The sequence below is a fragment of the Homalodisca vitripennis genome, chromosome 7 (genome assembly GCF_021130785.1).
Source record: "Homalodisca vitripennis isolate AUS2020 chromosome 7, UT_GWSS_2.1, whole genome shotgun sequence".
Classification (NCBI taxonomy): Eukaryota; Metazoa; Arthropoda; class Insecta; order Hemiptera; family Cicadellidae; genus Homalodisca; species Homalodisca vitripennis.
The window spans coordinates 97,392,080-97,464,168 of NC_060213.1; the positions used below are offsets into that span (position 1 = coordinate 97,392,080).

A 72,089-nucleotide genomic window follows, 5' to 3' on the forward strand; every position below is an offset into this window, starting at 1 on the left:
TCAAGTTATGGTGCAGTATAGAAAGACAGATGTACAATAGTATTAATATCATCATTTACATTAGTTGCACATATTGCATTATAGCCATTATTTATTACATATACTACTATTTGTAATAAATATGCCAGGTGTTAACATGTTTCCAGATTCAATATAGTTACTCTTGTCTGAGGATTAAACATTAACTGTAAATAACATAATTTAACCAAAAATCACACTGATTATGTATTAGATACAATACATTCAATCCTAACTATTATGTTAGGATGATGTTTGGCTTTAGTAAACACTATAACAGAAGCCCACAAGGAAATACCATATTTCCATAATGACTGAGTAGAAAGTTATGTTCATGTAATTTTCATAGTTAACACATAACATAAGAAAAAAAATTGAACTGTTTTGGACTCTACAGGAACGTAATGTTCAGTGAAATAAATTAACCATTAATTAGTAAACACTATAACAGAAGCCCACAAGGAAATACCATATTTCCATAATGACTGAGAAGAAAGTCATGTTCATGTAATTTTCCTAGTTAATACATAACATAAGAAGAAAAATATTTGAAGTGTTTTGGACTCTAAAGGAACGTAATTTTCAGTGAAATAAATTAACGTAAGAGGTTTAGTTAAATTAAAATCCAGTTGAGAACTGAAATCGTGCAAGCCCTTAACAAAAAGTATAAAAAAACAACTAACATACAGTAATTCAAAGTCAGCGGGATATTCCTTGCAACAAAAATAACATGTTTGAATGCCAACTACACTACTTAAGGATGTTTGTTCACCAACTGATTCATTACATAAAAATGACTCCATTTTAGTCACATAAGGCTGAGCTTAAATAGGGAGAAGGTTCAGGACATACAACTTTGTCTTCATTCTGGTTCAGAGAGATTAGCATCTTTAAATTACCTGGGCTTCCATCTTCAGTCCAACCTCAAATGGCACTCTCACATTGACAATCTGGCCGCAAAAATTCTAAAGGGTCTATTTATGATTAGATCATTGAGAGGGAATGTGTCTCCTGATGTTCTCCTTTGCATCTACTATGGTCATGTTCATAGCCACTTGTCCTATGGAACTTCACTTTGGGCAAATTTTTCCTATGCTCACAAATTATTTGTGTTACAAAAAAAGTTGTCCGTCTTATCTGTGGTGGAGACTGGCATGATCACTGTAAACCATTTTTTGTTAGGCTAGGTATCTTAACTCTACCGTCAATGTATGTTTTTTCAGTTCTTATGTATATAAGGGAAAACTTGCAAATCACAACTAAAGTTAGTGAAATACATAACTATACTACAAGAAATAGACATAATATAGCACAAAAAAGATGTATGTTTTCAGAGACTCAACAAAGCTTTTTGTATCAAGCTTAAAAATTAAGAACTCTTGACACTCCACAGTTTTAAGATAGCACTTAAGGAAATGCTACTGAATAAACCACTGTATAATATTACAGATTTTTATGGTGAAATAGCTGCACTATTTCCTTAAGTTTACATTTAAGTTTCAATTGACGACTGTCACGCATTTTGTAAAATGTCAACGACAATAAAGATTTCTAATCAAACTTTAAAAGATGTATAGGTTCCAGGTGCACCCAAAGCTGAATTTTCCCAGTTAGATTAAATCAATTTCATCCATTACAACATGTGAAATTTTTTACACGTTGAGGTAATTTTAAAATTAAGTAGTAACTTAATTTTCTCCACCTTATATTGGAAAATAAGTTACAATGAAACTAATACTACATTATACAAATGTATACGACATTCAGTAAAGAGCACCCTTGAGCTAATCTTACCACTAGAAAATGCTGGACACTGTGGATTGCTTATTTGAAATAGAGACAGTCGTAGCTGTGAACTACAAGTATAAGCAGTACAGGCAAGATGCTCACGGCTTTAGTACGGCCGACATTGATGTCTCTCAGTGGCTGGCGCGAATTCTTACCACAAAACAAGAAAGAGAAAGCAAACACAATATTCTTCCTGTCATCGCTGAATAGTAGGTGAGAAATAAACCACATTACTGTACTGAACTTAAATTTTATTGTTTCATTTTGCCTTTCACAGTGGTAGAATGATAGGCTTTATTTAAAAAATAGTGTTAGTTGTCTTTGGTACATAATCGTACAAAACAACAAATTTAACTAAATGTAGATGTAATTTTAAATGATAAACATAAATAATGAAATGCAACAAAAAAACAGTAAAATTAAAACATTAACTTTACCAGGAAAATGAATAAAGTTGAAATAATGGTTAGGAAACTGTCCACCAACCAATCTTACGATAAAAAATAGCAGTAATTTACAGTAAAGACAAAAATGACAAATAAACTAAAAAAATTATTTTTGTAGTGAATTTTCAAAAGTTAAACAATAATAAATATACCTGTAAAAAGTTTACATTTTCAACGAGTATGCGTTCTAAAACTTTCAATTACTACATTAAACAGATTGGTATCAAAGAATAATACAATGGAAATATTGTATTATCATAAAAACAACTATGTATTTATAAAAAAAAATATATAATAAAACTGCATCAAGTATGAATACAACTTAAGACTGCTGGATATGTTTAAAATGATTTAATATAACTTCTTTCTGTGCAAATTAAGAAATTATATTACTCTAAACATGTTTATCTAAACATCATATTAGTTTTTTTTTTTCATTTACACTTCATATACAATATAATTACATTATGTGGCAGCACTGATGAATCTCAAAACATGTTTAGATGCAAACATAGAAAATGAATCATCCAGGAAGACCAACATTTACACTATATTAATAATACAGTAGAACCCCTCATATCCGGCCTCGGTTTTACCGCACCTCGGTTTTATCCGGCCACTTCCCGGAAGCCAATATCGAAATTTATTTACCACGGCTTGCAGACGCGCAGTTGCACGCACTAGTCTCCCACGACTCTTGCGTTATTTTTGTGTATCTATTTGTTTACATTTTCTTGTGTTGTCCTCAGTTGAGCTAATAGGTTTAACCTGTAAACAGTTCGTTGATTATTTCCAGTGCGGTTAGTACAGTACAGTACAATTGTTTTGTTTCGTCAAGTGCTGTGTACTGTAGGATGGTTTATCCGGCCGAATCGTTATCCGGCCAGGGGCTCGGTCCCGTGGTGGCCGGATATGAGGGGTTCTACTGTATAACAAAATTAGAAAAATTGTAATTCAAATTCAAAGGAGCTACATTGATTAAAATGCTAGAAACATTGTCTGGGGCCTGAAACTAAACTAGGATAGAATTGGTAATCAAATAGTTCTTGTTAAGAAACAGCTTTATTTAGAAAATGATCAAAATCAATATATTTTCTATTAAAGCATTTTGTAATCTAAAAGGAACATAATTAATGAAGGAAACCATATTTATTTTATACATCCACAACTATAGTTTTAGTTTGTTTGCATTTTCTTGTCTAATTTGCAGTATATTATATAACAAATGAAAAATCACTACGTATCTACAAACCACATACGGTCAGGTGCTCTCTTAAGACTAATCTTAAAATTGCCTCTTGAAACAAAACATTATGTACACACCAGTATAACTTAAAATAAAAAAATTGCAGCACCTAAGGAATTAACGATAAAAGAAAATATTACACCACAACCAGGCTGAACAATATTTCAATCACTGATACAAAGTTGAAAATTAGTGGAGTTAAAACATGACAGAACAGTTCTGCTTCAAGAATCAAAACGTACTTCGTAAAGTCTTCAACACCTTTCAACAGATGGAAAATACTTCAAAATCTTAAATCTACCATATAGATAAATGAAAAACCAATGAAAACATGAATATTTCCACACAAAAGTAACAGTCATAGTACAATGCACAAATAGATACATTTAAAATCAAAACGTTTCAAAGTTTCTTTATTTGTGCTACTATTGCTGGTAATTATTAAGAAATAAATACAAATAAGTTGTAATGTTGCATTTAAAAGCGATTAAACCACAGGTTATATTTTATAATAAAATATGTTCATTAATTTGCAGCAGATATGTCACAATAAACAGAGTCAAAAATCACTGTTATTTTACAACCACAAAACCATTATCCACAACTAAAACATGTGAACAAGGAAATCTCCTAGTACTTGGAGCAAATTCAGCTATGAAAATCACTGAAATCAGTTATTACACACCTGTCACTTGAAGTATTCCGTGCGTACATTTGAAATTAAGTGATTATTTTTCATTTAACTGAACTTGGATTTCACAATAAGAACATTTAGATTAAAAGTTAAATTATTAAGTCCCTCTTGGTTTTGAAAGAACTCAAAATTAAAAGTAAAAATAAAATTCAAAATTTTAAATCTGTTTTATATGACAAGAAAATCACAAAATAAACAAATTTGAAAAAATGTTCACTCATATAATTTTTTATTATGTGACACAGAAGACATGTCCTCAAGTTACTTTGTTGGATAGGTTGGCAATAATTTTGTTATGTTCCGTCAGGTTGCCACAGTGTCTATTATGTCGGTTACAGTCGCAATTGAGTGAAATGTATTTATAAAAACTTCTTTAACTATGTATTGAACTCATTTAGATACAATATTCTGCTTCATATTGTATTGACGTGTTGGATCAAGCAACGTCGAGCGTAGCTGCTGCTTGGATGGGTGACCGCTTAGCGATCCTGTCCATGCAAGCAGCCCGCCTGCCCGGCCGTTGGTGGTGGTTCGGAAGTCACCTTTAAGCCGTTAGTCCCCAGGTTAAGTGTTAGAGAGGGCTTCTTAGCCCTAACTTCGCCTGGTAAAATAAGTCATCTTTACTTTTACTTTTATTGAAATTAACTAATCTGTATACAGTTGTGTTGAGCTGATCTATGCAAAAGTAATCCGTTGTTGTTAAAATTCACAAGGATTTTTACTAAATTAAAAAATAGAATAAATCATGAAGGATGGAGCCCATGCCGAAATATTTTATTTTAGAAGGAAACATCCTAACTCAATAAAATAAAAAGTTGTTTATTTTCACAGACAAAATAGTAGACAAGTCATCTAACTCTCTCAAAACTGTTGAGTGTTCTGCAAAATTAATCAAGCAAAACAAATAGAATTTCTCTGAACAAGGTTAATAAGGAGTCTTTGCTTTCTGCTCCGAAACAAACAGCCTTAAATTTCTCAATATCTAAGTTGCTCCAGTGATCAGAGTTCGTCTACAGGAAAGTTGAAATAGCTTACTCCAACCATCAAAACTAAAAAACTTGTATGAGAGCCAACAAAACACAACTCTGCCTCAGTGACATTCTGTATGCAATTTCAGTTAACTGTCGGGAACAACTAGGAAATCACTTACAAAGCAACATTACAACCATATTATGTATTACACATGTACAAGATAACAAATTTACCAGCAGTAAATGTTTTTGAACTAAAACGAACAACATAATCCACAAGCAACATAATAATGATATTGGTTTGGAATCAGTCAAACAGTTAAATCTACTCCACCAGAACGATTTATCTTAGTTTTTACTCTTATTTAATTGTACAACCGCATATTTTTCTAATAATATATTTGTAAAATTATAATACAAATCAACATGTATATATCTGCAACGGTACAGCTCATCAACATTGTGAATTTTCCCTTTTCATTAAAAAGGAAAATTTTCAAGAAATGTAATTATTTCCACTTAACAACACGTTTATCTTGTTAATGACTAATCCCAATTACCTGAGGTTTTTAGAGCTTTCACTTTGAGAGAAACCAAAATCCCCCCATGGAATTGTTCCCAAAAAGACGATGGGCATTCATCGTGTACAATCCATACGATCATGCTGTATAAAAGTTAAATGGAATGATATACGGTGAAATCTGAATTCGATCCTTCACCAGAACATGTATAAATGCAGTATGAGCAGTTGATTATTATAGAGAAAATTAAAAATAATCTTTGATTCATTTAGTAGTATACATCTGTTAGCAAAACAAAAATTTCAGATAAAATAAAAATTAAGTTGTTAATTGTGTTAGTTAATTTTAAAAATCCTGTCTTACATGAGGTACGATTTGTTTATTTCATCCAGATTTTAGTTAAGTGTTAGATTAGTTATCCACCTCAGAAGAGATCAGATTACAGATCTTGAAAGTAGTGTTATTGATTTCTTATATCACTGAACAATTGAAAGAGTAAATAAAAATCCTGTTAACTTAAGTTAAATTAGGGTTTTACTTATATTTGAACTAAATTTACCTATGTCAGTAGCAGTTATTAATTTGGAGTCATACTCTTTGCAGAGTATAAAGTAATAGATACTTTTCTATTACTGATCTCAGTATTAAGTGGAGGTAGGGCAACTCCTTTTCCCATCATGTTATTCAACTCTTTTACAGCATAATTCTTGATAGTCATGAACAAAATCCTCAGCAACACACTTAACGAGTGATTTCTTTCAACAGTTCCAAGTAAGTGGTAATTTATTAACTCCAGGAGGCAATTTATAGATGAATATTTAAAATAATTTCCAACAGATTTTCTGACATGTGTTTTATATTGTGTACCTTTACCAGTGCTCCGTTTACGCAAGTCTTTGCACAGGATCCGACAAGGTCAGTTAAGAAAAGATTTTCATTGCATTGTATCGTGTCTATTGATGTCTGTATGTATCAATTTATTTTATTGACAACTCTGGAAGTTTAAGTGTTTCTAAATGCTTGAGACAATCACCGTTTTTAAACTTCAAATATTTAAACCTGAGGTTAACACATTTTTTTCTCAATGTAATAGAGTCAATTCTGATGATGTTGAATGGAAGGGAATATGGAAGCAGAAAAGATAAGACTTGGATTTGACTGATACAGTAGCGAAAGAATAATAAGCCATTCAGATAAGATTTAGTAAAATAATGAATATCTATAATAATCAAAATAATCTATATTTTGGCCTTATTAAGTTGAAAACTAAGGATTTAGGTACTATATTCATATTGTTTTATGAACAATTGAACATTCAACAATATTGTGTATTATTAATTTGTAAAAAGCCTTCTCAGTGGTAAAACCAAATTTGAAAAAAAAAAAAAAAAAAAATAGGGAAAGTGTTTTTGAACAAACTTGGCAACAAAGTATTACACAAGATACACTAGTTTCAGTTTGACATTCAACTTCAGCAACTTTTTATAAAATCAATACATTCCACTATTATGATAAAACAATGGATCTCATAAATAACATTTACAACACAAAATGACAATACCTTTAAAAGAGGTAATATTTTTTTTAATACTAGTGATACATTTATAATATAAAATCCAGCGAAATACCTAATTGATAAAACCTTCAACACTAAAATTTTCAAATTCCAAATAATCCTTCCTAACAAAACATTGTCTGCCAACAAGAACATATAACTTTTATAATAATGTTCAGGAATTAAAAAATAATGAAGTATGAAATAATTAAAAACACCCACTACTTAACTATTCTATAGTAAAACACAACTTTTTTAAGATTATCAAATTTATAAATTTAATACAATTGACAATTTGAGATAAAAAATTACTCACCCCGGTGTAATAATTGCATAACTGTGTCAGTTTCACCAATTAATGTTTTTGCTATAAAAAATTTGCAGAGTAAAAAACATTATTTTACAAAAAATATCAGAATTTGTATGAAATTATAATATATATTACAATATAGGCGTCTTTAATCACAAACCTTCATACAGGTTATGTAAAATCCTAAAGGGTGCAATCAAAAGGGTATATCTTGTAAGTGGAATGATTGTTTATTTTTAACCCTTTGAACATCAAAGTTTAAATATTGTTTTACTAGTACTGTACCAAGACAATTTTAGCTCGTAAATGAGAAACCCTAAGTCTTTTATGCAAGAATTTGTTAAAAAAATTTTCAGCTGCCTAAGGTTCAATTTTATTGCTATATCAAAATGTACCGGATTAAACGCTCTGCAAAACTAAAATCATTCCTTTAAAATGTTTACTATTTGGTTATAAACAAAATAAAAATAAACTATACAACATTTCGATTTAACAATATTTTATAAATAAAATGAAATAAAATTTGAATGTATAAAATCATTTTTTTAAATATTACATGTCATCTTGTAAGTACACAAACATAGTTCTTCTGGCTCAGTCAGAAGAAGTAAGGTAGATTTTGTGACATCTCATTGGATTTATATATATATATATAATTGATATCAGAAAACCATTTGAGATGCAAAAAATGTTTAGAAAATGTTCTAAGCATTCCAGAACAGTTTGAGTTTTTGCTCTAGGTTCACAAATAACGAATTTGTGCCATATTGAAATTAAATGGCATACCAGGCTGGCCAACATTAGCTGATACATTCTTAAGGACATATATTTGAACGGGGGGGGGGGGGGTGTAAGTTTGTAACTTTTGATTAGTGCTACTACCATGAAAGCTTGAGGGGGCGGGATCTGAAACCAAATTAAAAAAATTTTGTGTATGAACAGATTTGTATGTTGCTACGCATAGCTGAAATTTGTTAAGTTAGCCACCAGCTGAGGCAACTGACAAACTATCATTGCTGCAAAGATATAACAAAACGAAATAGAAGGCCAAAGACAACTAAACATTGTTGCTGTTTTATCCATTATAACATACACTACTCCAAACAGTTGATAGATATAGTATATATATCAGTTTTGTAAATAGCATTATTAAAATAGTTGTGGTGACAAAATTGTTGGCTGGGATTTTTCACAAGCTGCGGCAGTGAAAAAAATTAGTTACTGTGGATTTCTTATACATTTGTTTGGCACTGATAAAATTAATGCCTAAGGTACAAATGGTTTAAAAGATATGGTTCTGTCATTTATACAAATATAACACATAATTAACATTATTAAAAAAAATTGATATTTTACAATATTATAAAGTAACATCTTAAAAAAACATATTCTTCAACACAAATTAATTTAACATTAACCAAATATTTCCATTTGACTGATTCCAACCACACAGTAGTTGCTTGCTGCGTCCGACAATATCCTAAAACAGATGTTCTCGTAACAAAGGTACTAGTAAATCTCTCACTAAGAGTCAACTATCTAGTATAGACAGAACTGTCGACTATTATCGACTGGTGACGTTGGCCGCACTGGCCAGATCCACGCGAGATCATTTACACGGACTTTCCCACTTAGGCCAAGTCAACATGCACTCACATCAGATACACATTCAAACTCTCTTCCCTGATGCCAGAATAAAACCTAAATTTTATATTTACACTGTATTCAATTATGTAAAATGTATTTTGTAAAGAGAGGATTTAAAAACTTTTGTTTGATAAACCAAACTGAACACACAATTATGACTAGGAGTAATATAAAATTTCAATTAAACGTTTGAAGTCACAAATTTGGTTACCAAAAGCACTGTAGTAAAACAGAATGCTGAGTCAGCATTTATTTTAGGCTTCAACACAATATCATAATTCTGATTCATAGTCACTTTACCAGATAGTACTGTAAGATTATGACTTCAATTACAGATAATACAAAATAACTAATTGTAAATACAGTTGAGTGCTATTACACCTAAATAACTTGAACACTTCCCTGTTTGGACAATTGATTTTTTGATTCACTGAAATAACAAGAGAAATCAAGTAAAAACAATAAATATAAGTAGTCAAGTCCTTTTAATTAGAAGTCCGAGCACAGACAGAGCATGAATAATTACCATGACATATAACAATTTGTACCTGTGCATACTTTTTTTGTTTTATTGAACTGACTCTTTCAAACCACTACAAACAGTAGGTCAAAAACTCCTATATTGATTTGGTACAAAGTTTCTTGGCACCGAAGACTCCTTTGCCGCAGTGAAAATATAAATGCATCTGAATCATAAGTAGCAGAAGCTTAGTTTGTATTCCGATTACTAAAAACATTTTTCTTCATCATTTCCATGTTACAAGTTGGCCAAGGAGGATATGCTTTTGGAAAATGTATTGAACAATGTTAATTGGCACCAGAGGTACAGTCAGAAATGTAAGCCATACTTAAAAAGGCTTGAACTATATGTATGTATTCTGTCAGGTCCTTCATTCTCTGACGCATCAGTTTATTTTTTGCTACAGATAAGATTGAGGCAATTTTCCATTGCATCGATGACACCAAACACATCCCCAAGGCTGCATTAACCATTTTAAAACTGCCAGTACCTCATACTATACTTGTAGAAGTTTGATTTGTTATCAAGGCCCACTTAGAGAAAATTCTGGGCTATTTTGAGATTTAATTGTCAGCACTATTTTCCTTATAAAAAGGTCCACTCATCTTACAACAGGTTTGTCAATTTCACGAATTATACAGACTCATAAATATTTTGTTGCAGATGACAGACAGCAACTCTAAACTGTAAACTTTGTAGAGAAAAGAAATGTAAAGGAAAAACATCCATTATCCAGTCTGTCAGAGGAACTCCTCTGCCAATTACACATCCTGCGGAGCATTTTAATTTTGGTTGCTTGACTGGTGGGAGCTGGGCAAAGTTATAAAAAGAAAATAAACGCTCAATTAATTTCTTTTCCTATCTCTTATTGCTTCTTATCCAACCTAAAAGCAGGTTTCAAAAGTACACAAAAGGTCCAAACTGACTCCGATGCTATTCAGAAGTTACGCAATCAACAACTTTTGACTTCTTCTTCCAGCTCCTTAATAACATTAAAATTTTTCTGGTCTTACCTCTACAAGAGGATTTGGTGATTCCAACTTTGCTTTCTAGATTAGTGGATGGAACAGAACCACCTGTTTTTGTATTGTATGATCTAATCTGTTGAGTCAGCTATCGTTTGTCAAATATCACTAGTATTTTGGAGTTAGCTCCTTTATAAATTAGTGTTATATGCTTCAAGGGATTAGACATTTTTAATTCTTGTGATTCGGAGAGCTGAGAGCTCCAGATAGCTAAAAATAGCCCATTTTCTTGCTGTCATAGAGGCAGAATGGTGTTTGTTTTATTTTCCATACAGACCCATGTCCCTCTATTTTAATCATTAATTTGTACATTTGAACCCTTCTAAATCAGCGAAATCCCTCACTGATTTACACAACCACCGATACTAACATTATTAATTGATTAGGTAAGATTCTGGACTTTGGACAAGTTGAACTCTACTGCAGCTCAATTAACTGATCAAAATCAAAATCAGGACTACACTCTGTCAACAAACCATAAAGGATTTTGTTTAAATCTACAATACTCACTTAAAGTTAACTAAATAAATACTAATTTTCATTACATAATATCAAACATTACACATTCTGTTATATAATGTTTACTTAATGATAGAAATGAACTTTCAGTACATAAATCTTGTTGTATTGAAAACAACACATTCAAAATGTTAAGTAATTGTAAAATATGACTAAACTCTGAGAAAAAAAATCTGAGAGTATGATATTTGTTATTCAAATACACAAAATAATTTATTATTATACACTAACAGTGTTTTTTAAACAAAACAAAAATAGTTTTAATTACAATAGCCTATTATACAGCACTTATTTACTTAACACAATCCTATTCAAAATCAGACTGGAAGTCTATGCCATGATGTTCTGTAGAAACTAGTAAATTTTGTTTATAACAATATTATACTTCTTTGTCCATTACAAACTTAAGCAAATGATACATTTGCTGGGTCAACTTTTATCTCTCAACCGATATCTAAGTTATATTAACAAAAAGCAGTGTCTACATTAAAACAATAAAAAAGGATAAAACAATATTTCTCCTAATGTAGTATAATTTTTGCTCAGCCAAATCTCAAGCCAAACAGAATTTATAAGGAACTTATCTTAATTCTTAAGAACGAAATTATTATGACGAACTTTGTAGTACCCATCTGGAATACTACTAAATGTATTACGAAACACTCAAACTTCACAGTGTTGTACTCACGAGTACAGTTAATCGTTGAAACTATTGACAAAAACCGATTTGAGTCTGTCTTCAAGCCAAAGTCAAAACTATCCTACTACATACAACTATTACGTACTGATAAAAAACAACATTAAATAATATTATACACATGGGTTACATATTGTACAACAGGATTGGTGTATCGAGTCCAGGCAGGTTATGTACAACAGTTGCGGTCCCACCGGTTCTGACATCAACAGTGTAAAAAACTTAACCCTAGTGATGATGTGCTGGGTTTGTACGTTCTGGCCAGTACGCGAGCGCACACACGCGTCAGAGCTACGGCAGAGCCCTTCCGCTCCGAACATCTGCCACGCTACCTGTAACAGCAACAAACAATTTTACTATTGACATATACAATTTATAAAAAAGTAGCATACATGAACTGATACAAGAGAGTATTGGAAAACACGGCAGGACATAACGATAGCGTTACCACGCATACGGACGGAGTGGCCTTTGACTCTAAAACCAATACAGTTTTTCCCTGGACTAAGAGGGACCTATATTCAAAGTTTCAAGTTTCTAGGACCTTACTATCAAGAGTTATTACATAGACAAACAGACAACATCACTATTTCAAGAAGATCCTGTTGGGTCCTTCATAATAACAATAGGGAACATTTTACTCTAAATTTGTAGTTTATATTAACATACAGTTCAATCAAACCAGAATATTCTAGAACTCATCCTTAAACCAACGCTTCCTTTTCTTCTACAATTCTACTCTGATCTGCACCCTCCTCTTGAGATTAGCACCTGTATAATATTTACACTACCTAATACATTATTTGTTTAAGCTAGTTTATATTTATGTCATATCATTAAATTGTGTTATATATAAGTTTGTTTTACATTTACTGGCCACATATAGGTATAAGCGAGAGCTGTTAGCAATCGTTACTCCCTCTTCCAATTGGTTCAGAGAAAACACACCAGGTAGCGTCGTCCCCTGGCAAAGTTAGTGCCACCACGCTGTGTGGCAGATAAAGAAAAGTCTGGTGATTTTGACAGTCCTGTAGTACATCAATCTTTAACCTCTTTCCTGTGGATAGCTTCTTCCCTCCTATACACAAATTGTTCTTAAATTAGTCTTGTTTTATTTAATTGTGTCCAGGCAGCTCTTAGTCTATCTAGCCTGTCAGTCATCCATACCTTAATTCTATCTCGTTCTAGTTTTATTGTCTGGTAACCTATTTGTAATATAGTCCATTTTATCCTTTTCCAAACCCGATACTTTATTAACTTTCCTCCCCACAAATCATTTGGTTCTATGAGATCCAGATCCATCTATCTACAACTCAGCACCCATAATGTCAATTAGCTGTAGAATGTTCTGACTTTAAATACTGCCACTTTCCATCTAAGTATCATTATTTAAGTATACTGCTTTCACCTAGCAGTATGGCAAAGCACACATGCTTCTCTAAACTGTAATTGAGGTTTACATTTTTTTTCTGAGCAATTATTATGTCTTTGAGGGATAATATATCCATGAAAAGGAGAAAATGTTCCATGTACGCTAAGTGTTACGAGTCAACTTGATCACTTTGCTTATATGGATGCGTTGTGTCCATGGAAATTTTAAACGGTCTGGAGTTAGAGAAGACAATACAGTGTATTTTGACCTTAGAGTAATGGTAAAAATAGAACTGAACTGATGGATGCATTCTAAAAATGTTGAAAGTCTTGAGGTCTACACTGACCAACCTCTAGAAATATATAAACCAACCTTGGCAAAGATTTGTAGTCATAACCTTCGGTTTCAGCTGTCAACACTGATGACAGAGTTCAGCTGACACAACTGTGCTGTTATCAAAGTTTGGAGTACTTTGCTTCCTTAAATCAATGTTTTGTAAATGCATTTCTGTTGTAGCTTTGCCACAACCAAAATTGTGCCAAAAGTATTTGGAGATTTTGTGTTCAGTTTCATTTGATAGAGTTTACCACCTCATCTCTTCATATAAGTACAGCTTTAAGGGACTGTCTATGGCTGCCACAAATGTGACCATTTTTGCAACGGCTGATTGAGCATAAAGGTTAAATTGATAGTATCTACCTTGACTTTCAAAGGGCTTGGAAAGCCATCATACCATTTTCTAGCTTTTGATTTTTTTCTTACAAGATGGATCAAATCCTACCTTTTAGGACGTACAATTATAGTTAATTATAGTTAGATCAGCCATTTGATCTGCTATGTAGGATTGTCTAAAATCATCTCATACTCCCGAACCTCATTAAAAGGTGGCAATTGTAGTTGTAAACCTTCAATTGCAGAACAAATCTGTGATGTTCAGATATGTACACCACAAAATCCTTTACTATTTTCATGAGACTGGTGGTAGTTGGATTGAGAGAAACAAAATTGTATAGGATCTTGGTGTTCTTAGTTTTCAAGTTGATTTATGGGCATGTAAGCTTGAATTGTGTTAATGGATCACCCAATTTATTGAAAACAAAGGTTCTTGAATAAAACTTGACATATATCTTGAATAGTGAGCGAGGTTACATAGATATAGTAATTACTGAGGCTGTGCATAGAACATTTCTGGTGTGAATACTCGTTAAAACTGAATACCAATAGGACTTTAAAGCTTGACAATTTTCCCCTGTTTTAATAAATACCCTGTTGTTTTTAAAACAAACTAACAATAACTCGCTTTGTAATCATATCATAACTTTCATGATGAGAATGGGAACTATATTTCTAATTGTGAGGCAAAGTTGGCCTAACAAATGTATTAGTTTTTTTTTTTTTTAGAAAATCAAGATATTGTCTGCAAAACATTTGAATCAAATAATTAAGATTCATTCCATCTAGGAAATTCTTTCAAGTATGGATTAAATGATTATTTATTGTACTGCTTCATTAGTGTACTGTAATGATTTAATAATTTTAAACTTATCTTCATGTTGTATGGTAATATTCTATCCTTATATTAAGTATTTTTCATATCAAAATTTGTTATTTTCTGGAAAGTCTTTTAACATAGCCTTTTTGTTCTCTAATTCCTGTTGGTTACACTAATGCGAGCATTCACTTATGATCAACTCACAAGCAAGAGATCATTTACTAGTATACCATAATCAATAATACAATTTCTATGTTAGAAAATCCAAATACTCTGCTCTAAATGCGCTTTAAGAGAGAGGAACTTGGACTCACATGTATGATGCTACCAGAGCCTGTGCAAGTGCAGGTTTCGACTGAGCACTGAGCGCACGTCCTGAGTGAACCTGAGCGCATCCAGCATTGGCAGCAGGTTAAGCAGTGCCGTGTCCATAGGATCACTGAACCAGGACTTTATTGGAATTGCATTATCTGCAATAGAGCACATATTTTATTACGGTAAACAATTTTTTGAATTGAATCATAGGCAAAATTAAATTAAAAATTCTGTATTTTAACAGACAAAGTAAGGATCAAATCATCTTAAGCACTTGTTATAGATAAAGGTTTCATTATCGCGAATGGAAAATGGAGTTGGTGAGAGGAGTTCTCTACAGAAGGTGTTAAATAACAAATATAATTTCTTACACGCTTGAAAATTGAAAAGATAGGATTCAGAGAATATTATAATTGAAAACTCCAATTCCACATGAAATTAACATAATGCTAAAAATTCAAAAACTGGTGCCAATACCTGGGTAAGCTCTGTACGCTCCCGGAGAATTGTCTAGGATGAATACGTTAGCCAGGTCTACAGAGATGGCTGACAAGTCCTTGGTGTAACTGCCCAAGTCTGGTGTGCAGTGCTGTCTGTAGTATCTGCGGCAAACATGTGGTTCGTAAGTTACCATCGTAATTAAATACGACAAGTGGAAACTGTTATCATCTGTCAAAATTTAAACTTCAAGAGAACACAATCAATAAAAAGCAAGAAGTATGTAGCTATTTTGTTATGGCATCCTAAGATTTCAGACCCGTCTCTGGGAATATGCAAAGAACAATTAAAATTTGCCACTATTTATCACATGTGATGAGGGGGGAGGGGATTGTGGATGTGGATTATGGTATGGAGAGGATGAAAATGTACACATACACCATAATGGCTGCAAATCTTACGCTATATACAAATATGAATAGATCTGATTCTTAACCGTAATTTTGTTTAACGAACATCAATTGATTGACTGATTGTTTAACCTTCGTCTTAGGATCCCCCTGTTGTTGTCCAGTTTGTCTGCAACTGCAGCTCCATAGATCTCCATACTGGCAGTGAACACTACCAACTCGTACCACTGGGACACCTATACACATACAGCATTTAGGTTAGTTTATGTTCTATTATTATATGAAAACACTTGATATTTACACATGTACTTTTTAAATATGAATTTGTAATGAACTAGAATCTCCAATAGAGTATAACTAACTTGTAATAATGGATCTGTTAACTTTTCATTGAATTAGTTTGAGGTTCATTGCTGAATTCGCATTATCACGGCTCATAAGAGACTTTATTATTGCGTTGCCACCTAGAAGCGGTCCACCCCTAAACATGGCTTAACTAAAAAATAGGTGGTGGGAAAAAATTAATATATATTATTACTGAAAATGGTCAAAAATAAAAATTCTTCATGAAAAATCAACCTAAGTTAATTGGATTAATTTAATTTTTGATACTTGTCATTACAATTTAATATTTTTGCAAGACAATATAATTGCTACAAATAATTAGTCATAACTAAAGTATGGACACTTCACCAAGTAACAAGTATTAATAATCTAGGTTTAACTTAGAATTAATGTAATTTTTTTGTTTAGAAGTACGCAGAGTAGCCAATCATAACAATTTTTTTTCAAATACTAGGTGTTTTCCTGGTAAAAAATGTCTGATTCTCTAGTCCATTTTCAAACCAAATATAAATAACTCTAATACTGTTTTAACCCTTATACTGTGTGCAGTAAATGTTTTTCTTCGCTAACTGTATTTGCAAGAAATGCCACGAAGCTCTGATAACAGCAAATTTCGCCGCTAGTGGTATATGCGAGAAATTTGGTGATGAATAGTAGGCAGTCATTATTACCACCTATTTAAGCTCCTTGCAGACTGCAGTTTAATATTGTGGCTCAGAGGTCTGCGGTGCATGAACTTACGGTAAAAGATCACGATTTTGCCGTTAGACAAGTTCCGTTCAGTGAAAAGTACATGAGAAAGGTGACATAGTCGTCTATTTATCACCAAGCAACTGCCAACCACGCATAAAAACAGCAGACACGCTGGCATCGACAAATATAGACATGGGAAATACGTACTTAAAATAAAATATTATTTAAGATCATACTATTTAGTTACTGTACGTTTCTAAATAGTTTTTATACACCAGAAACTACAAAACATGTTTTAGCAATCAGTAATTTGAGTACTACCATCAGCTGTCGTCTGCGAATAAACTAACTTCTAATATTGTAATATTGTAAATTCGTGACTTTCCAAAGTGTGTTTTAAATAATTCTGTTAGTATCGGAATCTAGTGATATTATCCTTGGTATTGATTAACAGAGTCGATCTATCCTTGGTAAAAATATCAGACATTATAAAAATTCACACCTGAAGTCTTTGTTACCATTTCTATCAATCTCACCCACGTTAATCAATAACTCATTGCTGTTTTATACAGTATTAAAGAAAATTTCAATAAGTCAAAATCTGAATTTTGACAACTGTATATTATTAAACCTTTTTTGTGTAATAGAATAGAATAGAATAGAAAACTCTCTTTATTGCAGGAATATACAAACTCGTTTTCTTTCAAATGAAATGAAACCAATAATACATGATTAAAACAGTTCATAAATATACAATAATTACTTACAACTAACAATAAATACTACTTGAAAGAACAACGACTTTTAAAAGAAATTTAACACCTATGTAAAAGAGTCTGTCAAACTAAAAATAATAATGGTAAAATTAACATAAACTCATTACTTTTATCATAGAAAAATATATACATATATTACAATATATGACTTAATTTTATAACTTACTTTTATAATATAGTACTTAATCTCATCCTTTTAATTTTTTTTACTGTACAAACTTAAGTATGAAAACAAAAACCTTTAATAAAAATATCCATCACAGTAATTTAGTTTGACAACATGTCTGTCCAGCTTTGGCATGTCATCCTTGTACCGTTACATCAATAATCGCAACGGACATTGAAACCACAAATAAAGACCACAAATTGGACATTGGTTGACATCAGTTAACAGTGCTAATGTGTCCCCAGCATTAAAGTTTCACAAGGGACTATCCTGTGCTGTTTCATAAAGAGACAAAATGTCATGGTAAACAATTCCAGTGCAGTATTCAAAGTTTTTATAGTACATACAGTAGTGCCTTTGAATATCAAACAGCAACATTTGTCAGGTATTGCTTAAGAAACTTATGAATTCCATTGTAAATTATATTACGATTCCATATCCGGACTCCTCCTTCACTGAGTTAAGCTGGATATGACAGGTTTTACTGTAGTTCCATTCTTAGATAATTTCATCTTGAATAAGGACTTTATATTTATTTACTCTGCCCCAATTTATTAAATCAGAACAAAATCTTTAACTTTGATTGCATTTATCAGCACCAATCAAAGCTTCCGCCGCTTACTGCAAAATCCACTTACAATGTCTAGGAAGAAGTCGACATGGGGACGCTTGTGAACAAAGAACCGTACCGGATGTCTCTCGATGGTGACTTTCAACACAAAGTCGGGCGGTGTGCCAGGCTTTACAGTCTGCCTGACAACACCTTCATGGTGCGAATGAATCAGCGTCTCATCTAGGTCCAACACCAACACCTTCCGCTTCACCAGACCTGTCATACATAACACACATTCATACATTAGAATGGTCTCCAATACATGTTTCATCCTCAACTCATGAATCATTCCAACTAAATTAACTCATTTACTAAAAACTAAAAATTAATCATTTTAAGATTCTAATGAGAGAACTCTAAAATGCAGTTCCAGCATAACTGTAATATGACTTATTTCATATTTCTAGTTACTCATGCACTACTACTCTTAAAAGTAATCACAGAATCTTTTATTTTAAGACCCTATTCACAGATAATTTACATTTTAAGAATACAGTAGACTTATTAGTTTGTAGATAAAGTATACTTTTAATTCTAATTTTTTTAACAATCATCACTAGCAGAACTGCCTGTATAGAATGATAAATTTATGAAAATAAAAATAAAATATTGAAGTTAATCAGATTTCCCTTTTACTCAATGTAAGTTTATAATTATTCTAATTATGACGGGGGAGGTTGACAGTTGAATTATATACCTTGATAACTCAATCCTCAATAACTGAAAATTCTTGAGAAGTCAAATTTTTAAAATCCCACCTAACTTCTCAATTAATTTTATTTTTACTTCTACAACTCGAATATTGTGTTATGAATGCCACGATAAGTAAGACTTTTCAATGTTTAGAACTGTACATTAACCTTCTATAACTTGCAAATTCTATATTTACAATCCTCGATAAGTCGAAATTCCAATCAAATCGCCTCTATGATTCGCTGTAAATGATGAGACAACAAAGTTCAGGAACCGCTATTGAGCCAACAATTACTATGCAAACTTTCATATGCGATCAAAATCTCCCTGACACTGATTGCTAATTCACAAGTTTACTCCATTGTTCTGTACATGCTTTGTGATTTGCTAACACTGCATTGTTTTGAACAAGATACATTACATATTACGTATTTTACTACACTACAGTTTTGTTTACCTTGGTGATATTCTGTATGTAGGATAGAAGCAGATACAGTATACATGATATTCAGATGAATGTACAATTATACAAGCTTACTTCCTGACAACACAATCTAGACAAGTTATTAATCTTCTTGGCCCTTTAAAACTGGAAATTACAGGCAGATTTTTCACCCTCAGAAGCTCGAAACGTATACCCAAAAAATTGTATAGCTCAAACGTTTCCTTGCTCCTTTTCATTTGAGTTATCCAGGTTCGACTGTATGTAGAAGTTGCATTATTTCATTTATTAATTTAAACTTAATAAAAACAGATAAAACTTATCCGAAATAAAAAATATTACTTTTGGGAATTTTTAATGGCGAGGAAATGTTAGTAATGTGGTCATTGAAGAGTTGGAGCCAAATTTTAATTGAGCTTGTAAGGTCACCATCCAATAATTCGGTAGTTAAAGAACTAATTAGGTCACAATAAACAGTCTTTAAATATAATTTTATGAAACAGTGACAAAAGTTTACTATAGTTAATACCATACCAGAATATGAAACCAAAAATAATTCCTATTAAGTCTGTTAATAATAAGGACCAAACGTGTTAACAGATTACTCACAATCATGATTATTAGCTTCACCAATATAATAAACAAAATACTGATAATTTTATTCATCACTAAATCTAGTTTATTGTTAACGAACAAAGTGTTTTATAAGCATAAATTTACAGTATTTTAAGTATTACAACTTTAACCTTGACTTAATTGTCGGATGAATAAAAAAGAATGGAGCAAAAATACGGTTAATTATTTGCAAACAAAGAGCCACGAATTCTTTAAAGTTCCATAGAATAATTTGTTATATTAACAAGTTTTAACATACATTACAAACATGTTTGTATACACTACACGTGTTTTTTCCTAAGTTGAACACTAACAACAACATAGTTTGATCAAATTACGAACACAAAATGCTTAATCTTGCTTTGATGTAACCATTTGATAAATGGCAAATGACGTTAGTCAACCAAGCAACCAAGACAAAACATAACCTTATCAAAACAAACTTATAAACATGTTCTTTCTACTGTTGCAACAATCAGCTGTTTTAATGCATGCAAACAGAAGTACCAACTATTTAATTCTGTATCATTCTACCATATCTTGTGAATATTTGCTGAATAACTGAAATCTTACCACTATCCAACATTATGGGGATAGCTTGCTTCAAATTACAGATATAGAACATAAAAGTATATTTTCATCATAATGGGCTATAGACAAAACTTTTGTGACAAGCAGCATACAGTTTGCAAAAAACAGCTCTTTTAATGAATTAAAGAAATATTAATAAATGAAAATATTGTCATGTTGTACATATTTTAAAATACTTGTATAGAAGAAAACTGAATATGAGAAATTAAATTTTAATGAAAAAGGAGCTTCAGAAAAGTTCTGAAATGTGACAATATGCTTATATTATGTCATAATTTTTTAACACAAAATTCAGTTCTTCCAGATATTAAGTTTGATGTTAGATTATTAATAAGTAAACAAAGTAATTTTTCTGCTGATCATTATGTAAAATTTACTTATACAAAGACATGTTAGATAAATAATGTCTCCAAGATATTTTTGGATTGAATTGTCTTCATTGGGAACAAACATATTTTATGTCCTGTTCTGATAATGTAAAAAAAAACACAACAATTACAAATGTCCTTAATCTTGTTATCTATTTGTGTCATTCATGATTGTCAATAATGAGCACCCACAAAGGACAGTCATTTATTGTATCAACTTTTCAACAGTCCATTACAAATTTTACCAAACAATTTTCTAGATTATTAACATAGAAATAATGAATTAAATCTGTATTTCCCTACATGAATAAAATAAGGTTTTGAAAATTTAAATTAATGGCTAAACTATCTAAAATAGGAAAAAAACAAATGCCATGATCCGATTACTGAACCTAAACTATTTCAGTACAATAGAACATTTCTTACCATTGCAATAACAATAATAATAACTTTTAATAAGTCCCTAATCACCCAATCAAATGATCAGCTTCAAAATATTTGATTGTATTAAATATGCCAAGTCTATTCATTACATTATGAGAAAAATAAACTCATGAGGATATATTTTTATTGGATACAATTGTTGATATTACATTGATAAACTAAGCATATGTTAAAAACAAATAAAACTGCTATTTAAACACAGTACAGATAAATCAGAGTAGTTATCTAATCTAAAACAATCTTCATGTGATAAAATGTTATCATACATGGCTCTGATATATCCCATTTGCCACTTCTTGTTTACTTCTTTTGTAACCTTAGTGATATGACAAGTAAAATCATCCATGTGTATTTTTAACACTTAAAAAGTGCTAGTGTATGTTCTGACCAAACGCTTTAGTTCTAAAAAATATTATCAGTGTTTAATTATATTTTGGAATCCTTTGATATATTACTACAAGAAAAAAGAGTGAAAAATCTTGTTTTATTCACATGCTAAAGTTAATAACAACTTAATAAGTATTTTAATGTATACACTGTGGATATAAACACCCATAAAGACAACTGATTTTGTGAACTCTTCCTTAAAAGTATTTAGAAGACTAATTAAAAATGCCACTAAAAAGCAAATAACTACACTAAATTGATTGTTTCTGATAACGTTTTGAACTATTTCATAACAATAGTAAAAAGACATGACACGTGTATTTACATTTTAAGGTTAGATTAGATCACCACCTACGGTCAATTATTGACTGTTTTATGACCAGAGTCAATGTTTTATGTCCATGAAATGGTATTTTACTGTTTACCAAAATGAGTACTGAAATTAGTGTTGAGTTGTAAGCCTTGTTTTTCAATTTAAGTACCTTAAATGTAAAATCTGCCCAGTAGGCAACCAACCAGTTCTGAAATTTGTGGTATCGCATTTTTTATTATAATACATCAAAATTCCAATGATTCTATTTATCCTGTTAACCTCAATTAATTGATGTAGTATCAAACTCCAAAATTGTATACTTAATGATACACTACACTGAGCATGACAAGTTGATAAACTTATTTACGATGGTCAGGGAAACTGTTGTTAATATTTTAACACTTATCAGGAATATCATCTCGTATCTGTATCAAGATTAACCACAAAGAAAGATATGAGAATAGAGACCCATGAAACTTTAATTTTGATGACAATAAGGAAATCTTTTAAACAACAAACGTTTAGTGGGCGGATCAATGGTTTCTTAAGTTATATAAGTGTGAACTAAAAATCAAGTTTTGCGTTTTGAACTTAAAAAGTCAACATTCTTTAACATAATATAAATTGCAGTTTAAAATTGTTTCATGAATTTTTTGGCCTCAACATGTTTTTTATCTCTATGTTATCAAATTCCTTGATTCTCTAAGGCATAAAATATCAAACAGACTACCTCATCTGTTACAATTCCAATCTGCTGACTCAAAATCACTGACTCAAACAACCATTTACAATCAATATTAAATTCAGAATTTAGATAACATTTTTGTACTGGAATTGGCAAAAGCTTGTTGGTATGAGCCCATCCCGTATAAAAATGGTGGTACAATTTTTTTCAGAAATAAGGCTATATTCTAATTTTTTAGAAAGATATAACACAGTAATGGGAATCAAATTAAGAAGCATATCACAATTTTGTCTATCGGGATCAAATTTTTTTGGGATCTGCCATCACTCCTCTAGATGATAGCAAAATGTTGATAATGAATATGGGTTTTTTCTGGTTTTTCTAAACTTTTCATAACAAGTAAAATTATTTGTGATTGATAATCATATTAACAATTGCATTTATTGACACAGTTAGTAAGTGATAAAATATCAACAAAATTATAAATAATTGTCTATAAGGTTATAATAAATCGCAGTTTAATATAACAATTCCTTGATATTCAAACAAATTGTGTAATACGTTTTCTTCATCTAATCGCATAAGGCACACTAGATCATGTATGTATTTTTTTAATTAGTGCCATTATAGCTTACAAGCTCCCGTGTTAATGTAGAGATGCTAACTCAGTACTCAAGATCTGTCAATTAACAAGGTTTTAATTTAAACATTGGTTTTGTTGAGAGACGTTTTATAATCCTGTGTTCCCAGATTCTGGCACAACTTGAAACAGCTATGTAAAATACAGAGCACTTATGATTCAATTCCACATGTGAATTGATTTACAAAACCGGAACGAACCTAAAACTCAAAATCACCATCTTTATAATAGATGGATCCCCATTGTATTTGGAATCGAGTGGTTGTACTAAGTCAACTCATCTTCTATTAACTTTTATAAACAATAAAATATGACACTGTTTTTCATCATGCTGTTAACTGTATTCAATGTATCATGGTCAATAACCTCTAAAGGGTTAAATATATGTGATAAAAATAACATTTTGATAATATTAATTGTTTATAAAACAGACATTAAATTTCACTTAACACTACATACCTAAATGTATTTTATAAACACAACAGAACATAAGTAACATTGTTAAAATTTGAGTTTGATCATAAAACATTTCTTTGTTTATTTTTTTCGTTAATATATATAACGAGTGCTCATTTTTATAATATTGTAAATCATGATTACGATATACAAACAACAAATATATGAAATCTAAATATGGTCCGTGCACAAATAGTTTAAGTAAGCAAAATAATATCAATTTGTTTCCATTACTAATCTGAATAATATAACATATAACCTCTTAAGCACCGTCTTACACTATTTGACACGATCTGGATGTTCCTCACAGTCTGCACGAGACTGTGGCACTTCAGGGTTAAAAGCACATGGTATAGTTAGTTGACTATCGCTGTTTAATAATTGTTTAAATTACAGTTTAAATTACAATGTATTTAAAATAATTTTTTAATTGTTACAGGTTAAGTTGTATGGCAAACCATTGGCACTGGTTGTTTTAAAATGCCTCCTCAATGGCAAGCGACTAGTCACTTGTTTTCACAACACGTCCATCCACCAGTCACAAGTGAATTAAATATACTCAAGATCCAACTTCAATGGAACGAAATTAAGTTTAATTCCACAAGACATGTTAAACTTTAAACACTTTTTATGTCCTGATTTTTAGTTGTATAGTTATTATGGAAGACGTACAAACTTAAGATATAATTCATAAAGATCCAAAAGCTTTTTAATTCTTCTAGTTGAGTGTATAATTTTAGAATATTTAAATAATGAGATAAAAAAGTTTGAGTTTTTTTCTCAATATCTAATAAAAATGCCCTTTAAAATTAAACATCTCCCATAATTCTATAACTAAAAATAAAATTGTAAAGTGTTTGAAGTTAAAAATAGTTAAGGGACTAAAATTAAGATGGCCACCAGTACAGTATACTCTTAACTCAAAAACAGCTTATTAACATTTTTATACACTTCTAGAATATTAATGGATATAAATCATTTCCAACATCTTGAAAAAGAAACTTCTTATATAATAAACTATTTGAATAAAAAAATTATCATTTAAATACTTAAATGAGAGCAACAGGACCAATCGAACAATTACTGACTTTAGAAAGACTTGGATTAAGTAAACATTTGCAATGTATATATACAATAGTCACATTAAAAAAGATGCAATAATACATATAAACATTGTCTTTAAACTTTATGTTTTTATTTAACACAATTCAGACAGATTGATTACAATAAAACAAACCTAATTACATAAGGGTATAAAAGTATATATAGTTAAACACCAAAAGTATAAAAATATATATTGTCAATTGTCAGTTACGAATAAAATCATCTCAAGAGGAATAATAAATAACCCATTAAATATACGATGATGAAACTTCAATAAAAACCGTTTTCAATGACCCCAATACAATCAATAAAGTGGTGAAAGTGATCAAGTCTTGTATGTAGATCTGTATAGAATTAATTATTTAAATCATCCATTGCATTAAATTGATATAACTTAAGTGTTCAGATTCAAAAACAGAGAATTTTGCATTAATGAGATTCCCCCTACATTTTGTTTCTCACAAAACTTGATACATATAAAACGTGAGATAACTTACTCAGCCTGTGCCTGGATAGAGGTGACAGAGGGTATATCTCGTACTTCACTGGCTGATGCTGAACAAGCTGAAACACAACAATAAAAACGTTAATTTACCGGAAAATGTAATTTTGAAAAAATTGCAGTTCAGAACAATGATTATTACTGTTTAAAGTTTAACACATTTTATGAGAATATATTAAACTTTGACATACTCATCATAAAATATCTTAAGAAATAAATGTATCAAACAATTTTTTGATATGGTACGTACCGGAAAACTTAGACCATAGTCATATGTCTCAAATATAAATAAATATTACTAATGTTTTCATATTCTATACTACAACAATACAGTTCAGTAAAGTGGTCATTGTGAGAAATATTGAACAGGGAATAGGGTCTACACCACTTTACTAATCTATTTCAAATTCAAAATCAATTTTAATAGAGAAAAAACAATGGAATTTCTTTGCTACGGCTACGCAGAAATTCCGTTGTGCCTGACTAGAAACATGCCATGAGCCGAGCGAGTTACTGAGCTTAAACACAAAGTGAGTCAGAAGTGTACACCAGTTTTGTGAGTCAAAGTATGGACTGCTTTAAGGGTTTGTAATTCCAACTAATATATAAACTCTAATCAACAATTCTCTATTTTTCACCAAAATGTACAGCATTTGCCATCACGAATCAATCTATTAAATGTAATAGCAGACGAAATTCAACCAGATATAATTGCCCTAACAGAACACAAAATGACATATTCAGAACTTGAAGTTTTAAATATTACAAATTATAACAAAATTTCACATTTTTTTAGAGCTACCTCTATTGGAGGAGGTACCCTGATTTTAGCTAGAAATTATATTAAATGCAATACATTTTTAATTCCCTCTATACAATCACTGCTGACTGAGAAAGAGTTTGAATGTTGTCTTACGGAGGTGCATGTTAGCACATACTCTTTTGTGTTGGCCTGTCTCTACAGAAGTCCTAAATATTGCTACATTGATCCTTTTTTGTCTAAGTTGGAGGTTTTGTGTAATATCTTGTGTAGTAAATTCAAAAATATTGTATTAGTAGGAGATTTCAACATTAATGTTTTGAATAAGGATACTGTTTACAACAAATTCAATAGTATTTTAAAATCGTTTAACTTACATTACAAAATAGATTTTCCAACCAGGGTCACTTTAGAATCACAAACAGCAATTGACAATATTATTACAAATCTACCTTCTAATAAAACTAGAGTCTCTGGCATCATAACACACATTTCCGACCATGATGCACAGATAATTGAAATTTTAGATCTTGGTGAAAGGCAGAACAGTGTAACGAATAAATATATTAGAAAATTTACACAGAGTAATATTAAGTCATTCTTAAGCAGCCTAGCAAATACGGCATGGTCGGATGTCTACCAAGCACCAGTGCGTATGAAATATGATGTGTTTTATTCTATTTTTAGTTATAATTTTGAAGTACATTTTCCTAAATTGATAGTCACCAAAAAAGAAAATCACAAAAGTAAATGGATAACTGATGAAATTAAATACAAGCAGTGTAAATTGATAGACAGAAAAAAAACTGTAGGATACTTAAGGATATAAAATTAAAATCAAAAGTTAAAGAAATGAAAAAGGAATTGAAAAATGCTATATATATTGAAAAAAAGCAATACTTTGATCAAAAGATTAATAATTCTTGCAACATTTCAAAATCAACATGGCAATTAATTAAAACAGAAATAAATAAAAAACCAGTTTGTAAAAAAAATATTACAGTTTTTAGAGATATAAACAAGGAAGTTGTAAGTGATCCAATACAGGTTGGAAATATATTTAATAAGTTTTTTGTAAACGTAGTTGATAAAACAGTATTACCCAATTTACCTTCTAGAAATGAAAAACAATTAAATTTTCCACATGCTCATATGACAAATAATAGATTTAGATTTTATCAGATTTCAGAAACTCATTTAAAAAAAATTGTCATGTCTTTTGAAAATAAACCATCATCTGGAAATGATGAGGTTACTATACAACTAATAAAACAATCTCTTCCATTCATTTTACAGCCATTAGTCCACTTAATAAATTCATCTCTAATTTCAAGCTATTTTCCGAATCAACTAAAGATTGCCAGATTAATCCCAATTTTCAAAAAAGGTAACCCAAATGACCCCTCATGTTATAGGCCAGTGTCTCTTCTTCCTGTGATTTCTAAAATATTTGAAAAAGTAGTTTATATTCAATTAGTAAATTATTTAGAAAACAATAAATTATTAGATAAGCAACAACATGGCTTTAGATCGGGAAAGTCCACTACTACCGCTGGCATTGACTTTATTCAGTCAATAATCAACTCTGTGGATAGGGGTGAAAAGGTAATTGGAATTTTCTTGGATCTCACACGGGCATTTGATAGCGTCTCACACCAAGAACTTCTAATCTCTCTTAACAATCTAGGTATTCAAAATAGAGAATTATTATGGTTTGAATCATATTTAACAGAGAGGAAACAATACGTGGAAATAGAACACACATCATCTAAATTAAATCCGAGCAGGTGTCACATTATAAGAAAATATAAGTCTGAAATAGAAACCATTAAATACGGAGTCCCTCAAGGATCCATTTTGGGCCCATTACTTTTCCTCTGTTACATTAATGGACTACCTAAGGTGGTTCCGCAGGACTGTGGCATTTGTTTGTTTGCAGATGATACCAACATCACCATATCAGGTAATTCAGAAGAAGATATAGAAATATCTTCTCACATTAGTCTAAATTTAGTTAAACGATATTTAGATAACAAACAATTATTCTTAAATTCAACTAAATCAAATTTCATTTCGTTTTCCACTCAACAATCAAGAATAACACCCAAATTTGATATTAATTTAAATAATAATGATATATCCCAAGTTGAGCACACAAAATTTTTAGGACTCATAATTGACGAGAATCTGTCATGGAACAAACACACTGAGCACGTAATTTATAAAATGTCTTCTGGTATCTATGCACTCTGACAGATGTCGCAGATTTGTAGTATACAGACATTGCGGACAATATATTTCTCACTAGTACATTCACACTTAGCCTATGGAATTAGTATATATGGTGCAACGACAAAGAAAAATTTAGACAAAATTTTACGCCAACAAAAGAGAGCTCTTAGAGCAATGTTTAGACTAAAAAAAACAGAATCTGTCAAAAATTTGTTTTCAGAACACAAAATTTTAACTGTTTACAGTCTATACATATATGAGACAGTGATATATATAAAACAAAATGAGAGAAATGCAAAACCTACAAAAATTTTACATCATTATAATACTAGATTTAAAAGAAATGTCCCTCAGCACAAACTAGAATTTTTCAAAAAAAAGAACTGATTTTATGGGCCATAAATTTTTAACAAAGCTACCAACAAAAATAATAAATGAACAAAATTTTATTAAAATGAAAAAAGAGTTAAAAATATATTTGATAAATCTGGCTCTGTACTCCCTTGATGAGTTTTGGGAGGGAAGGTAGATTGGGAATGCCTGGTATGTAATTTTAGTATTTCATGTATATAAGCTTCTGGATTGTTTATTTCTTATTACATTGTATAATTTTAATTTTAAATGACATATAGATTAATTAGTATATTGTAAAAAACTTATTGACACTATTCATGTACACGCTGTACTATATACGAATAAAGAATTTTTGAATCTTGAATCTTGAACATATAATTAAGTAGGATATATTTTGGATAGGTTACCTTTTTAAATCATAATACAAATTATATCATTGTAATTGGCAGATTCCACGCTTTCTTTCAGGGTATTCACTTTTATTCATAAAATGATTATATTTTGCTGGGCACTAAAAGCTAAAGATGCCTGACGCCCTATACAATTTTGACAGATCGTCAGCTGAATTCTGGTCTGTTTACTTTTATGTTGTTTTCATTCTGTATTATTGGTGGACATTTTATTGATCAGCATAACAACTCGGACATTTTGCATATTTTGGATTTTAAAATTAAAAATGTTTAGTGATATGCACTGTACGAAATAAAAACTGTTTTTACAAAGTTTAAACTTCAGAGCACAATACATCAATTAATGTAAAGGTAAACCTAATTTTTATTTCTTTTATAAAAATTGTATTTTATTTTGAATAAAATTATATACAACATTTTATGTTTTGAAAGGTAACTGATTTTGCAGTTACTTTTGTGTTAAACTCTGCATTAGGAGTTAAAAGGCTGTGCCAGTTAAGGCTAAAATAAAATGCATGTCAGTTCTTGGGTTAATTTAAACTCTAGGTACTTTGTTCCAAAAACTACTTAAAGATTGATAACTTCTTGGTCAGCCTTCGATACATTTTTGTTTTGTATCTAAAACATAGAAAAGAATGGTCCAGTCAAGCAAATGTTTTGATCATTTTGTAAACGGGGAATGTTTTATTTGATATTGCTGACAAACAGCATGGATGAATACTCTAGTTTAAAGATTTTGTCATCAAATTTGTTTCCCAGCCATATAGAAATATATTTTAATTACTTTACTCAAGTTCTTTTTTTATAAACTGGTTTTAAAATTCAGAGAGCCAACTATAAAGAAAAATACCATTATATTCTTTCATGTCTGTCATTCTATATAAATAACAATACAAACAAGTTGGGAGGAAATATTCACCGCAATTAGTCAACATTCAAGAAAGAAATGGTTCAACTATTTTCAAAAATTAATATCAAACACTCATAGGTAATGTTGAGAAAATCCCAATTTGAGACACTAAAATCTTGGATTCCACAATACAATCAGAAAAATATATAAACAAATACACAAAACTACAACTACAAGGCTATTCCAAATTTATCGAATATCTAAGTGATGAATGGAAAGTTTGGCATTCCGTGGACGACCTTGTACATAAGCCCTGTGCCAAACACTGGCACATCAGCTCTGGCAGTCTGTCAAGTCTTTTGGCACCCGGCATCACCTATTATTACACAAAACCTTACAAATATTAGCTCTGGAACGGAGATCAAAAAGTGAAAACTCAGAACTCACAGTTCAATGACTTAAGACTACCCCATGTCACGCACAGCAGCCTTGGTGTCTAACATAAGCAGTGTGTGGAGATGGAAGGAGCCAGCATCCTCCTTATCATCTCTACAACCCTACTGTTGATGATATGTATGACCACTTAAACATATATTGTAAATCTTCAAAAAAACGAATGGTAAAAATCAGAGCTAAACACATTAAATTCAGTATAGTATTGTACATATTTCGTTTTATTTTGTTTAAATGACTTTTAGAAAATATTTAGAGTTTAACTAAAAAATTAATCACATAAAAATGTATAATGTGTTAATAAAAAACAATGACACTGTTATTAAAAAAAATATCCGTAAAACCGGACGCTGTCAGTGTATGCATGGTTTATCAAAGTTTGGAAAACCAGGCATAGACACTAAGTCTACAAAAAAAACATAAAACATTAATCCTGACATGTTTAGTTCTAGCTAACTATCAAAAGAATAATGTGCTAATAGGGATAAAAACGGTTGACAAATTAACATAAAAAAGAAATTTATCAATCTATCAAACTACAACTGCATGATCAATTTTGTCAAAATAGATCTTTTTAATTTGATTGCAGATGTTCGTGCATACACATTAATCATACGTACAAACAGACAATTTCATGTACAGTGTGATTTTTCATCTTGGATGATCACAAAAACTGAAAGCTTCCATATTGATTGAAAACTCAACTAGACTTTTTAAATGATAATATTACTATCTTTGTCAATTAGTATGGGCTAATTGGTGATAAAAGACACTACATGTATTTCTAGTTGAGATTCTGTGTGATATAACTGTAAAGATTTAATAAGGTACACATAGTAATTAAATAGACATAACTCTAAAATAACTAAGAGAGCTGTTGGATATATTGCCTAAGAGACTGGACATTGGATCTGAGTAAGCAATAGTGCAGGTTCAAATCCTGTCTGTGACCCTACTCTTTTATCAGAACTGTCAACCTTGTAATGTACAGACTCTCCGTTTTATGTTTGATAAGATTGCACACACTTACAACATGAGACCCACGAAGATGGGACAAAAAGGTTATTATGTTCAAAATCAACCAATAAAACATAATTTTGGACCTTGACCTCTCAGATTTTGATTATTATTTGTATTGAAGTTGTACCTACCATAACTAGTTAAAAAGCAACATTTTACATTTTTCTGCCTTTTGGATTTTGATTGACAGTCTTTAAAAAAATCCACTAATTTTGCTAAATTTTCATCATTCTATTCCATTCGTTCAATTTTTAGGATTCAGCCTGAACGTGTAATTGAAACGTACTCTTTTCAAAAATTGAAAACTGTTCTTCTGACCAAAAAGGCTATTTTTTAGATTTTCAAAGCTTGTAAGTCACTCAATAACCAAAGTAGAAAAACGTAAAATTTTGCATTTTGAATAGTCTTGGTAGGTACTACTTTCATACAAACAATAAAAATCTCAGAGGTCAAGAATACCAAACCATGGTTGATACAACACGGCATGACCTTCTGAAGGCCTCTCTTTTCTTCACAAAATTTAAAAAATCAAAATCTACAGAGTTGCAATAATAAATGTATGTTGCAACCATCTGTCTACATGTATTTAATATGTAAATGCACAACTGAATGCTTGTTGTTAGTGCCATGTTCACTGAGAGTGTGAATGAAACAAATTTAACCAAATGACAACCAACATATTCATCTCAAAATGTAAACAGTTCTTATCTTGAAAATGTCATATTCTAAAAGGAGTTCCTTGAACTGTTTGATAACACTTCTATCACACCACTCTATTAGTGAAGTGACCTTCAGTACTGCACTCAATAAATCTTGCGATACTTGATAACTTGTAGCCATGGTAGTTTCATCATTACAAAAAGCAATGTTGGTTGTTTTCTTTTTTTTTTAATTATTTAATGCAGAACCCATGCATGTTGTGTTCTAACATTTAAGTAGAGGGAGTGACAAACTCTCTGCACAAACTTTAGGATATTGTTCTAGGGACTAGGAAAAGCTAAAAAGTAAATGTAAGCAATGGTCTATATATTGTCGTTTACTGTCTGACTGTATGTATTTTTTAGTTTTCATTTCAAACACCAGTAAAAATATGTGACTCAAATTTGGAAAAATTATTTTTCTTGCAGTCTCAAATCTAGAGAAAAATCAAAATTAAATTATAAAATTACATTTCAAGATTTAAAAATATTAATACCGTACAAACTAATAACATCACATAAATTTTTAAGGAATAATAAAGTTGCTCAACCTAATAACAAACATTGTAGAAGTAAGCTTTTAATTGTTGTAATGCACTGTAACGTTTTCATTGTTTACATATTAATGACATAATTAACCATGCATTACAACCGTAAAGCATTAACAAAAGTCAAAAGATTTGATCTGAAAAAGAGCAAAACTGTTCATCAACTTATATTAAAATTAAAATTTCCTTTTGGCTTGAAACTTAGATAATTTATGAAAATTTGTATTTTTTTATATCTGTTGTGGAGTACTTGTTAATGGTTTATTTTTCAATTGGAGTTATTTTTCCTTATTGATTTGATAATTATATATTCTGAAATATTTATACATATTTTTTGTCCAAGGAAATATGGAAAGGTGTACAAAAATTCATTTAAGAGTTTAACCTAATTAGGTATTTTTATTTTTGTTTGAAGAGATATAATTTATATATATATATATATATATATATATATATATATATATATATATATATACTAGGTATAAAAATGAGGCTTGTTTTTCTTATGAACAAATACTTTTCGCAGGAACTGTACAATCCAGTGTCATTCTATAAACTTTTTTACAGTGACAAACTAATTAGTGAAACTCTAATGTTTGGGATTGTTTTTACAAGGAAAACCACATTTTGACCTTAACAGTGATTGAGTGACCATCCTACTTAGGGGTTTGGTTATCCGACTTTGAAATTAAACACTTATCTAACGGAAAAAACATATTTTTAATTTTAATACTTTGTATAGAAAGGAAAAGTATTAAATTTAATTTGTGCCTTTTTTGCAACGAATTAAACTTTAAAAAATTGAGTTTTTATGTGAGTTAGTGGAAGTCATGACGCCCAGCTTTCAGTGTGCTTCTCTCTGTGAAGGGGTGATTTCAGCTGCGAACTAATTTTAAGAAAATTGAATGTTTTCAATAGTTTACTCAGTTTAAATTAAGTATTCCCTCTTAAAAGTTATTAACATCCAAAACTGTCTCAAAAGGAAAGCCACAAGTTTTTAAGTTTTTATTGCCACTCTGATAATGTTGTAATGAATAGTTACTTGTATTGCCGTAACAAAAGTATTTTTAGAGCCTAAATTTCAAGGACTGGGAAAGGCAACTCACTGGAAGAATAAACCTCATTTAAATTTATTTAGATGACCCTTTAGCTTTAGTTTTAGAAAGCTATGTGATGTAGTATCATATCTTAGACGATAAAAAGAAATTTTATTAAAACTTATTAGTAACAACTGAGTATTGTTCAAGTTAAACACAGGCTTTCTTAAATAATTTTTAAGGTCTTTGTGTTGTTAGTTAATTATTAAATTATGTCTAATGATATCTACTATTGCAATTTGGTAATGTGCTTAATGACTAATAAATCTTGAATTATTTTGATCCTTACACTTATGACTTATGAAGAGGTACACCGGTTCAAAAATACCTCCCATAAAATATATCAAAAATACTTATCTAGATAATTTTGCACATTTATACACAAATAAATGATATTGGTGAAATAGCAAGGCAAATAGCATTACGTTTAAAATAAGTGAATGAGTTCTAGTAGGCCTAATAATGAACCAGTTTTTCTACAGCAAATAAGAAAATTAAATATGATGCAATGAATTTTTTTTCATATGTTTAAACTAACTAATCATTGAATGATGATTATTATAGTTGATTTACAAACTGACTAACAAAGTCGATTATATCACATCAAACGCAAATTGTACATTAAAAAAACTGTATCTAACAAATATTTGTGTCTATTTTTATATTAGATGACCACTGAAAATAAAAGTATTCATACAGGATTTTAAATGTCAGGTTTAAGGCAATTACAATTTCAGCAATAATGAAGTTGAGTTAGATTAGTCAAATAACTCAATACCAAAGCTTCCCTATAGAAGAAGAAACAACAACAATGAACACGTGAGTCAATGTTATCAAGGGAATGTGGGAAGGAGTTATCATTGTATCATTCAGCTGAGTCTAAAAATATAATAATTGCATTAACTATTTGTACTAAACCTTCATATTGCTTATTATTTATTTTTCCAACAAGTAAAAGTTATTTAAAGCCTAACAACTGTTTTATTGAAATTCCGTTTTAAAGTTTGCTGAAATCAGTCTTTACTGATTAAGTTACAATTTCATTTTATATTTCCAATTTGATTTATTTAATTTAAAGTAAATACTTTCAATTCAAGTATTTTTTTCAATATTTATATTTAAAATAAAATACAAGTTACTTACTGTATCTGCTAAAACTCTCAGCCCTACTTTGCTCGCTGTACAGACATGTTTTTCAACCAATTTCAAAATTTAACTTTCTTTTTATTCAGCTTTGTGCAAGACTAAATTGTATTAGCAGTAAAAATAGGTACCGTATCTGTGCCATAAAATATAAACCAATTCTAAAAATAACTTGTCTAAAACACTTTTTTCCAACCTTCTGTTGGATTCTTCTCATATTATATACAGGGTGATTCATGAAGTTCTCCCCCCACTTCTACAGCACATTGTACTAGTAAAAATAATGAAAAAATGTTATATAAACATAGGTCCGAAAACGCTTCGTTAGCGAGTTACAGCTAGCGAAAGATTTCGCCTGAATTCCTGGGTAAAGAGTAAAATAAAGCCATACTGAACTTTTGGAAAGGTTAATTAAGTAAGAAATATCGTGGATTCTTATGTATTTTTACCTGCTAAAGCTAATAAAATAGGTTTCAGAACTGTACCTGTAGTAGTTTTTGAGGGATTCAGGGTTAAATGCAAAAAATTGGGGCACGAAACAATGTTTTTTTAAGTTTGATGTACAATAACTTTGTTAAATTGGTAATAAATACATAAAATCAACAAACATTAATTGTAGAGAATTTAATTCTGAGAAAATTGATATAATCAAAGTCTAAAATAAAACATAAATAAGTACCAAAAAATCGATTTTATTCAGTATAATACATTACTAGCTGTAAAGAAATACCGTACGGTATTTAGTTCAAATAAAACAGAAACAAAATGTTTGTTCCTTAATGATGAGATAAATTGATAAAACAAGATTAACTGTTAAATAAATTTGTTTGTAAATAAAAATATCATGTTTTATTACGTTGTATTTTATTTTTAAATAAAAATTTACATCAAATGTTTGAAAATAAATGAAGCAAACATTTTCCCATTATTGTTTACTAATCATCGAAATGCAGTTTTTTGTTTTATTAATTTCTAAGTTGGTAACGCACGAATAACAGCTGATCAACAATGGTATTGTGTACTGTTACGTTAGAACTGTGTATAAGTGGTGTTTTGCAAGCTACAGCAGGAGATCGGTTTCTGTGAATCGTGTTATTAAATGCAATTTTTCTGTGAGCTATAATTCGATTGTTTATTCAGCGAAAAAATGCCTTACTTATTTACATCAGAGGAATACGCTGATATGGTTTTTATTTTTGGTTACTGTAATGGTAATGCTAGAGCTGCTGTAGAAGAATATGAACTACGTTACCCTAATAGGAGGATTCCAGATACCAAAACAATTTCAGGAACTTTTCGTACTCTTCGGGAAACAGGATCACTACCAAGTACTAGAACCAATTATGAACGAGCTGTCCAACTTGATGATGATATTGTTATTAATGCTGTTCATCGCAGTCCAGGTGTAAGTACACGACGTATTTCTAGGCGGATAGGAGTTTCGCAGTCAACGGTGTGGAGGTCATATCGAAACAAATTTTATCCGTTTCATAAACAAAAGGTTCAACATCTACAGCTAGGGGATGGTCCGCTTCGCTTGGACTTTTGCAACTTTTTGAATATTAATAATCAACTCTACAAGCGTATTTTGTTTACGGATGAGGCACAATTCACTCGGGATGGTGTCAATAACTTGCACAATGAACACTCATGGGCAGAAGAAAATCCACATGAGGTAGTGGAACAGAACTTTCAACACCGATTTAGCGTCAATGTCTGGTGTGGCCTTTTGCACAATCGGCTGATTGGACCTTTCATATTACCTGGACGCCTAAATGCTGAGTTCTATTTGCATTTCCTTCAAGAAGAGTTGCCGCAGCTGTTAGAGAATGTTCCTTTACATCTCAGACAAAATTTGTACTTCCAGCATGACGGAGCACCTCCCCACTTTTCACGTGCCGTTTCTGCTTACTTAAATCATCAATTTCCTGGACACTGGATTGGTCGTGGAGGGCCTCACCCTTGGCCACCAAGATCACCAGATCTATCTCAATTGGATTATTGCATCTGGGGATGGATGAAAGACATTGTATACAAGACAAAAGTGAATTCTCGTGATGAATTAATTGCCCGTATTATGGATTCGGCTGTGCAGATACAGGGAAGTCCTGAAAAATTAAGAAACGCAATAAAAGCAATACACAAACGTGCTGCAAAATGTATTGATAATGATGGCCTCATTTTCGAACATCTATTATAAAAAGGTGCGTACGGTTGGCCCAACCTGATTAATTTTGCTTAAAACTAGTAATGTATTATACTGAATAAAATCGATTTTTTGGTACTTATTTATGTTTTATTTTAGACTTTGATTATATCAATTTTCTCAGAATTAAATTCTCTACAATTAATGTTTGTTGATTTTATGTATTTATTACCAATTTAACAAAGTTATTGTACATCAAACTTAAAAAAACATTGTTTCGTGCCCCAATTTTTTGCATTTAACCCTGAATCCCTCAAAAACTACTACAGGTACAGTTCTGAAATCTATTTTATTAGCTTTAGCAGGTAAAAATACATAAGAATCCACGATATTTCTTACTTAATTAACCTTTCCAAAAGTTCAGTATGGCTTTATTTTACTCTTTACCCAGGAATTCAGGCGAAATCTTTCGCTAGCTGTAACTCGCTAACGAAGCGTTTTCGGACCTATGTTTATATAACATTTTTTCATTACTTATACTAGTACAATGTGCTGTAGAAGTGGGGGGAGAACTTCATGAATCACCCTGTATATTATCCAATTGATGTTTTTCAGAAATTACAAATTTACTCAGCATTACTATTAAAGTTAAAAATAAATAGATATACATTAAATAGTAAATAACAATATATGCTCATTTACAGCTGATTTATATACTGAAGTATACCAAGTTTCATTGCCAACAATAATTACATTATACATCATATTCATAAATAAATTCATATTCTCTACTGTATAAACTTTAGTTCACAACTTTATTATAAATTTTAATCTATTTTTGATTATTTCAGTACATGGCAAGTAAAAGGTTTGTGTATTATATAATTTAAAACAATTAATTTTTTAACATACATATAATCGGACAACTCAGAATTTACACTGATATTTTTGACGTCTATCAGTACATATCTCACCTTTAGTCTGGAAACTTTTAGTGTAAAACATTTCCAAAAATTTACCAATGGAAATATTTTAAAGGGACCAAATTAATATTGTATATAATTATTATTCCTTCTTCGAATTTTTAAGGAATAGATGTTAATGACTTAACAAAATTAAAAATTTACATAAGAATTTAAAGTCTATGTCGAAAGTTCCTTCTAACTTATCATACAACTATATGTAAAGAAGGACTATGTTCCATGAGAAATTCAATATGACCCAACAATTAATTCAAAAATAATTTCCAAGAACATCAATGAGCCAGACCACATAATTAAACAGCTTAACTAAGATATTCAAGAGACTGTCATCACAGAACTTTTGGAGACAACATCACAAATGCAATTAATTAATAATAAAACCGGTTCCATAAAATCATTCCACAAAAAGTTTCATAAAACTGATTCCAAAAGAAAACAACATTATAAAGTAGGACTGTTTCATTTAACAAAAGATTTGAATTTTTTTCCAATAAATAATTTTCAAAATGAGATATGATCTACAATAAATAATTAAAATATGAAAAATCAATTTTTTTACTAAACAGTTTCAAGTTTGTGTCTCACATCATAAGCTGAATTTATCCATGGGACAGGGAATATACAGGGTGTCAATTAAGTCTGGAACCTCTTTTTTAATTTTTGAACCATAATAGAAAGAAATACCAAAGTTCACACGTGCTTACTGGTGATAGTAACGCACACATCTTCAACAAATTAGCCTGCTGTAGTGGAGGTACAGAGAATAATAAAACTAAAAACCACAATATTTAAGATATTGCATATTTTAATTTATATGACTTCAACATTTTATTTTTGGTTATATGTATGTACTCATGAGCTTATTCAGTAACTTTGATGTTTTCATTTAAGTTGTAACATTACCTTTGGTTGTCATTTAGTGCAGTGTCTCCATAGTATTGAGACACGCAGAACACAAACTCTGGTAACAAAATGTAAAAACATGTTCTGGAAACTGTCACTGTCATTTTGAAACTTTTATATCACAGATTGAACTTTTTAAAACATATGTTTTAACTTATATAGTTATACACATTCTACAGTACATGTTGTTGAAAACAATAAAAATCATATCATTCAGACAATAGTTATACTTGATAAAACTTTGTTAATGTTTACGAATAAGCCAAAATAGGCTGACGACCACTGAGATATTAAATGAACTCGCATTTAGGACTAAGAGACCCCTTCTTTAATATAAGAACGATAACACTATTACCTTCTATGCAAGGCTATTTTGACTTGTTAAATATGGCAGTGTCTAATTCGTTCTTTATGTAATTTTCAGTATAGTCATGAAATTGTTTGAACACAACTAAAATTTTGAAATGCTTTATAATATTATTGCGATCTCATTTATATTAATGCCTATCACAACAGCTGAGATACTTTGTTGGTAGATGTAGACTTGTTGCTACCGAAGACAAAAGATCACCTTAAAGTATAATCTTTCAATACAAGCACCTAGCATCATGTACAGTATTGAAACAATTACAATAATGAATAAACAGTTATTATCTGGTGTAGGAACTCCTGTTACCACATAGTCAGAACCCTTTGAATAGTTTGTAAAGATAAAATTAGGGAGAAGAAATAAAATAAGGAAACAACACTGCAGTTTGTATTTTTAACCCTTACAAAATCATTTATTAGTTATCATTTTGAGATTTCAGTTCTACAGGGAGATTTCCAGCTTATTCCCAGTCTTCCCGATTGGGTGGCCACTCTGTTTTTAGTGGCTGTTTTCGGACATCGATACTAACTTGGAAAATACAACTTGAAAGAGCAAATAAGTATTGTAAACTCACATAACAATAACTTCCTACTACCTTGCAAGTTAAATTTTAATGGCGTGAGAAAGTAAACAATTTCCAGATAAACTTTACCCTAATTTTCTGGAACTGTAAATATATAATGTTAACTAACATAACCATAACTTTCACTAGTTTAATAATCAAATCTAACCTAACTATAGTTTCCTATTACTTACCTGTTTAAAAACCACCAAGTAACTTCCAATAAAATATAATAAATTTCCTGATTTAATAACACGAGACTACGTTCTATCTTAAAAATACAATGAATAAATAAAAAATCAATAATTTATTTTCCTTAAAATCTTAAACTCCCATATTCAATGTTAAAACATATAATAATTTTTCAAACTCGCAGAACTAGTTGACTGTATTACAGTTAAACTCGTGGAAGTTAAGTAATGGATGTCATGATTATTCATAAAGCACAGTGGTACCCGAGATGACAATTGATATACTACAGAACACTAAGATAAGCTATCGGGACATATAACATTGAAAAATACAGATAAGAGAAGCAAAGTACAAAAACACAACAACAAAATGACATTTCCATTTTCAAGGGTAAAGTACAATAAGCGGACCTGGGTTTTGGATCAATAGTAACAAATGATATTGTATAATAACACTTATCAATATAATGAACCAAAACTGATTAATTTAATTGGAACAATTAACATCATAAACACATCTTCATGGTAAACATAATATTTAATAACTGTTTTCAAATCTAAAAGTTAGCCCATATTTAACTGTATAAAAATAACCAAAATTAATTTGGACGACAATAACCTTTGTTTTTCTTGGTTTAATAGGTTTGTTTTATTATTATAGTTTCTTTATTACTTAAGAGTGATTTTCCCTATTATCTATCTTAATAAATTGTGTCTTGGATATTGTTCCATTATTATTAATGAGGCAATATCTTTGTGTATATTAAATCAATTTTTAAAATTTCAAACATATGAATTTTTAATCAGTATTTGAGATAATATCTATTGATTGTACTTTATTCAATATACCAAATACCGTTGATTATACCCAGCGATACAAAAAAACCCATGTCCACTTATCATACTCTGTCCATTTTCAATAAAATAGGCTATTGCTATTTATGATGAGCATATCCTAAAACCATATTCTATTCTGTATGTACTACAATTTTCTATAAATAGGCTATGCTGAATTTTGTGTAAATGTAATATTTCAATAACATGTGGGAATTTTTATGTAACGTTTTTGTTTGTGTAAAAGTGACAATTTCATAAACAATATAAATGTATTATTTTTTCTTATATAGTTTAGTTTTAGCCTACATCTCTTTAACAAAACAAATGGTATATAACACTTCATATAGACTATCAAATATAAATTAGGCCTGTATTTATTGTAGATTTTTTCAAAACAGGTTTGCAAATTCCATGAAAACAAAATAGTGTTTAAGAAATTCTAATAGACGCTCGTAAGGTTGGCACCTAGACCTACATAACTCTTTGAACACCATAAAGCGTACAAATAAACTTTGGAAGCAAGAGAGATGACATTCACGCTCTTCCTAATTTACAATGTGCTAAGTCAACTAAGCATCTAGGAGTCATACTGGACAACCATATTTCCTGGGCAAATCATATTGACCAATTATGCAGCAAGCTGAGCAGCTCACTTTTTGTCTTGAGACGGATGTTGACTATAGCCTCACCTCAGGCAGCCAAGACTAGCTATCATGCACTCTTTGAGGGACACTTAAGGTATGGCATCGTGCTTTGGGGAGCCTCGTCACACAGCCACCTTGAGCGAGTGCTGATAATGCAGAAGCAGGCTGTGAGGTTGCTGCATGGTCTAGAAAAAAGGGAAAGCTGCAGAGACACCTTCAAGGGTAACATATTAACTGTAGTGGGCATTTATCTATTGGAAACTATCTGCCTAGCTAATTCAAAAGGCCTTGTACGGAATGGACACTTCCATTCTTATGGTACTAGGCATGCAAATGACTTCAATCTGCTTGCTCACAGGACTGGAAGATTTGAAAAGAAGCCTACATACGCTGGTGCTAAATTTTACAATAGACTGCCTGCTGAAATCAAGACAACTGAATCAAGGAGTTTCAGAGCACATCTTCAGGATTGGCTTCTTCAAAGACCTTTTTACAGTATAGCAGAGTATATGGACTGGCCAAACAACTTTCCATGAAATATCTGTATTAAACTACCCAATTTGTATTGTATGACACCATTTTCAATTTTGATAATTGTAAAATAAAGTTTCTCTCTCTCTCTCTCTCTCTCTCTCTCTCTTAGATCGCAAGTATTGAAATCACAATAATACCTGTACCGAGTTATCCTGCAAATTCAGTTTTCAATTATTAGGCGTGATAATAGTTGTTGAATTTGCTACTAGATGGCGGTATACGTAAATTTTGATGCTTACCGCAAGGCAAACTGAACAGAGGAGTACTAACCGTTAGCAACTACTGTTCCTCTGTTTTGATCCGGATTGGCTGTGCCTTTCGAAGGGACCATAGCGAGTATACTTGCTGTCATTACTTGAAGCTTGTTTTTGTGCTCTAGCTATGTCGTGCTCGCTCATTGGGCGTTCCTCTATGGGTTTTCCTACAGTTTTATCAGTGTATATTACGTTTAGTGTTTTTTTAATACTTGATATATATTGACATAGTTTATGAAAATATTCTCATTATCATGGCTTATGCAACAACTCGGACATTGACAAGTTTGTTCGTGATGTTATGAATGATACGTTTTAGAGTGTAGTTGACGATGTTGAGGTTAATGAACAACAATTTGAATAAAAGTGAAGGGTAGGGTACGATAAGCGGACCCGGTTTTTTATATTGAAGAATGTAATCATCGATACCTAATATTCGCATCTAAGCGGACCCGGTTTTTTATATCGAAGAATGTAATCATCGATACCTAATATTCGCATCTCAAATCCTAGACTATCAATCGATTTAAAAGTGTCTGTAGTCCGCAACAACAAACATATGTTTTAAATTAAAATGTGAATTTAATATTAACAGTTATGAAACAAATTATTATAACCAAAATTAGGAAAACTGAAGACGACCATATTTACTCCTCTCACAGTTACATTTGTTTCTTTCCCACAAATTTCACATAATGGGTTTTTCGGTACGAGTCCTACATGTTGAAGCCACGAAAAACATGTCTTATCATCTTTCAAAGCAATGTTGGGTAGTTTTCTAAAATTGACTGCCATTCTTAATAATAAAATGTTACTTACGTAAAATTGAAATATTACCTTACGTGTATTACTTGAAAGTGTTTACAGCTGTAGATATAGATTATTTAAGTTAATTGTTCAAAGTAATTAATTTTCATAATTAATTAATTAATCGATTGAATATAGGCCTATCGATGGTTATGATTGAGTAATATCGTTTGCCAATTTCGATATAAAAAACCGGGTCCGCTTATCGTACCCTACCCAAAGTGAATTAAACACAGAACATAATAGTCATGCATCATCCTCTAATAGGCCTACGAGAAACGCTCTCTGGTTTGAGGTAACTCATAATGATCCATGTTCTAGCCATACAATACGTTTATAGTGTCAACGTGGGACCTACTTTACCTACTTGATTCTGATATAGAACAAACTGAATATTTTGAACTTTTTTCAATTATAAAATAATTGTATATGAAACAAATTTTAATGCAAACAAGAAAATCAGCAAAAATATACTGAAGATTGAAACAATGTAATGACGTACATTAGCAGCATGTGATTTCAAAACTTTCATTGGCCTAAATATAAATTTGATACAATATTTAATATAGGTTTGATGATGTCCATTGACGAATACTTTAGTACAAAATGGGAATCATTTTTTAATGATTTATTATTAAAAAACTAATTTCTAAATATTTTTGGCTAATACAATTCAACTACAAAATTGTAGTGTTACTTAACCAAAAGGCTTTCGCATAGAGCCTCTGATTGACTATATGAGCAAGATGTGTAAATTATTGTAAAATCCCCACAGTTCTATGGCTGTGGTTGAGAGCACTATCTCGTTCAAGGTACAGACAATTTTAAAATTTAGATTCTACAAAAACAAACAAAATTTGGAATCAAGGCATTTGTACGATCTGATTTGTGTCTTTATATATGATTTTATTCCTTATTTTTGGAAAGCAAGAAATAATACCAAACTCAACTCTCCTAAAAATTACACAGATAGTCAAAATTCTGTACGAATCTGTAATTTTGAAAAATCCAGTCCATCCTGCAATATGGCTTACACGTTTATATCAACAGGTATCACACTACACCAGAATTAGCTAAGGAGCTACTAAAACCAAAATTTTCCTCACAGGTACTGTTATGTCAACTAAGCTAGGATGCCATCTAATCTAAAAAATTGAAAAAATAGGACATCAATTCACAGAAATAATAATATATACTATGTGTCATTTCTTGGCGATACAAAAGTTTTCCATTTGCTAAGTACAAATAATAAAGGCTGATGTAACTGAAATTACAGATGTAACCAGTGACCAAACAAACCTCCAACAGCCATAGCCAACGTACACTAAGTATATTGAGAGCAGTGGATAAGAATGATCATTTTATATCATATTATAATATTTTGCGACATACACGAAAATGGTACCACAAAATATTTTGCTTTTGGAGGTAGGAATTGTAAATTCCTGTTTATTGTACAAAACAAAACTTAAAGAAACCGAACAATTTAGAAAGAGTTTAGTGAGGGACCTAGATGCACGCAAGCTGGCGTAACCAATGCACAGTCAACCCAGTCATGGAGAAATAGCAGCATCCGCTGTATGCCTCAACAATAAATTGCACTTCCAGAGTCCAAAAGAGTACATGTCAAAAGTCAAGACATGTACCAATAAACCGGCATTTTACACAGAAGTTTTTTTTTTTAAGGGATACTTTGGAGGACTAAGTAATCACAAAAACAAAAGAATTACAAAAATTGTCTTTTTTCTGTTTTTGAACATTTTTTTCTATTTTACACATGATTTTTTGTTCATGTAAGATTTTGTAAGAAAATATAGTGTTTTATCAAAATAAAGTGTTCATTGATTTTATACATACTGGTAGGCTACTTATAATCTAAAAAAAACATAATAAATAGTTTATAAAATTCGCCAAAAAAGCATTAGACCAGGTCAAATAGTTTATTTATTTGTTAAATTAACCATTTATTTAAACAAATAAAAATGGCTTACATTTATTGTTATTAAAATATTTTTATAATATTGCACTAACTTAGGGCAAAATACCTATAAAGAATTTGCCATTTGAAAGGTTAAATATTTTAGGATAGCCTATAACTAAACAAACAAGTCCTGGTATTTATTTACATTAGCGTGACCATGTGAAATGGACTTAATTTTCATAGGTTGGGCATTTATAGCCAAGTATTACTATCACAGGTGCATATGAACTGGGGGGAAAGTATATTATTGTATTATATTGATGCCTTTCGGACATTATTGCGTTAAGGAGCAGGGGCATCACGTGATCTGGGATTCGACTTTTGCAAGCTCAATTTTTGCAATTTTTTTTCTAAAAGAGCAAGCAGTGCGCAGCACTGCGCAGCGGGCAGGTATCGTTGACAGGATTAATGTATTAGTCAGCATCAAAAGGTGTGCCATTAACAACAAAGGTGTGCCATTACCTACTGAAACCATAAACTACTGAACTAGGTGGTTAAGAATAGACGTGGAGGAACAACAGTAGTTCAAAATGGCGTCCCTTCTTTATTTGAGAAGGTGCGGAGTAATACCAAACTGTCAAATATGGATAGTGTTGCCAAAGGTACGATAATTATTGTAAAGGTACGATAATTTTGATTTTATGCGCCGGTAAGATACACGATGGGTAGTTATTATCGTACCATGAAAGATTTTTGACAAATTTATACAAGTAACAAACCAAAAGTTAATTATAACATAGGTTTATTATACGAACATAACATATTTTTTCATTAAATGTGTTTGGCACGATTATTTTATATGAAAGTACGATAATTTCTCGTTGTTGGTATGATAATAGGTTTTTAAAATCTGGCTATACTGAGTTTGAGCAGACGCGGAGTTATAGGAAACTGTCAAAAACGGAGTTTTTAGAGGATTTAAAAAAATCGTAGCTCCTTTGATTTTCGTTGCCGACGAAATTTTCTTCAATATTGTTTTCAGGAAAAAAAAATTAACATACCTTTCCATGGTCACGTTAATGTAAATTGATACCCAAGTCCTAGACTACACAAATTGGAAATTCTTAACCCTTTGAGATCAGCATTATACTTGGCCTATATGATTGTCCTCTCATATCACCTGGCTGCAAAGGGTGCAACACCTCTGTCAGGTTATTAATTTATACCAAAGTCTCTCAGCTCGCCGAGCCACATCAGTGACCCATGCTGCTTTGCCGTTCAGCTCATCAGACCACAACGTGAGGCCCACAATATTGGAAAGTTATACAATTCAAATCTTTATCCAGTTGAGGCTGGAATGTGCTACAATCTCTCGATCAAATAACTAACCAAATAATTATTATTTCTCTATTTGTAGCACAAACATAATAATAATAATTAACCATAGTAAACATCATTTAGAAATTGTTTTTCACCTAACTGTCAATGTCACTGAAACTGCTATTTCAGTGTATCATATCAATTTATTAAAATATTAGTGCATTTGGTAGGGACAGCTCAAAATGTTGATACTAGAGATCTACTTGAGACAAAATCAAAATGTGTTCAATATGTTCAACTGAAAAAATAAAACATTAAGTTACATAGCCTATAATACAAAATGAAATAATCATTCCTACTTGATTTTAACTGACACATTTATTAAGAATAATATTAATAATAGAGAGCACAATTATTAAATTAATGATTAAGTTAAAATGAAACTTCAAATCAGAAAACTTAAAACAAAATGTAGTATGTACTTACAGCTCTAACCTTCTTTTTGATCAGAAAACAAATACAAGTCCACACGCGTGAAGCCAGTAGCATAAACGCTCGAAGGCCCATTTGCAATTGTTTCAGCATTTGTATGACGATTTTTCAACAAATCTGTCACCTATACACTAAAAATATAGAAATAAGAGATCAAAACAATAAATTTTAGTACTAGGACATTTTTACACCGCTCAACGGCCGACAGAATGAATAGGATTCACTTGTCTACCCTTGTAATGCAATCGAAAATCGACCGAAATCCTTATTTTAATCCTTTGCGCACTCTCTGTGCGCATAAAATAGGATTTGAAAACAAAGAGGTCAAATGATTGTTAAACAACTATCTTTTATTACAATTAATGCAGAATAGAATAGCACACAAACCTAATGTGATGGTATAGTATTTGTCGTTGTATTAAGTCAATTAAAAAGGTCAGAGTTTAATTTGTATTCCACGAGGTTAAATGAAAAACGCAAAATCCTATATATTTATATTTTTTTAATGTACATTGTGTTTATATTTCTTGTTTTGATTACATAGTATTGTTTTGGTTCAATTTAAATACTTTTTATTTGCAATTTAATTCATATACGTTGGTCTGGTCAAACAGTAAAAGCAATTAAAATCATAATGTTTACATTCCTATTTATCCATATATATATATATATATATATATATATATATATATATATATATATATATATATATATATATATATAAAAGTAAACAAGCGCTTATAAGTTAAAATGCCTTAGAACTTATAGTTGGTGAAGCCCATATTAGAGAAATTGATGGCAAGCTTGGAGCGTTAAGTGAATCCTAAGAAAACGAAACCTAAGTGAGTTGCAAAGAGATCGCATATTTCTGAATCACTTGAGGCTTTTTGATTTTCTAGGTGCATCAATGAATAATTAACGGATAGCCTATTTGTGGATCGGGATAAATTCCAAAAATCACGGGGATCGGTTCCAATAGCCTCCTTTGGATAACGATTTGCAAATAGACCTTAGTTGGTAGTGAACCATGCTGAATGTAAGTTTGTTGTTGTGGTGTTCAATTTTATTTTAAATAGTAAGACTTATCAACTCTTTTAAAACCATTTAGAGGAATGCTCTTAATCTAAAATGCATGACTGGGCTGTATTCCTGAGTTATACTGCCCAAGAAAGAGATATCAACTCAAACTTTTCGTTGATATCCACTGATGAAGAGGATATTTCCAAGTTTGTTTGTTGGTGTTTACTATGTACAGCTTGTATGTCACACTTCCTGAGATTGTGGGCTAAAAGAAGTTGTTAGGAGTGTTGTAATTGCATTTGAATAACAATCGATACTGTAGTTATTTATTAGTTTTTTTACCATTTCGTGGAACTCCTTGTTCGTATCTAATTGTTTTATCACGCTCACCCGCTTCTTATCACCGCTGTCATCTCGAAGCCGATTTATGTGATCTCTCACAAGAGGTGCGATAATGTGACAATGCTTCATGACAATGCTATTTTGATCCTGAAGCTACTACCTTTGACAGTTAAATAAACGCCTGCTAATGACAATAAACAATCGGGCTTTTCGATCGAAAATTTTGATTGTCTGATACGCGCATCATTCACATGACTAAACTACCGACTCAAGAGAAGGGAACTTGATCATGCTCTAGTTGTTGAGCTTTTTCTATGTTATGACTGACTGAAGTAGCAGCTGAAAGTTTTATTCGTGAGTACATCTATAGACTGTATTAAATCATATTTAATGTGGAATGTACCTTGCACTAATTCATTACAGGACCTAGCATATGACACTCTCATCCCAGTTGAGGAATTGGTGTGTCACCAGCCAAATTTCTGTGTCTATCGCCCTTTTAACTTTATATAAACCAATTTATTTACACGAGACAAAAAGAAAAGGTCTATGAAGTAATAAATCCCGCGATTTCGACCATCGCAAGTTTGCAAACTTATAATCTATTAATATCTGGTACATTTTATTAATACGTAACACCAATAATCAAACATTTGAGTAAGTCAGTAATTGACAAGGCCTTTTACCAATCAATAAATTATTGTTACAATATAGGCTAACACTCTAAAAATCAAACTAAGATATTTGTAACTGAATAAAGATACAACATGTACAAAATGTGAAAATACTCAAACCAGCAATTTAGTTGCAGAGATTGAGCATTTTGAGAAATTCGACGAATAAGGCCCGTTCTGTCATTGTAGCAGATATCGCAATTACCGCCTCTTCACAATGCAGATGTTATCTGTCAAGATATTCACATCTCCGCAAAGGGGACAGAAAGCTGTGTAACTAGTAGATTATAGCGATAAGAGAATGACACTTGTCGAATTAATCTTAAAAGTGTGGTTTTTCTATATAAACTTCTTGAAAAATATTACAGCAAAGAATGAAATCTTTTAACGATTTAATAAAAATTAATTTTCTTTCATGTGCCGTCTAATCTGAATAACCAGGAGATTTAGTTCTCTCTCTAAAGTTTCAAGTAGTACTTGATTACATTGAACTCCATGGCTACTACTACCATTTTTAGAAATTTACTTGTATCTTCTCTTCTCTTGATCTGAGGTTAATGATATAGAAGATCAAATGGCAATGTCACTTCCATAATATATGGTACTGGGAAAATGCAATATACAGTGTGACTACGAATACATCGGGTATGGAGATTACGAATAAATCTAAAGAATCTTCAAATATATTTAGCATATTATAGCATATTTAGTATAATTATGCGCTATGTAAAGGAGGGTTATAAACAAATAACACACAGATTTCAGACTAGCTCGTCTTGATAAAGGATTACCTCCTGCAGTTAACAAATAAAATTTAACTCGTGGAAGATAATCACAGAATACTGTCTTCTCAACGGTTGTCGTATCTTACTTTCTCCACGCCAAAATTCTATAGTTTTTTTTAAATTTGTTACAGTATAGATTTAATATTGACTGATCGGCTGATATATTTTATCAAAGGAAGCAGATTTTATTAGTTGAGCCTGTTTAATTCCAGTCTTTCCTACTGTCCAGTGGCGAATAGAATTTAATAAATTTGGAAATCAGAATCATTTGTAATCTAACTTAGGACTTCAAAAAGCGTTCAACTAATTTGTCTGTCCCACTGTAAATTAACATCATGATACTATAACATTACTTTCTACATTACATACAATACAAGTGTATTATAAATAAAGACACGATTTATCAAAATAATTAAAGTTCATTCTTTATTTGTAATACCTATTATTCATTTACATCATGGAATGAAATAACAACAATAGCGCACCTATCGGATTCAACGTGTACGAATGATCTCTGCACCCTTGGCCTTGTGGACAGAACACTAACTAGGTGGCTAATGGCAGAAACAGTTTTTTTTGTTAGTAACAAAAAACTATGTTTCTTAAACCATTCTAAAAAGAAAGTTATTAAATAAAATTGAGATCTATATCAGTATACATGAAGTATATTTAGAACAGCTTAAAAGAAAACTATAATTTATGTGTATAATATTTCAGTTTAATACCAAAGTTTTCAAGTACACAAAGAACACAGCATAAACATAAAGAAACAAAAGAAGAATCACCTGATAACAAACTTTGGTTATCAAAAAGTTTTGACATTTAAAGAAATTTTGATAAGTTGTTGATTTTAAAATAATAATCATACAATACAATTTTAAATTGTGGTAAATTTACTAGATACGAATCTAAGGATTCAAGTGGAAAACTATAATAAACAAGAATTATACAATGTAGGATGATCACAAAGAGTATCACAAACTCGGTGGGCGAGAGTACTTGCTGCCAGTTTGTATTTTTTATTAAAAATTATTATCTTTAAAACTAGTTATGCTAAATAAACCAAATTTGTCCCATTATGTTTGAGTAGATAAGACTAAGATTTTAAAAAATAGATAAGAGGAAAATTTTGAAAATAATAGTGTTATTTTCCTTACTATTAACAAAATCGCATCTTTGGAATATTTTAAAAGTCAAATAACAAAACCCTGTATAGTTATAAAACATTTACAAAATACCAACTATTTTAACATTTACATTAAAATTCCAACGGTACTTTTCCAAGGAAATCCGTCAACGTATAAGCGAGCAGAGCCTTTTTTAAAGATTACAATACGCTTGCACAAGCCAGGAGCATTTAAGCAATTGATACCTGTCATCTGTGACATGTTTGGCACTCCCCGCTTGTGCAAGGGCATTTTTAAAGAGGTTGTGCTCGCTTAAGCGTTGATGCTTTCGTTGGAAAAAGTACCGTTGGAATTGTCACAAAAATTGCAAAACATGTTGCGGGACCACGCTGATTATCCGAGTGGCAAGATAACCTATCAGGGTCTTGATACCTAAAGAGTAGGAACTCACAGAGATAACGCGGTACAACGGTTTCAACATGGATTACTGTTCAGTGGCAAAATAGCCTTTACTAATGTTTATGAAGGCCTTTATCGTTTTTATGTTTACATCATGTCCATATTTCTCATTAACAAAATTTTAATTAAACGTGTGGACTGTGTAATGGATCAAAATAAAATCAAATCATACCATGCCATGCCATGTAATACCACAAGGCAAGGTTCTGATGATGAGGTACTATTAAAAGTAAATAAGTTATTTTACCAGGCGAAGTTAGGGCTAAGAAGCCCTATCTAGCACTTATGCCTGTCACAACGCTCTGGTATGATTTGTTTATTTTAACCTTTGATTGTAATTATGTGTTAGGTTACTTATTTACCCGAAGAAGGGATCAGATTGCATATCTCGAAAGGTAGTGTTACTGATTTTTGGTTTCACTGAACGATGGCAAATGTCCAGAAAAATCCTGTTTCCTTCAATAACTAATCATTTGTTTGAAATTTTGCCTACGATTTGAGTGACCATTATCTTATTCATTCAATTCAAACTAACCAAAATAATTTCGCAAATTGTTTTAACCTTAAAGAAATGTATCACTTGGAACAAAATCCTGAACCTGATGTAAATCTGATAAATTTAAAGAATGTTGAAAACGTATGTCAGGTAATATAATGAAAACACATTATAAACTCAAGGAAACAGACGGCCAGAGAATAACTTCAATCTATATTCCTCCTTCTCCTTTTATATGTTTGTCGAAACTTTCAGAATTCCACATAGGCCTAACAGATTATGGCAGATTTGTTGTTCTTGATGGTTATTCATTGATTGTTATTATTGACTAGCTGTAACCCGCGGCTTCGCACGCAATCTTTAGAACCGAAGTCCTTATATTTGTCCTTATATGATGATGAGAGTCCTATAAAAATTTTAAAACGTAACTAGGCATACATCAGGTAGATATTATTTAAGTTCATTTGTAAATAGTATCAGAGTTTAACTAAATTATTATATCATGTTTGGCAGGTGTAGGAGCATTTCTGGTTCTAATTAATTATAATATACATAACGTCACAGCTGAATCTGCCTTGTCATCCCGATCAAGAAAACACAAATCTCGGATCACACTGGTCTCGGAAACTTACTTCGGTCAAAAAGCGTATATTTCCCGTCCTTATCATATATTTCAGGTCTAAGATACTTCCAGTACCATAGTAAACTTTGCCTTGTTCTGACGAAGAAAATATATATACTTACGTAGGACCAAAATGTTTACTTCGGTTAAAAAGTGCCTACTTAAGACCGTTTAAATTCACTTACCTACTATGTCACAATTTAGCTTGTCATATTGCCTCGATCAAAATACTATATACATTCGATTATCTAGTTTTCGGAAATCTATTTTGGTCAAAATCGTGTTAACATTGTTCAGTTTGCCTTGTTCTGATGAAGAAAATACTGTACACACATAAGGAGGACTGAAAAGCCTATTACGAAATAGGGGGAAGTCCTACCTACTTACTATGTACTTTCGGTATAAGAGGAAAATCCTTATGTTATGCAACATTCCAAAATAATCGTTATTAAAGTTTTGCGTTACACTCGTTTTTTGGACTGTAGCCAGTGAAAGAATGAATCGTTGAGGCATGTTAGTATTACAGTAATTTCTCTTTTTTCCATAAGCTATTGTTAAAATGTAATATCATAACGTCAAGGAAGCCCACCAGTTTAAAGTAACTTATGTGAAAACATTCATAACTTTGTTCAATAAGGTTAGTTTTATAACAGTATTTAATGCATTAGATGATTTTAATTCGTCACTGGCGCAATCTGGAGTAAAATTTATATATTAATGTTTTATTTACTGATCAAGCACCGGTACCGTTTACTTATTATTGATAAAATTTAAATGTAAACAGATTTTTCAGGAAGTTTGTCGAACTATAGCTGTCAACAGCTGTTCAGTGCCAGTTTAATTTGAATTATAAAACGTAAAGACTACAATTTTGTCTGAATTCCAAAATATTCCAGGTATCTTTTCTTAACTTTTTCTTCGTAAAAACCTTCCTCGGATTTTAATGGACATTTATACAAAAAGAATGAACCGAATTGGTCCAGCCGTTATCGAGATTAGCGCTTACCAAAACATTTCACCATTCATTTTTATTAATAACTAGCTGTTACCCGCAGTTTTGCACGCAATCTTTAGAACCGAAGCCCTTATATTACTTAGTAAAAGCAATTATGGTGTAATATGATGGGAGTCCTGTACAAAACGTAAGTAGGCATACATCAGGTAGATATTATTTAAGTTCATGGTATAAATAGTATCAGAGTTTAACTTTATTATATCATGTTTGGCACGTGTAGGAGCATTTCTGGTTCCAATTAATTATATACATAACGTCAAGGTATATATAGTTCGATTATCTAGTTCTCGGGAATCTAATTTGGTAAAAATCGTCACCTATGGGCTTCTGTAATCTACTTTCAATCCAAAATGTTTCCAGTGATACAGTTGAGTTTGTTTTGTTGTCCCAATTAATGAAATATACACACATACGTAGGACTGAGAAGCCTATTACGGCATAAGGGAAGTACTACCTACTTCCTATGTACTTTCCTTAATAAGGATTTCGGTATAAATGAGAAAACCATCATTAAGGTTATACAACATTCCAAAATAATCGTTGATGAGATTTTGGGTCGTACAAATCTTGTTTTTGGACTGTAGCTAGGGAAAGAAAAAAATCGTTGAGGCATGTTAATATTCATTTCTCTGTTTTTCCACAAAGCCACTGTTAAATTATGCAAAATGCATTGTCAAGGAATCCACCTTGAGTAACACAAAGTAACTTATGTGAAAACATGCATGACTTTGTTTATTAGGGTTTGTTAAATAACAGTGTTATTTAAAATACATTAAATGATTTCAATTCGTCACTGGCGCAATCTGGATTAAAATGTATATATTAATTTTTATTTACTATCTACATCACACCTCTGATCAAGCACTGTTTATTTATTATTTGATCAAATTTAAATGTAAACAGATGTTTCAGCCAATTTTTGGATCTGTAGTTGAAGGTGTCAACAGCTGTTTAGTGCTTGTTTAATTTGAATTATGAAACGTAAAAACTACAATTTTTTCTGCATTCCAAAATATTTCAGGTAACTTTTCTTAACTTTTTCTTCATAAAAATCTTCCTTGGATTTCGATGAACACTTTACAAAAAGAATTAACTGAATTGACCCAGCCGTTATCAAGATTTGCGCTTACCAACACATTTTGCGAATAATTTTTATATTATAGACTAGCTGTTACCCGCGGCTTCGCCCGCAATCTTTAGAACCGAAGTCCTTATATTACTTAATAAAAGCACTTATGGTGTCAAATGATGGAGTTCTATGAAAATTTTAAAACGTAAGTAGGCATAAATCAAGTAGATATTATTTAATTTCATGGTAAATATATTATCAGAGTTTAATTGAATTAATATATCATTTTTTGCACGTGGAAGAGCATTTCTGATTCAAATTAATTACTTATATTTGCGGTGTCACAGCTGAGCCTGCATTATTATTCTGATCAATAAAACACAAATACACAGGTCTCGGAAACCTTCTTCGGTCAAAAAGCGTCTATTTCTAGCCTTTATCACATATTTCAGGTCTAAGATATTTTCAGTACCATAGTAGAGTTAGCCTTGTAATGACGAAGGAAAAATAATATACTTACGTAGGACCGAGAAGCCTACTTCGGTTAAAAGGTACCTACTTCAGATCGTTTAAATTCACTTACTATATCACATTTCAGCTTGCAATATTTTCTCGATCCTAGATACGTTGGATTATGTAGTTCTCGGAAATCTACTTTGGTAAAAATCGTCTACTATCGACTTCTGTAATCTATTTTCAGTTTCAAATATTTCCAGGGACATAGTTGTTTGTTTTGTTGTCCTGATGAAGAAGATATACGTAGTACCTATTACGGCCAAGGGGAAGTAATATCTACTTCTTATGTACTTTCGGTATAACGGGTTTCTTATTAAGGTTATGCAACATTCCAAAATAGTCGTTATTAAAGTTTTGTGTTACACTTGTTTTTTTGACTGTAGCCAGGGAAAGAATGAATCGTTGAGGTATTTTAGTGTTTATTTCTCTGTTTCTCCAAAAGCCACTGTTAAAATACTGTTTAAATCACAATGTCACGGAAGCCTACCAGTTTAAAGTAACTTATGTGAAACCATTCATCACTTTGTTCATTAAGGTTGGTTACATAGCAGTGTTTAAAGGCATTAGATGATTTAAATTCGTCACTAGCGCGGTCTGGAGTAAAATTTTGATATTAACTTTTTATTTTCTATCTGCATTGCACTACTGATCAAGAACTGTTTACTTAATATTATTTTGATAACATTTAAATGTAAACAGATGTCTCAGCCAATTTGACGACATAAAACTGAAGGTGTGAACAGCTGTTTAGTGCCAGTTTAATTTGGATTATGAAAAGTAAAAATTACAATTTTTCTAAATTCTAAAATATTTCAGGTAAATTTTCTTATATTTTGCTTCACAAAAACCTTCCAGGTATTTCAATGAACATTTTACAAAAAGAATTAACCGAATTGGTCCATCTCGTACGAGATTTACGTTTACCAACACATTTTGCGATTCATTATTATTTATAAGATAAGATTAAATAATTTGTCGGGTTGAAGTTCTGATTAATTTTATTCAATGATGTACTGATGATAGGTATTGGAAACTCATATGCCGTCGGTGTTATTCAGCAGGAAATTACGTGCACACTATAAATAAGTGTTAGTTGAATAATAACTCTACTAGTATGACCAGGCAAATCTAATTTTTAAATTGTGCTCAAGAATACGTAGCTGATTTTTAAATGGGTTAGTAATAACAAATCTCACTATTCCACATTTTAAATAATAATGAAAATCTAATAACTAAAAATCTTTAGAGTGAGTGGGCACGAGATGTCGTTTAATAATTTAGAATAACTGTAAATTGTGTTTAATAGTATTACAAGCAGAGATGACAAACTAACTTGGCGAAATAATCAAACGATGTAATACGTAAGTATTACACATTTATTGAACTAAACATTCTATTTGAAACTTTGTTCAGCCTACCATATTAATTTTACAATCCAAATAGTAAGTACGGAAGCATGATGCAAAATAATAAAAAATAATTTATTTTGTTGGTTATCTATAATTTTAATTTGATTAACTCGCAATGTAGGTTACTTTGTTACCTACTAATTGGACAAACGGCTAGTTATGGTATTCTACAATTATAGCACAAATCATATGAGTAAAATTACTATAGTAAATTTATACATTCATCATATTATTTACTAGCAGTTACTTCACGGCTTGGCTTAACACTTGATGTCATATTGAATAACAGGTACGCCATAAGTACACCCTTCTTAAATGGCATACGTAAGAATAAACACTCCTGAAAATAAGTTATGGGCACTGGGATATATATTCCAAATTCCTGAATTGGACTTCCAATTTCACAATAATTGGACTTTTAAAGAGAAGTTTAAATAGCATTCATTGTTTTGGAGCTTTAAAGTTGGAGAGTGGATTAATTATCATGAGTACCAATTATTAAATACAGAAAGCTCTTTGCAAAATTCTATAATGTTTGAATGAATAGCTATGTCTTTCAGTAATACCAACTATTTTAGACCAGAGAGGAGGAGGAGTACGAGAAAGTCCGATGTAAATCTTTGGCAAAAATTATACTTATCAATTTAGGACTATTTTATACCTGTGCCAAATGTGCTATAAACAATGTGATGGTGTACAAATCAACTTGGGTGTCAGTTGATAGTACATACAGGTAAATCCTCTATAGTGATTTATATTCACAGATAGACTAAACAATTTACAGCTGTATTAAATTCTATTACAACAATAATTGCTAGTGATAGGGAAAACCGAGTCAGTATTGCGAAGTTAATCAATAGTGGACACACGATTATGTTGTGGTAGATCTACTTGTGAGTCAGTTGCTGTACTGAAAGAATTTATTGTTCGCAGACATTAGGATAACACAAAGCAAAAAACCAAATTTTCGATCTTGTACGGTAAAATTAAAGAAGGAAAAATGTCATCCTTAAAAAACTTATCATCAAAGATTGCAACAAATAATCTGCTATAAGAGCCAGTTTTAACATTAACAAGCTAGGCTAAACCTTTTTTATCTGGTGGCCAACTAAGTGAATAGGTTGTAGGCTATATCGACAAATTCCGAAGAAATGTATCTTGATGAATTCCTATTATTCAATCATATTAGCCTATTATGTGAGCGGACGTAGTGGGCCACAGAACGGATGATACTTTTAAGAATTTTGTATCTAAACTTAAAAAGGCTTGCAAGTATATCGAGTGTTTATCAATCACTTGTTTCAGGATGAACCACTGACGTTACAGATTCAGCACAAGACCTTATCAATCATTCTAAATTTCATAATACACAAAAAAAGCTTTTGCCTTTTTACGTCCTTCATAAGTTCAAGAATATACAGAACTAAATTACACAATAAACTAATTCACAACTGTAAGTCACAAATAATATTTAACAAAAAAATAAGAAAATGTGTAACGGCGCCTTCAATTATCTGCATGCAGTTAAGATAGCACAGTAATCAGGTGAGTTGAAATGTCTTCAAGGCGTCGTGTCAAAAATACTGTAACTATTTTGTTTCCTTCTCTCTATTTCTTTAATAAGAAGTGTGAACTTTGTTATTGCAATCAATTTAGACACTTCATTAGTGTGTTTACCCATAACGGAAAACCAGTCATACAACTGATTTTGTGAGTTTAGTCATGCGACTTGACGTCGTCACTTACGGCCAACTGTATATCTCAGCAATTGGCCGTGTGCTATCTTCAAACTGCTTATCCCTACTCCAGATTCTGCATTACAGGAGATATAGCACGTGAGAAGAAATGTTTACGAAAATGTGATAAGAATTTGACGACGATTTGGAGACCTGCCTCACCATGATTCACCAAGTAGAGGCTAGGAGGAATAACAGAAAACTATATAAACATGTTAACCGATGTCCGGATTGCGAGATAACAATCATCGGTGAATACATCCGGCAAACAAAACAGTTCCTTAATCCAGTGCTTTGCAACGTATGCGCCGCGGCGCTATGGGAAGCCTTGAAATGCTGCCAGGAGCGCCGCGGTTAATAAAGCGATTAATAAAATATCATATCGTGTGTAATATTTAAAAATATATCCTTTACTCTAGACTTGATTTATAACGCATATCGAATAATTTAATATGCCTACAGCTCAATAAAGTGTCAGTTCCTGACGGGGCACGGGTACTTTAGGAAGTACCTCTACAAGAAGGGAAAAGTCAAAGTCAGGTCGCCTCGGTGTGCTTACTGCCCGGAGAAAGATGATGTTCATCACACCTTCTTCGCTTGCGGGCGCTTCACCGAGGCCAGGCGAACGCTCGCCACCACAGTTGGCAATGTTTCGGCAGAGACCATTGTGGAGATGATGCTGCAGAGTGAGGACGCCTGGAATGCAGTCACCACTCATGTACATGCGATCCTTCATCAGAAGCGTGAAGACGGATGCCTGGCTGACCCCTAGCTTCCGAAACAAGTAGTTTTGTCCTGGTTGGGACATATGACACACGTACAAAAAAAAGATGTCATGTACCAGGCAAGATGTCATCCGAAAGGGTTCCGGCCTGGGCCCTCCGTGGCCGGTAGGGGGTTTAGTGGGTAGTCCGCAAGGGAGTCCCACACTCCGTGCGCAAATGCATTCCCCCTACTTTAAAAAAATATAAAAAAATAAATTAATTAATTAAAATTACCTTGATATTAAAACAATTAATCAGAAACAGAAGAGACTGCTACGTCATTGTATGAATAGTTTTTGGTGGGAGACTCGCATGCACACTCACCACTATTTCTTGGAACGTGTTGCCTTGACACTAAACATCACTTCACAGACAAGCCAATAAGCATGACATTGACTGGCAAAACTGTGTCGTAATAAGTAGTCTATTGGTAGGGGCTGTGTTGTAATAAGTAGTCTATTGGTAGGGGCAGTTCAATGGCGGGTCGAAAGGGAGGCTTTAAGCTCATTCGAGCGAAAGCGACATTGCGTTTTGGACCCATTGCATGATCCATAGATAAGCATCAGCCGCTGGACATCTCATTAAGGAACTGCACGATATACTTAAAATTTGTATGGATGCAATTTACTACATTAAAAACACTTCTAAAAGGCAAGAGTTTTTGAGCATATGTACAAGGATATGGGATCTGACCGCTTACGTTTTATTCTTCAGTAGTTTTTGTTGTTTGTCTCTTCGTAACCCTCTTTCTAGGTCGTTTGAGCTGAGACACGAAATATGTGCTTAACAGATTGATAAAAACAGTGTCATTGCCGATAAATTTATCGATAAGAACTTTCTGTCGAAGGTAGCTTTCCATTCTGAATTGTTTGAAAAGTTGAACATACTAAGCAAAAAAAAGAGGACAAATATTATTTTAAACTTGCCGGACATTGTGGAGGATTAAAAAAGAAACTTGATTTGCGGAAGGCTATCATAGCTAATTTGATGTACTAATTAAAGGAGAAATCTCATCCTTTTATAACAAATATGTCCAATTGGTTTATGTGAATATTACGAACTGTGATGGATTTGAGTAGATATAATCTGACTAGCTAAACTGTAATTTGTATGAAGCAATCATTGAATTATTAAACAATATTTGAAATGTTAAAGGCTTTGTACTTTATTTACTTCCACCTAAGTTATAAATTTACTTGTATTACTTCAATTCTTACAACAATATAATGATAGTGTTCTTCTTTAAAAATTAGTAATAGTGAATAGTAGGCTACATAGTTTAATATAATTGATTTAAAACGCGGTCTTTACTTGATATTTTTATAATGGCTAGTTTAAAATAGGCATACAGGCAAATATTTTACTTATGTGAATTATAAAGTCACGATAGTTTATTGTTATTCTTCATAGACTCTATTGAGATGAGTTGAGGGGGTTGGGTGCCACGGATATTAATACAAACCTAAAGAAAGCCTTGAGTCCAAAAAGTTTGGAAAACTCTGCCTTAATTCATAATCTGTACTTTTTAAAGTTTCAACATACCCCTGAATTCAGTACAGTTACTACTCTCTAGCCAACACATTGGTGGTAAACCATGTTTCATTAGCCACGCTTCTCTTGTCATGCTTTTTCCATGTTTCAGAATGTGAATTCTGTAATAACAAAATTAATAAGTAATTTAGACTATGCCATTTAATTATTTGATTAGACCAGTTTATTTTTTATACAAATATCATGGAAATCTCTGTACGTCAATTTTAATGTGAAATTGTTACATTTATTACCTGATTCATTGAAATAATTTGTTTGTATTAGTTAAGCTTGAGAACTGTATTAAATCATAGATCCTCATAGTTTATTACATCATAAAAGTCCGTAAACTAGAAAGAGATAAACGTCGATTTTAGGATTCCTCCACACTGTCCAGATTTCTTCAAAAGTTTAATTGTTACCGAACTTCTATGGAGGTATTAAATCAAATATCTTCGAGTATTGGAGAGAAATTCAAGTTATTTCACAGGTAGGCTACTCATTTGTTTCTCTCTCCCACTCTGAGGCTTCCCAGAACTTCAATACTAAATCTAAAAAGGATTAGAAGGTTCGAGTATTTTTCTACGATTATCACTTTTCTCAGGAGTGTTTATACCCATGGCGTCTCTGTTTTTCAATGGACCAACCTTAAATCATATTGATCCTATATCTACGCTACCATACCTGTGTACAAGTCCAAGTCAGCGAGCTCTCAGGCAGCACTCAGCTTCCAAATAATGTAAAGGTGGTCGATGATTACTCAATGAGACACTACGGTTCTGAAATTGGTGCTCAACGTAGTTAAGATACCTAGAGTTATTAATTACAGTAAATTTATCAAGTTTATGTTTTTGACATTTATAACATTTCCAATTCGTCAGGAGATTTCTCAATGGGATTCTCTGTACGTTTTGACTTACTATCTCAGCTTACGCTGTTCAGCACTACTGAAGAAAGGGCACTTCATTGAGACTTGTTATGCACCACAGTATAAACTGGATTTGTTCGTTGTCTATTTTATCATGAGCATTTATTGCTGTATATTCAATCATTATCTTAGAGTTCGCTCAGGTAAAGTATTGTGGAAGGTAATTTATTTAAGTTTTTAAATTACATGTAAAATTTAAGAAACAACACAAACCTGTGTACAGAAAGTGATGAGTTTATTACTTTATCAATAATTAAATTATACCATAAAATCCTTTATGCTTAAAATAAGGAATTAAAATTAAATACTTCAATCTCAGAATCGTGGGAAACGCTCGAAGTTGGATGACAGTAGCTCAGATTCTCAAGGACGGCTAAATCAAAGTGGGATGGGATATTTGGTAGGGTTCTGAAGTCCTTGGTAGTCTGGGATATGGCGATGTAGTAGACTTTACTTCTGTTTGACGGTTTGTGTCAATCTCATCAAATTGTACGTAAAAATTAAAAGAGGAGTAAGATCAAAATGTCAGATGACGGAATCAAAAGTTATAGTTTAGAAAGGTAACAGAGTAAAATATTATATGAAATAAAAGAAAGGTCAATGGATATAAATACAATGTATCTTTTTATTTAAGTTATCAAGATTTTAGGAAAACATTAATAAGTATTGAAGAACCCGAACATACTTCAGTAGCCTCAAAACTCAGAATAATGTTTGTCAGATAGGTCATTAGTTACTTAAGTATAATAATTGTAAATTAAAAGAAATGTGATTATGAGATTGCATGATTAGTCAGTAATGAAGTAATTAAGAAAGATGATTAGATAATCATTATAACTTGTGTACTCGTATGTCTAAAATATTCGTTTGGATATTAGTATTTTTGGAAATCTAAATAAATAGTTCGAATAAATCAGGAAAAATGACATTTTGTATCAATAATTTAAAATATGTCTAGTATTACGAGTAATAATGATGATATGTTTTTGAAGTATACCTAAATGTGTTTGGTATAGTGAATGTAGTATTATATGTCTTTATTTGTATTGAACTCAATGATGAGTTAATCGTTGTGTTTTGTGACGAGAATTGTTGAGTGATTTTCAAATTTTAGTTGTTATTTTCGTGTATTTCGTCGAGTATAGTAAATTATGTTCTTTTAACAAATGCTAAATTAAAAAATAAATATAGCGTAGAGAACAAAGGTGAATTCATTTTTATTTAGTTTATTCTTAATTTAAATCAACATAAAAGGTTTTCATTGAAGGTTCGGCGATTACTAGAGGAATAAATGTTCTGATTCATAAAATGAAACCTTATATAAAATTATTAATTCGTGATTAACATGTTTGTTTAGGGATTTTAAACTTCTATTATGTTATATGAGGCAGATATTTAAGGAACATCTCACTAAACAATTTTAGTTCTATTATCACAGTACTTGGACAGTATAAGAATGTGTGCTTAGACAATTTCTAGTGAGGCATTTCTTCATAAATTAAAATATACACTTTCATACTATACTAAACAAACACATGCTACAATTTTAAGGAGCTGCAATCAACATTCAGGTTAGAATGACTGACTGCAGCTTTCAAACAATGAATCTCGAAATATAAACCTTCCTCGTTTTTCAATGACAGCCTTCATTTATGTAAAATGTTTATAAGAGTACTCCAGATAAATCTGATCTGGGAAGTGGGGTGCGGTTTACTGTCCATACGTCCAGGCTTGCGATGATATGACATATAGACAAATTAACTCAGTTTTAACAAATACATCGGAAGTTTAATATTTTTCAGGCTGTTATCAGTTGTTAGCGTTACAGCGGCGGAACTAGCTTATTGAATGACCTATTGTTATGTAAAAGGCTTACTCAATTATGTTGTGCATGCACATATTACAAATAAATAATTTTTTATTGAACTTATTAGTAAAACAATGTCGTGAGTCTTTGATTAAATGTAAATAATAGTTATTTGTGTTGACTCTTGCAATAAAATAAAATGGAATGTAATATTATTGTTTAGTAAGAAAAAGTCAGGAACTACAGTAATAATAGTATTGTATTAAACTGATGTAATGTAACTAATTGCGTTGTAGATTATTATAATAGCATTTCTAGTGTTGTTGGTTTAATGTTCATAACTATTATATTTATCTTAAGACATTATATAATACAATTGAGCAATCTTATTGGTTAGTAGACCTAAATAGGTAAATCTTTTTTTATATATTCGTGATGAACTTAATGCTTATGTGGAAACAAAACAATTATGATCATTTGCTAAAAGTATATAACTACATTGTGTAAGTCGTAATGCTTAGCTTTGAGATTCTAAGACACAACTTAGTGAAATTTTTTACTACAAAAGTATAAAAAATCGAATTCGTCAGTAAAAAACTACAATTTTGTATTCTATCATTCTTTTATAATTATATTAGTCTTTGAAATATTACAAAAGTCAATTTTATTTTTAAATTAATGTTTTTTTAAATAATTAATCAAACATTTTTACAAATTTGATCTTCTAAATACGTCCAAACTCCCAAAACGTATACTGTGGAGATATGAATAAAGTAAACTGGCAAATGAATTACGCTTAATTTCAATATTTTCCGTCAAGTAATAAAATGTTAATACCGATCTTTTCATAAAAAATCAAGAAATCCATTTTATATTGATTGTGATTTTAATTATTGTCATTCTAATGACTTTTACTAGCAGTCAATTAAAGGCTTATTCAAGAACTTAAAAAATGTAATATGATTTTTTTAAGAAAATCTTTAATTTTACCACTAATGAACACAGAAATTTTCTATTTTAGCCATCTTGAACATCAAATTCAAAGAGCTATATAGTGTAACTCCGGTTATATACAACCTACTAAAAATAAAAACTCTATCTTTTAGTAGTCTAATTTAACTATCTTTACTTTCGTTTCATACCACTTTTTGTATAATACTTTTAGTTTTAGAGATTTTTTAATGGCTAAAAACTTGCATTTTTTTTGCTAAAACTACAACCTTTAGGCGCCAATATCTCAAAATGTATTGACTGTAAAAAGATTCTCATAGAAAATAAAACATTTTCCCTTCAAACTTAGAATTTGTCCCTTTTTCGAATGGTGAGGTTATTCTATTATAACAACATTTCTAACCCCTTGAAGGGGTGGCGTCCACCACTACGGTAAAAACATACGTCGGTACTATATAACTTTTGTTTCTAGGGGTACTCCCTAGCTACAGTCCAAATCTCACTCCAATCCATCTAATCCAAAAATTGATAGCCAAAATGCCCCAGTGACTGTATTATTAGCATTTTAATTAAATCAGAACCGTTCCAATTTTCCGCTCTATTCCGCAGATGTTTGGGGTTTGTCGGTGGGTGGTAGTCGGAACTGACCCCTCCCTCACCACCACACGCTTTTATTCCGAGCCCGCTTATCAGACATACAAAGCGCACCCTGAGACGCGAGTTAGAAGCTTTCGTTATTGGGCTAGTCTAGTATTAGGTTATGAATATCAGGAAATCAAACTTTGCTCGGTAATTTTTTTCTGGTAAATCGTGTTTTGGGATTCATTTGATGACATGCTTTCCGCAAACGATAAAACTATAAATGCCATGGATATTGTCATCTTCTGCATTAAAGGATGCTAGAGCAAAAGATGCGTTTATGTTTTTTTTTAATTTTTTTTACGAAACTCTTCAGAATATAAAAAAAGACGTACAAAATCATTTGAAAATTTTTAGTTGGTTCATTAAAATTCGTATTTAAAAACAACAGTAACCAAAAGAATTTCTATTTATGCGATTAGAAATCCCGTTCCTCAGGGCAAAGCAATGCACCGCAATGGATACACAAAATTCCAAATGGTCCTAAGGCGTGATATTGCACAGCTGCAGTAACGGTACATTAATATGTCGGTAAATAATTATTAAGTTCTAAAGCCCTACGACGTCTTCCGTCACAACGTTTTTGTTCTTCTAATCGGTATTCTCGTTGTTCGTTATTTTAGGTAGCTGCACGTTGTTCCGCACGTTGCCGCAAATCTTGTAGAGTCGAAACATCTAAATCATGAGACGCTTCTGCTCGTATAATTTCAGTTAAGGTTTGCAGGATTTGGACTTCAGCAGTACGTATTTAAAATAGACAAATAGATTAAATTTTAAAATGAAAGCAATTATTCATAAACTTATATTACAGTAAAAATTTTCTTTCGGTTTGAACCTTCGTTAACATATACAAAAACTGTAGTTTTACTCCTTGGCATTTCTTATGGAACATCAGCTGTAAGGATTGGCTTACTACTCTTGTTATGATACGTCAGATGTCATTAATTGTAGAATGTAAACAAAGAAATCATTAATTACTTTGTAACAGTTTTTCATTATTTGAAAACACGTATAAAACAACGTTTTCTAAAAATGAAACCTATTTATCCCCCGCAAAACCTCCTGCACACTAAATTTCATGAAAATCATTGGAGCCGTTTCCGAGATTCAAATTATATACACAAGATGTCCTTGTTTAAAGGTATTAGATAACCTAATACCACTCAATAACGCATTTATCTTGATTGCTAATCCTTCTGATGATCCTGAAGGGCATTAGACACAACTTACTATCACATAAGAACGACAATTATTCTCATATATATATATATATATATATATATATATATATATATATATATATATATATATATATATATATATATATCCGCTCCATTACGATTATTCTATACTAGCTGCAAGTCACCATCCAGGTAAGAATGAGCGACTGACTGCAGCCTTCGAATAATTCTTGACTTAGCAAGTTTACTTAGATGCCTCGAGAACGAATCGCTGTGGGGAAAAAGATGCGTTTGAGTTTTATTACAGTAACAGCACTTTATTCAACAAATGAGAATGTATACAAATTCCAGTGGATAATTTCATTATGTTTTTATTTCTATGATTAAATCTTCCCCCAAGATTAAATCTCAAAGTGTAGTTTCATAAATATATCTAGATTTTGATTCGTTTAAAAATGTTAGTTTTAAGTTTAAATACTGAATTTTTACTTGCAGATACAAAAACAGAAGGAACTACAGTGCTGCTACCTTGTGGACACAGACAAAACTCTCATATTGCTTACCTGGTAACCAGCGGTAGAAATAAAGCCCGATGGTATAAAGAGGTTGTCAAATTATGGTTCAAAAATGTTAAAATGAAAAGATGGAAAATAATCAACATTCTAAGATTAAGATTTGGTCACGCCAATATAAATAAAAACCTATATACTATTGGTCAGTACTTCACTCCATTATGTCTGAGATGTACTTTATTTAGCTCATAGTGAAACTTTGGAACATATCTTTTTCACATGCCCTACATATGACGATACTAGAAACCAAGGTTTAAAATTAATTAAGAATAAGTATGGGATGAATGTTCAAAACTTAACTAAAATTCACCAGTCAAACAATCTACAGATTTTTAAAAAATTAATTGAATCTTTCAGCTGAATTAAGACATTTATTCAAAACAAAGTAACTCACTCTCTGCATAGTGCATATTGTTAACATATGTAACCTGGATAAGGTGCTTCAACCAAGTAAGCCTGACGGACCCTTAACTAGAAGTTATCCTAGATCCTTACAAGACTCCTACGTCAAGAAACAAATAGTGTATTGAGGCGGCATGGGATCAGTGGCGTAGCGAAGGGGGGGGGGGTCCAGGGGGTCCGGACCCGCCCCGAAATTTTAAGACATATTAAAAAAATAAAGCATGGAGCAGGAGAAAAAAAGGACAGTGATCATTACTCTTGTCTACAAACATTAAATTGATTAAAGTGACCGTTGTTAAAAATATAATTGTCCTTTCGTTTAAATCATAAAGTATCAAACGATACATTTGGGCTCGGCCTTTCGGATAGTGTAGTGTAATCACGGTATTTATATAGAGCGCGGTCACGTGACGTCGCAAAGTAACCTGAACCTTAACACGGCGAACAGTTTAAATTAGCGACCACTTCGTTCAAAATTCGTATTGGGGACGTAAAAATGAACTGCTTAGAATTAAGTTACGACGTTGATTTTAGGTGTCATTAAACTGTAAAAGTGTACATAATTATCGAAAAAAAAATCATTTTCGGTCGGAAAAATATACTTGAAAAACTCTACTGATTAGAACTTCAACTAATTTGGACTTCAGTGATTGAGGTAAACGTGGTGGTTTCGATTGAGTTAGGACGACGATTTTTGTTATCATTAAACTGTACACTGTACCTATATAATTATCGAGAAAGAAAATCACTTCCGGTCGGTAAATACCGAAGAAAAGCTCTCTACAGATTCAAGTTTTTGACGATTTTTGGATTTCATTGGTTGAGTGGTTGAGGTAAAAGTGGTACTTAGGATTATGTTAGGATTTTAGGTATTAATTCAACGCCGACTAATACATATATAATTATCGAGAAAAAAAACAATTAAATCACTTTAAACTTAGCGACTTTTTTCCTATGGAGTCCCACAGGGATTTATACTTAGACCAGTCTTGTTCCTTGTGTACGTCAGCAGGCTGAACTCATCGCTCCTGAGAGGGAAAATGGTCTAGTATGCTGACGATACAACGCTCCTGCATTCAAGCTCCAACAAAACATGAATTAGAAATCATTTCCTTTTTAGAATTCATGTATTCAGTTTTTTCTAAATTAAATCTGAGGACCAACAACTCCAAATCAAATGCACTAAATTTCTGTTTGCGGCAAAGAGAGATTGAGGATCGCGCTGCTGTGATGGCGGACGATGTCCTGATAGAGGAACTGATTCCACCAAGTTCCTCGGAATTAACCTTGAAACGAAGTCTGACTTGGGGACGATCACATTGAAAAGTACCTGCTCAAAGGTTTCTCCAGGCATTTATGCTCTACGGTCAAAATTTTGCTCCCGGGATGTACTAAAAATGGCCTACTTCGGCCCCTTGTACACCCCCATCTAACGTACGAGTTGAGGCTATGGGGCAGCTGTTCTAAATAAAAATTTGAGCGAGTATTTAGAAGTCAAAAGAAAGTTGTCCGCATCATTTCAAAATTGAAATCCCGAAATTCATGCAGAGATGCCTTTAGGGAGCTTGGATTGCTAACTTTGCCCTGTCTCTACATCGTCGATTTTGCCCTGTACTGCCGATTTAAGTGCGATGTTGGTCCGGGGCAGGGACGTCCATCAATACGGGACAAAAGGCAGGGACAACCTTCGGTTACATCCGCACAGAACAGCCGCATTCAAACCATCTGAGGTTGGTGTTAAGCTGATCAACAAGCTCCCTGATTGAAATGCAAAAATTTGAATGAACCAACAAAATTTAAAGCTCGATTGAGACACTTTTGGTGGTGTCCGAGGGTGTTCTATTCAGTGCAAGAGTTTATGATGAGCCGCTGGGATGAAATTTAAAGTAAATAATAAATAAATAAATAATGTCTTTATTTGGCAAGCGTTCATCAAAGTTGCAAACTTTGCTTTTCATGACAACTCCTGTTAAATATACAAATTCAGGATATTAAAATTAGAAAATTTAATACATTTACAAATCAAAATAACTAAAATTTACCTAGACAAACATTTTAAAACACTTTTTTTTAAACCTAACAAGGCTGAGATTTTTCAACTCATAGGGCAAAGCATTGTACTTTAGCAGGTCCAAAATATCTAAACGCTTTTTTCCCCGTCTCCAATCTTGTCCTTTGGCAGGTGGCAGTAGGCCATCCTGTCGAGTACTGCGCTTATTGACTTCATGTCTAAAAACCAGTTTTTTTCTTAGATATTCAGGTTTTCCCGTCTGAATAGTTTTGTGCACCAGCTTGACCGTCTGCAGATTATAGTAATCTGTTACTGATAGTACCTTAGCACTTAATCTATGTTCGCTGATATGATCAAATTTTTTTTTTAGTCCGTAAACAAATCTTAGAGCCCTATTCTGCAGACGGGTAAGAACCATCACATTCTCTCTGCTTAAGCAACTAGCAAAAGTTGGAAGAGCATAATTTATTGAAGGGAAAATAACTGATCTGACGATTTCTAATTTTGAAGCAACCGGCAAAAATTGTACACAGCTTAGACAGACACTTCAGTTTGAATATAAACACTTTTGCATATGGATTCTACATGGTAAGAAAAATCGAGTTGGGAGTCAAAAGTGACACCAAGAATCCTTAGAGTACTGCATGCAGTCAAAACCCTACCGTTAACGAATATTCTATTATTTACACCACTACCTCTCAACTGACCATTCAAAGACGAGCTATTTAGATGCAAAAAAGAACATTTATCAGAGTTCAGTAGAAGGCCATGATCATCAGACCATATCTTAACTCTGTCTAAGTCATTATTGACTTTTTGAACCGCTTCGGCTATCTCAGATGGGCGGAAAGACAACAACAGCTGCGAATCGTCAGCATAAGAAATTCAATAAGCAGTGTCTCAACTGATCCTTCAAGTCTGCGGTGTATAAAAGGAAAGAGAATCGGTCCCAGGCAGCTGCCCTGGGGAACTCCAACAGATCTAGGAAGAGCAGATGACAGGCTGCCCGTTGACCCTAGTTCGCTGAGTTCGTCCAGACAAATACGATGAGAAACCATTCCAACTGAAGCTTCACTAAATCTATAAAACTGTAGCTTTGCCAGGAGCAACCCAAAGTTTACCGAGTCAAAGGCCTGCGAGAATCCAGCGCAGTCATCAAGCTCTCCAAACTTTAGCTGAAAGTATATCATCAGCCACATTGAGTAGGGCTGAACAAGTGCTAAACCCTTGCCGAAAACCTGACTGAGACTCCGGCAGCAATCCCTCATGCTCCAAAAAAACGAAACTAACTGTTCTGAAACGACTTTTTCCAAAATTTTGGAGATGACAGGTAGGATTGATATTGGCCGGAAATTTGAGGTTGAAGAAGGATTCTGGGTTTTTGGAAGAGGAATAACAATGCTCTGCTTCCCAGCCTGTTGGAAAAGTGCCAGTTCTCAACGACACATTAATCAGGTGAGTAATAGCACCAATGCAATAAGGACCAAGACCACGAACCATATTTATAGAGATTCCATCAACGCCAAATGCGGCACTTGTCACGCCATTCATCAACTCCTTGACTTTACCTTCTGACACAGGTGAGAAACTAAAGGGAGAACTTATTCCTCTGCATGTATTACTCTTGAAAAATTCGAGTTTATCTGTGCTACTTTCATGCTACCACCCATAGATGAAAAGTAGTTATTCAAATCTTCAGGCCCAAAAGAATGATTCTTTACTTCTTGTGGACCGATGACACCACCAGCTTTCAATGTATCCCAGAATTTTTTAGGATTTTTCATATCTAAATTATCTCTAAAATACTTTCTCTTCGCTGCTTCTTATCGCCACATTTAGTAATTGGACTAAGTAATTGGATCATCCTCTATTTCTGGTGGTAAAATTTAGAAGATTTTAAAACGTATGGCTGAGTCTTAGGAATGAGTGTGGACTGTGTATGAACGGGTATGAATGGGGGCAATTTAAAATAGATATACATATTTCTAAATAATTTAATTTGACGATTGTATGCAATTTTTATAATTGTTGACACAATAAAAAGTATTATTATATTATTATTATTATTACTTCCAGTCGAAAAATACCAAGGAAAAGCTCTACTGATTCAGATTTTGGATTTCACTGGTTGAGTCGTTGAGACAAAAGTGGTACTTATAATTATGTTAGAACATTGATTTTATGTATCAATTGAACGCCGACTATTACCTATATAATTACAGAAGAAAAAATTGAAAAAAATCACTTCCGGTCGGATAATAAACCGGGAAAACTCTACTGATAAGAAGTTCCGATTACTTTGGATTTCACTGACTGAGGTGTTATTTTATTTTCCTAAGTATATTCCGATCGGAAGTGATTATTTTTGGTTTTTTTTCTCGATAATTTATATATTTATTAGTCGGCGCTTTAATTAATCTCTAAAATAAATGTCTTAACATAATTATAAGTACTACTTTTTACCTCAACCACTCAACCAGTAAAATCCAAAATCGTCAAAACGAATCAGTAGAGAGCTTTTCTTCGGTATTTACCGACCGGAAGTGATTTTTTTCTCGATAATTATATAGGTAGTCGAGTACAGTTTAATGATAACAAAATCGTCGTTCTAACTCAATCAAAAATACCACGTTTTACCTCAAGAACCGAAGTCCGAAGTAGTTGAAGTTGTAATCATTAGAGTTTTTC

At 31.7% G+C, this 72,089-nt stretch overlaps 1 protein-coding gene across 2 annotated transcripts; it reads right to left on the bottom strand.

The window, feature by feature from the left end:
• Positions 1 to 3,295: 3,295 nt before the first annotated feature.
• Positions 3,296 to 47,596, bottom strand: LOC124366081 (CTD nuclear envelope phosphatase 1 homolog). Of its 2 annotated transcripts, none has more exons than XM_046822311.1 (7): positions 47,350 to 47,596; positions 25,813 to 25,879; positions 18,603 to 18,793; positions 16,117 to 16,220; positions 15,614 to 15,738; positions 15,136 to 15,291; positions 3,296 to 12,289 (listed from the first exon to the last, which is right to left on the bottom strand). In XM_046822311.1, the coding sequence occupies exons 1-6, from the start codon at positions 47,437 to 47,439 to the stop codon at positions 15,146 to 15,148; spliced, it is 723 nt and encodes a 240-aa protein (XP_046678267.1). In that variant the 5' UTR covers positions 47,440 to 47,596; the 3' UTR covers positions 3,296 to 12,289; positions 15,136 to 15,145. The 2 variants fall into 2 exon arrangements, with proteins under 2 accessions (XP_046678267.1, XP_046678266.1); XM_046822310.1 differs by having other exon boundaries at positions 47,341 to 47,595.
• Between the last annotated feature and the right edge of the window lie 24,493 nt (positions 47,597 to 72,089).

Bases quoted from the DNA above. Each gene is read 5' to 3' on its own strand.
- LOC124366081 (XM_046822310.1), bottom strand. From the start codon at position 47,439: ATGCTGAAACAATTGCAAATGGGCCTTCGAGCGTTTATGCTACTGGCT. The intron at 25,880-47,340 runs GTAAGTACATAC...GTTGTGTTTCAG, and splicing joins TCAAAAAGAAGGTTAGAGCT to CTTGTTCAGCATCAGCCAGT. The intron at 18,794-25,812 runs GTAAGTTATCTC...TATGTATGACAG, and splicing joins TCTATCCAGGCACAGGCTGA to GTCTGGTGAAGCGGAAGGTG.